At 48.2% G+C, this 70,694-nt stretch overlaps 2 protein-coding genes and 2 non-coding genes across 5 annotated transcripts; 1 reads left to right on the top strand and 3 right to left on the bottom strand.

Moving 5' to 3' along the window:
• Positions 1–15,361: 15,361 nt before the first annotated feature.
• On the bottom strand, positions 15,362–15,433 carry TRNAQ-CUG (transfer RNA glutamine (anticodon CUG)). Its single transcript has one exon. It is a non-coding gene; the product is annotated as a tRNA-Gln (tRNA).
• Positions 15,434–15,441: 8 nt separating this feature from the next.
• TRNAE-CUC (transfer RNA glutamic acid (anticodon CUC)) lies at positions 15,442–15,513 on the bottom strand. Its single transcript has one exon. It is a non-coding gene; the product is annotated as a tRNA-Glu (tRNA).
• A 452-nt stretch (positions 15,514–15,965) lies between these two features.
• Positions 15,966–41,112, top strand: Orc3 (origin recognition complex subunit 3). 2 transcript variants are annotated; one of them, XM_089571005.1, is made up of 19 exons: positions 15,970–16,228; positions 16,486–16,611; positions 17,495–17,618; positions 20,825–20,973; positions 22,929–23,015; positions 23,095–23,225; positions 24,575–24,734; positions 26,346–26,459; positions 28,071–28,204; positions 29,209–29,251; positions 31,214–31,327; positions 31,416–31,495; positions 33,232–33,380; positions 34,759–34,850; positions 36,345–36,433; positions 37,903–38,041; positions 38,704–38,823; positions 38,895–38,956; positions 40,813–41,112. In XM_089571005.1, exons 1-19 carry the CDS (start codon positions 16,202–16,204, stop codon positions 40,916–40,918), a joined length of 2,046 nt encoding a protein of 681 aa, XP_089427131.1. In that variant the 5' UTR covers positions 15,970–16,201; the 3' UTR covers positions 40,919–41,112. The 2 variants fall into 2 exon arrangements, with proteins under 2 accessions (XP_089427132.1, XP_089427131.1); XM_089571006.1 differs by lacking the exon at positions 26,346–26,459 and having other exon boundaries at positions 15,966–16,228.
• Positions 41,113–49,333: 8,221 nt separating this feature from the next.
• On the bottom strand, positions 49,334–54,878 carry LOC149358837 (uncharacterized). Its single transcript, XM_089568932.1, has 4 exons — positions 54,756–54,878; positions 54,283–54,320; positions 51,020–53,470; positions 49,334–50,482 (listed from the first exon to the last, which is right to left on the bottom strand). Exons 1-4 carry the CDS (start codon positions 54,784–54,786, stop codon positions 49,907–49,909), a joined length of 3,096 nt encoding a protein of 1,031 aa, XP_089425058.1. The 5' UTR covers positions 54,787–54,878; the 3' UTR covers positions 49,334–49,906.
• Between the last annotated feature and the right edge of the window lie 15,816 nt (positions 54,879–70,694).

Raw genomic sequence — 70,694 nt, 5'->3', positions numbered from 1 at the left:
GAGGAGTGGTGCGCGGTATCGACCTCGAGTATACAACAGCCGACCTCCACGCAAACTTTGACGACCCACGCAACCCTCCAATATTCCAACTTCGTAGAATGGGCAAGACAGCGTCTATTCTACTCACTTTCCAAGACGAACGCGTCCCAAGATGGATCTACTACTATGGCGTACCCTTTCGGTGCTATCTTTACAAGAAACGCTACGAAGTTTGCCGCGCATGCGGTGAGCTCGGACATCGGGCCGATGTGTGCGCCAACACACCAAATCAACGCTGCAGAACGTGCGGGACGCTGAAACCCGCTGCAGGCCACGCATGTGAACCTCGGTGCCGCCTCTGCGGGGACGCACACCCCACGGGAGACAAGACTTGCAAAGAAAGTTACCGTACTCCATACATTGTGAACAAACGCCGCTGGGAGGATATTCGCAAGTCCGAGGAGGAAGCTAAACAAGGGATGCAACGCAAGAGCCGCCTCGACCTGCACCAGGATCAGAAACAGTCCCGGGGCAGCTCCAAGAGCAGATCCAGCTCCTTCCCTCGGCTGCCCTCCCGCCATTCCCAAGATCGAGGACGTGCCAGGAGCCGGACGAGGCGCGAGGAGTCACCCTCCAGGTCCAGATCCCGACCATCCCACTCCAGGGCTCCCGGCAGTGACACCCTGAACAAGAAGACGGCGAGTAAGGTAGGCTGGGTAGATCGAGCCTCTCAACCACCCTCACAACAGCCACCACCTCCCTCACGTGAGATAGCTGAACTTAAAGCTCTCATACAACAGCAAGCACTAGAAATTTCACATCTTAAATCAGCATTACAGGCCGCACAGACAACTACCAACGCACCAGATACCCAACCCATACTCCCGCTTCCTTCCACTTCCCCCGACGAGGAGGAGGATGGTTCAATGCAAGAGCCTTCTCCACCCAAACGCAAAACTTGCACAATCGCGCCTTCATTAGACAGGCGCCTCTACAGACGCATGGCTAACATTGAAGACACTTTCAATAACACTTTTCAGCAGTTCTCTACCCAAGTCCTCTCGCAGCTTCAGGGTCTCACAGAGGCCATGGATAGGCTGACACGTACACAAGAAGCTCATGGTGCCCGCTTCATGCAGGTCGAAACGCGCATACAGCTCTTAGAGCAACGCTTAAACCAACATGGCTCGCAATAACACTTCCACCCGTCTCACCCTCTGGCAGTGGAACTGTCGGGGGTTCACCCGTAAACGAGCTCTCCTCCAACAGCTTTTGCAACACCGAGATCGCCCAGAAATAATTGCCCTCCAAGAGGCGGGGTCCACCTCCAAGCTAGCGGGATATCGTACTTTTCACAACTCTCTCTCTTCATCCAACGTGGTCACCTTTGTCAAAAGGAATGTAACCGCTCTCACTCACGACACTAACATCTCCACTATCGATCATCTTCTATTGGAAATTCTACCCCGTCGCAAACGAGGCCATAGCCTCTTCCTCTTGAACGTGTACAGCTCCCCCCGGGCGAGGCGTCCTGCTTTTCATTCTCTCATTGCGGAAGTCTCACGCTTGGCCGGTTCCAGTCCCATTGCCATCGTCGGGGACTTTAACGCTCACCACACGGCCTGGGGCTACCAGACAGATACGCTCAAGGGCAAGACACTGTGGCAAGCTATCCATGATAACCGTCTCATCATTCTTAATGATCCTTCGTTTCCTACTCGTCACGGCAACAGCATTCAGCGTGACACTACTCCAGATCTTTCCATCATCAGCGAAGGCCTGGATGCCTCCTGGACAAACACGCACGTAAATCTGGGCAGTGATCACGATCTACTAGAGCTCGTTCTCGTAGGGGGCCCGGCAGGTCGCCCTGCTCGCCCCCAACTCTTCACTAACTGGCATCGCTTCCGAGAGTGCCGCTCCCCGCCTCACAAGATTGACGATATTGGTCTCTGGACCTCTGAGCTATTTCAAGACGTACAAGCCGCCACGGAATCAGTCTACCCGGAAGATCCTCTGACCCCCTACGACTCACACCTGCTCGCCCTCTGGCGTAGCAAGCAGCAGCTCACTTTCCAAACGCGCAGGCATAAGCTTGACCGTTATGCACGTAAACAGCTAGCTGCGCTGAACAGAGAGATTGAACGCTACGCCCTTACCCTGGATCGCCAACATTGGAATGCTTTATGTGACGAACTAGATGGCAACATTTCAAGAGCAGATGCGTGGCGCTTCCTGCGTCACCTCATAGACCCCTCTAGCACTCGTTCAGAGAACGCCCAACAACTAGAACGCCTCCTACATCAGTTTCCAGGCTCTCCAGATGAGTTACTCGCCCAGCTGAGGGACAAATACATCAATCCGCAGCCCCCTACTCTGCTCCCAGACTATGCTGGTCCCGACAACCCTTCCCTCAGCGCCCCGATCACAGTGGCAGAGGTCCGGGCTGCACTAGCTAAGTTACGTCCGGGCTCGGCAGCCGGCCCAGACCGCATTAATAACAAGATTCTCCGTAACCTCGACGACCGCTCTATTCATGCACTCACAGCCTACATGCAGCAATGCTGGGAGTCCGGCGTTCTCCCAAAGGAATGGAAACATGCAAAGATCATTCTTATCCCCAAGCCAGGTAAGCCCCCAAGCCTCGACAACCTCCGTCCGATCTCACTCACGTCCTGCGTGGGTAAGACCATGGAGCACGTTATATTGGCGCGGCTCTCGACATACATAGAGGATCGTGATCTCTTCCCGCCAAGCATGGTCGGCTTTCGGCCCCATCTATCCACGTGTGATGTTATGCTCCAGCTCAAGCATGAACTTCTGGACCACAAGACTCGAGACACTCAGGTCATCCTGGGCCTCGACGTCGCTAAAGCTTTCGACAACGTTCAACACACTGCTATCCTGTCCAACCTCCAGAATCTGCAGGTGGGCGAAACTCTGTACAACTATATCCGTGCTTTCCTTACGGATCGCACTGCCACGATCGTTGCCGGTCCACACTCCCTCGAGGATATCTCCCTGGGCAACAAGAGCACGCCGCAGGGCTCCGTCCTGTCTCCGCTGCTTTTCAACATCACTATGATGGGCCTTCCCGCTCGACTCGCCCGCCACGAGGGCCTTCATCATAGCATTTATGCGGATGACGTCACCCTCTGGATGACTGGCGGCAGTGACGGACACATTGAAGAGACTCTCCAGGCTGCGATCAACACAGTTGAAGACTACTTATCGGACAAAGGACTTAAGTGCTCAGCAGCAAAATCTGAGCTCTTCTTTGTGCGTTATCCCGGCACCCGGAAACCCCCCACATCTCCAAATATCCGCCTCACTGTTAACAACCTTCTCGTGCCTACGGTCGACACCATCCGAATTCTTGGCCTCCACCTCCAAGCCAACGGAGCCAACACCAACACAATACAATGCTTGCATCGATACACACAGCAGACAGCCCGTCTCATACGGCGCGTTTCCAACAAGCGGGCAGGCATGAAGGAGGCGAATCTCCTTCGTCTCTTTCAAGCATTTGTAGTAAGTCGTATTGCTTACACTGCTCCATATTTACGTCTCACGCTCACGGAGAAGCACCGCCTGGATTGCCTTATCCGCAGCGGCGTCAAAACAGCCCTTGGTCTTCCTCTCTCTACTCCCAACGACAAGCTCCTCGCCCTTGGTGTCTCCAACACGGTTGACGAGCTCATTGAGGCGGCCCTCCTGGCCCAGCGCCAACGCCTCTCCCTAACTTCCGCAGGCCGCTCTATCCTCGAACGACTTCGCATCGCTCCCTTCCGTCTGCCATCTTCGGTGGTCAATCTCCCACCTGCCATCAGGGCCAACATCAAATCTCTCCCTCTCCCCCGCAACATGCATCCAACCCATCATCAGGATCGCAGAGAAGCTCGGGCCGCGTCACTCCAGCAGCGATATGCTGGCCGACTTGACGTGCTTTACACAGACGCGGCAGACCATCCTACTCGGACTGCTGCAACAGCGGTTGCCACAGATGAGAACATGACTCTCCATGCCTCCTGCTCCGTACGCACTTCACATATCACTACAGCGGAGGAAGTAGCTATTGCTCTCGCGCTGTCCACTTCTAAAGCTAGAGTAGTCATAAGTGACTCACAGCGCGCCATTCTTAATTTTACTCATGGCCGTATTTCAGTCGAAGCGTTTCGCGTACTCGTATCAAATCCTCCTAAACACCTGACCCTATTGATATGGGCTCCAGCCCACATGGGTCTGAAGGGTAATGAGGGAGCACATGAGCTAGCTCGAGGGCTCACTTTCCGAGCAGCTTATCACCCCGCCCCCAACATGCCCGCCCTGGTCAGGAAGGACACCATAATCACTTCACGCGATCTGCTCCAGCACTATCGTCTTTCTCGCCAAATCTATCCAGGTCCGCACCAAGAACTTGCAAAGACAGAGGCCGTCACATGGCGCCAACTCCAGACGGACACTTTCCCCAATCCCAAAAGATTCCATAATATATTTCCTGAACGGTATATGCCGATGTGTAAACACTGCAATATCCCAGCAGACCTCCTTCATATGGTCTGGACTTGTCCACGACAACACATGCCAACACACACACAACATACCTGGGAGGCTCGTCTACGCAGCTCTACCCTAGGCGACCAACGAACGCTTATCGGTCTCGCTCTAGAGGCTGCCAGATTCCAAGGAGTCTTGGCCGACCCATAGATCTGGGCCTTCGGCCCCTTGACTGTTTTAATAAATGTTTACCAACCAACCTCTACAAACGAATGACGGGTGTCCACAGAGATATGCGAGACAGTTAATTACTGCGTAATTTCCTTTCCTCAAATAAAATTTTCATATTCTTCATTACGGCCCCTCTTTCTCTTCTTTCACTCCCACTTCCTCCCTTCCTGTACGGTGCGGTTCAGGTGTCCACCGCGGCGGTTGCTAGGAAACGGCTCAAGGTCGGTGCGACCACGGCCGAGGTGGTGGTGAAAACTTTTAATTACTGAAATAGAGTTTGGGAGCCACAGAGTGGCCCCGCTACATGGTCGGCGTCCCTAGTCCGGTACACCGCATGACAATGCCCCGTCTCTCGCCCGTTTCACCAGAGCCCTTTCGGACTCAAGCGAGGACCAGCTGAGGAGGGCAGTCTCCCATGCCTCTCTGGAAGGGGTAGGGGAAGGGGGGAGGCGGGGATTTTGAGTACATGCCCACACCATGTGGAAGATATCACAGGTCTCCCCACAGTGCGGGCATCGCCCATCCGTGTTAGGATCGTAATGCTTTAAGATTGCAGGACAGAGTAGAGTACCTGTCTGCAGGCGCCTTAAAGTTCGCTCCTCCGTCTTACTCAGCCCCTTTGCAGGGGCCGGGAAAAGGCGGTGGATGTCGCTATAATGCGTTATTATATATTTTATTCGCAGCAGCGGCTGGTTAGTCTCTGAGCCAGAAGAGCTGGGATGAGGAACCCGGTGAATAAGCGCTCGGGCAGCCGCGTCAGCGGCCTCATTATATTCCTCGTTAGCCCTGGTGGGAGCCCAAATTATTCTTTTCGGTGTTGGATCAGTGGCAGTCCGTCTTAGAATACAAGTAGCTAAGGGGGAGATCTCCCCTGCCAAGTAATGATCACATGCTTTTCGGGAGTCCGTAATGATGATTCTCGAATTAGCGTGGGCGGCAGCAAGCGCTATCGCTACTTCCTCGGCTCGCATTGAATTCGGGGCTCGAAAACGTGCATTTCCTGGTGAACGACAGCGGCCGTGTAAAATCCCGTGGGCGATGGCCCTGCTATGTCTACATAATATACACCGGGTCGGGAGCCGTGTTGTCTCTCAAGAGCCCGAGCCCGCGCTTGTCGCCTGTTTACGTGCATGTCGGTGTCCATGTTACGGGGGAGCGGGGAGACCCAGAGCATATGGCGCCACAGTAATGGGATACGCTCCGCCTCCTCTGGAGTACAGTCGTGTTGGATGTGTAAGCGGTTTAGCAGGCGGCGCCCAGGGGCCGTCTGCATGAGCCGCGTGTATTGGTTCACGAGGTGGGCCTCCCGCAGCTCCTGGTAGGAGTTTAGCACCCCCAGTGCCTTGAGTTTGGCATTAGAGGTAGCCACCGGGAGATCCAGGGCTCGCTTAGTTGCCTTGCGGATGATGGCGTCTATTCGCGCCTCGTCTTGCTTAGTAGTGCGGAGATATGGCACGGCGTAGCGGATCCGGCTAGTCACGAAGGCATAGACGAGCCGAAGCGCGTCCCTGCCCCGCAGACCGCCCCGCTTGTTGGAAACGCGGCGGATCATGCGCCCTACCTGTTCGCCTACTCTCTTCAGTTTCACGATGGTGGAGTCCGGTCTGAGTCTGTGATGAATGAAAAGGCCCAGAATAGGGAGCTCCTCCACCTCTCTAATAGGACCTCCTGACAGAGAGATGTGAATTGCTGTCCTATCCTTTGGGTTCGCTCTGACATGCAGAAGCTCTGATTTCGCTGGAGCACATTGGAGCCCACAGTCAATAGCATACGCATCGACTATGGAAGCAGCCTGCTGAAGGCGGGCCTCCATGTCCCCAAGGCTCCTCTCAGTGGTCCAAATTGTAATGTCATCTGCGTATAACGCGTGTTGAATGCCTTCCACCCGGGCCAGTTGGCTTGGGAGGCGCATCATAGCTATGTTGAACAGGAGTGGTGATAACACCGCTCCCTGAGGGGTACCCCGTGTTCCCATCATCTAAGGGCCGTATTCCCCGCCCTCAATCCGAAGAAAGGCCTGGCGATTAGTCAAGAAATCTCTGCAACCACGGCGAAAGTGCGGCCATGCTGAAGACGCAAAGCGGCTGGGGTAGCTACAGTAGTGTAGCTACTATCGCTACAATAACGCGGTATGTATTGTGCGCGAGGCTGCATAACCCCCCGAGAGCTGGCAGAAGGAGCGACGCGTATGTGCATGCGTACCATGTGTGCGATCGGTATACGTGCCACAAAACTGATCGAACAGGTGACGGGGTCGGCAAGCTGGCGCCGGACGGACGACGGAAGAGAGGCTTCGGGATAGGGACGCCTGATCCTTCCGCAGCATCCCGAACAGAGCCAGCCTGTTTGCGAAATGAGGGAAGTCCGCGAAACGGCCGCGGCTTTCCAAGAACTTAACGGCCCCAAGTTACCGTCTGCGCAGGATATCGAGGGGACAAGAAGGTTTTGAAAAAAATTACCGACGATTACGTTACTTCCTAATGCGAAATTTGAGCGCAGCAAATAAGCTGTTTCACCTTTTCGATAGATTGAGGCAAAGAAATCGAGCAACCCATGTATGCGCTATCACAGGATTTTTTTTTTTAATTTTTCACACGTATTCGCAATTTCGGCTCGGGCGGTGCACATATACAGATCCGCCGCCACCGATCTGGCTCTCTGATTGCCACCGCACAGGGGTTGCATTGGAGGAGGAGCGAAGAAAGGAATTAAGTTCGAGCCGGCGCTTTGACAACCGGAGACTCGCAGGAAGAGGGGGGAGGGGGGCGGCGTGTACACCCAGCGGCAAACGATGGGTGCAGAAGCGCGCGCAGCAAGCGGACAACACGATAAAGGGAGGAGGGAAGAGATAGCAGCGACTGACTGATGCCGCTGACGCCGATAGCGCTGGGGGGATGAAAGGGGGGCGGAGCTGGTTACGAGGCCGACGCCGACGACGACGCGAAACCCAGGAACGGACGCCAAAGAGCTGCGCTCTAAAAATGGCCGAGGCTTAACTTGGTTAACCCTGGTCAGATGCGAAACATATTGCTGGCTAGGCTTGGTAATACATGGCTTTCCTTGGTTGAATACTTGGTCATTTTAATACAACCACTAGAAGCCTTCGTCGTGGGGGAAGACAACGGCATGGCTACAGCGGAACGCCGACTAACCCCGAGACGCGCGTTGGGTGGGCGCCTGTATTGCCACGGAAGCCGCGTCCGCCTGCCCGGTGGAGCGAGCGTTTCACCTACACCGAGTGTGAACGCGCGTTCGAAATGCGCGGGAATGCCGCTCGAGGACATTCCGGTGTCTGTGCGATGGCATCGTTCTCCCTCTCACAGCGCGTGACGGCGATCTGTCGTGACGTCATGTGTCACGTGGTATGTCACGTGGTGTGACGTCACTGTACCACGTGGTCTGCACGGCGTGCAACCACAGCGACGGCGCGAGGTGGACCCCCATCTTCCTCTGTCGTGACGTCATGTGTCACGTGGTATGTCACGTGGTGTGACGTCACTGTACCACGTGGAGTGCACGGCGTGTAACCACGGCGAAGGGCTGTAGTGTACCTCTAGTAATATGCTTCGCATAAAAAAAATGGCTGAGGCTTAACTTGGTTAACCCTGGTCAGATGCGAAGCATATTGATGGCTAGGCTTGATAATACATGGCTTTCCTTGGTTGAATACTTGGTCATTTTAATACAACCACTAGAAGCCTTCGTCGTGGGGGAAGATAACGGCGTGGCTACAGCGGAACGCCGACTAACCCCGAGACGCGCGTTGGGTGGGCGCCTGGATTGCCACGGAAGCCGCGTCCGCCTGCCTGGTGGAGCGAGCGTTTCACCTACACCGAGTGTGAACGCGCGTTCGAAATGCGCGGGAATGCCGCTCGAGGACATTCCGGTGTCTGTGCGATGGCATCGTTCTCCCTCTCCCAGCGCGTGACGGCAATCTGTCGTGACGTCATGTGTCACGTGGTATGTCACGTGGTGTGACGTCACTGTACCACGTGGTCTGCACGGCGTGCAACCACAGCGACGACGCGAGGTGGACCCCCATCTTCCTCTGTCGTGACGTCATGTGTCACGTGGTGTGTCACGTGGTGTGACGTCACTGTACCACGTGGTGTGCACGGCGTGTAACCACGGCGAAGGGCTGGGGTGGTATTCTCCCGGTGTCGCCTTTTGCGACATGTCGCATTCGCTCTTCGCTGATTGGCTCGAGCCGCGGTACGTGACGGCGGCGTGACGACACGGACCCGCCTTCCTGCTACGTCATCGTGGCGTCGCCCCAATTCACTACGCTTAGTCGAACAACGGAATGCGCTGAAGCGATTCGCGCGGGCGACGGGCTACCGTTAGCGTACGAACGCAATCGGCAGTTGCGGCTTTTGCGCCCTTGACGTGAAAACATGGCGACGTCCTTTCAAGCGAGAGCCGCCCGCTTCAGCCAATTCAGCAGTCCTTGCGATTCCGGTCGGCATGTATACCGGCAACTACTGGTGTTGTTACTTTTCGCTATGACTTACCTTGCTTCGACGATAAAGCTTAAGCTGCAATTCAGCCTAGTTTTTTAGATACGCTCTCGATTCTGGAGCGCGCAAGCCTAATGGGACCTCCAGCTACACTGCTACCGTCTGCAACTGCCCGAAACGCAGCCGAAACCTAGCACAACCGTCCGGAAAGAAAGAAAAATAGATTTGGAGCTTTTTCGCGGTGTTTTATAGACTTAAATGAAGTAAAGCGAGTTTATATTAAAATTTCAAATGTTTTTTTGAACATTAGACGTCATGTGATGGCAAATATTCTTGCTATAAAAGATACGAAACTACTGCTGCTAGTGAATCAGCAGTGGTAAATTGTTGCTTCTCCGAGTGAATGAATGCACCGCAGACGAAAGTGCCGGCGGCTTTTTCCGTTTCTTCGAGCATCTGTAAGCACTTTTTTAGGCCCCGCCCATATGCGACATGTCGCAAAAGGCGACACCGGCAGAATACCACCCCTGTAGTGTACCTCCGTATTCCTCTGTCGTGACGTGATGTGTCACGTGGTATGTCACGTGGTGTGACGTCACTGTACCACGTGGTGTGCACGGCGTGTAACCACGGCGAAGGGCTGGGGTGGTATTCTGCCGGTGTCGCCTTTTGCGACATGTCGCATATGGGCGGGGCCTAAAAAAGTGCTTACAGATGCTCGAAGAAACGGAAAAAGCCGCCGGGGTAGTGGAAAGAGCGGCGGTCAGCGCGTGAGGCACTTCATGTTATCTCTACTAGGTGGCGCTAGCGGCGCCTAACCGAGCACCATCCAGAGACCGACAGCAGCCAGGCAGCAGCAAGAACGGAAGTTTTCTTTTATAATTGCCGCATGTATGCGTAGTACTCCCGATGCAAATGTTATTTGCTTATGAGCGAATTAATCGAAGTAATATGACTTCAGCAAGGCCATGTTTTCGTCAGATTATATCAGATGAGCAGACAGCGCAAGGCGCGAAATACGTGAAGCTTCGCGTTTAGTTCAGTAACCAGTCAGATTTTGCTCTGAACGGTGACATCTGCGTCATTTTACTGGCGAGTTAGTACGAGCAGCTCCTGCGAGAGGCAAACCGCACGCTCTGGGCACTTCGCACTCCAGTTCCCTTATCACAGTCGCTCGCCTCTGCGACACTAGCAGACAGCATCGCCAGTAGTGCAGTGAAAACATCAGAATTGCTCCAAATTTCACTGCAGCTATTATATGTTACTGATCTAAGGTCAATGCCAGGTGTTCTGCGTGTTTTTCGCTTTACAGTATCCGGTCCCTGGGGTCGCCGACCTCTGCTCTGTTGTGATTTTGTCTTATTCTTCAAACACGCAGGACGAAGCTATAATTTTATATAGTAGTGAAGAAGATAGTCAGAACTGAAGAAAGAACACCAAACGTTTATTTCAAACCATTGGTTCAAGACAAGTGCAATATGATCACAATATAATTTGTTGAAAGCTGCTGTTTGAAAACTGTTCACACGAAAGCGCAAAGTAATGAAATAAGGTTCTCTGAAAAAAAAAAGCAAACGCGCTCATGTGCAGCGGCTAAGCTTTAGGTAGTTAGCGGTTTCCCGTTTCTGGCACCTTTGGTGGTTTGGCCTTTGGTGGTGTAATTAACAGGTGCATTAGCAAAAAAGAAACCTAAAACCAAAAATATGATCATTATTACTCAAACAGCAAAAATGTATAATTTCGGGGTGATAAGCTTCGATTATGTACAATATTTTTACAATGATCTTCCTTGCTGATTAAAAGTATACTTTCATTGCAACCTATCTTATCTCGGCAACGAAATCTAGCAGCTTACCTTTGTGAGTAACAGTCCCTGTGCAGGACTTGCTGAACACACTATCCTGTACGAGGAGCACAGAAGCCTTCAGCCGGTCTGTAAGGTGTTCAGCGTAGTCGCTGGTGTACTGTTGTCGGTCCATCGCTCCTTTGCAAACAATGGCAATGGCTGTTTGGTGAAGAAGTTCTCGAGCTTCTACCATGGATTTGATCTCAACTTCTTTCGCTTCTTTGTCATAAAAATAAGGGCGAGCGAAGACCCGTTTCCTGTCGTCTGCAGTAAACACCAGCAGCTTCTCGTGCGCGACAAGAAATGGATCTCTGGTCACGGTAGTTGTAGCGCACACAACTCCATCAAGATCGGGCACATTAAGTCTTGTCCATGTGCTCGGAAGACTGAGTTTCTCAGCGATTTTCTGCAATGAAGCAGGCTCACTAGGCTCGTTCAAATTCGGGCTCACGCTCTCCTCTTGCACATTTGTGTCTTGTTGACAGGAATCGTGAAAGTCACGCCGCGACAAGCGCACTTTCTTGGCCGATGCCACAGCACAGGCAGCTGGACGCTTTCTCTCTCGTCGTTTTTGTTGAACTTGCTTGGAAAGGTAGGCCGGCAAGTCAGGCAGCAAGGTTGGGACCGCATCAGCGGTCAGCGCAGGTTTGCCACGAGGGATCCTCACCTCTTTACCGTCGATTTTGTGCACATAATGCCGCACGATGAACGGCTCTTCGAAATGCCTTTCGCACACCGCCGACGTTTCCGAGAGTGGCTTGTCGCTGCGATGCAAATTCCTCTCCCACTGCTTTCGTTGGGCTTCGTCTTTTGGGGCTTTAAACAACGACAACGTCCGTCCGTTCAACACACGAAATCCAGGGTACCCGGTCTTACAGCCTGGCGCGTAGCAATGCGTGTCCGCTCTTTTGGTTTTCTTTTCCATGACTGCATGCGAACCACTGTTTGAGCGCACGACGCAATGCAAGAGACTATAAGATGTCAGAAACGCTGTAAAGAAAGCAGGAACAGCGCACGTGCACAACCTGACAGCAATTAACACGCGCTCCTGCGGCGCCGATCTCCTCGGTTTCTAGACGCCAGCGCCACGCGCGGCGGTTAACAGAAATGGCAACAGCTCTCTCGCAGGCCGCGCCGCGCGCTCTTTCCACTACCCAAAGGCTTTCTAGTACACTGTACCGCCGGCACTTTCGTCTGCGGTGCATTCATTCACTCCGAGAAGCGACAATTTACCACTGCTGATTCACTAGCAGCAGTAGTTTCGTATCTTTTATAGCAAGAATATTTGCCATCACATGACGTCTAATGTTCAAAAAAACATTTGCAAATTTAATATAAACTCGCTTTAATTCATTTAAGTTTATAAAACACCGCGAAAAAGCTCCAAATCTATTTTTATTTCGTTCCGGACGGTTGTGCTAGGTTTCGGCTGCGTTTCGGGCAGTTGCAGACGGTAGCAGTGTAGCTGGAGGTCCCATTAGGCTTGCGCGCTCCAGAATCGAGAGCGTATCTAAAAAACTAGGCTGAATTGCAGCTTAAACTTTATCGTCGAAGCAAGGTAAGTCATAGCGAAAAGTAACAACACCAGTAGTTGCCGGTAAACATGCCGACCGGAATCGCAAGGACTGCTGAATTGGCTGAAGCGGGCGGCTCTCGCTTGAAAGGACGTCGCCATGTTTTCACGCCAAGGGCGCAAAAGCCGCAACTGCCGATTGCGTTCGTACGCTAACGGTAGCCCGTCGCCCGCGCGAATCGCTGCAGCGCATTCCGTTGTTCGACTAAGCGTAGTAAGTTGGGGCGACGTCACGATGACGTATCAGGAAGGCGGGTCCGTGTCGTCACGCCGCCGTCACCGCGGCTCGAGCCAATCAGCAAAGAGCGAATGCGACATGTCGCAAAAGGCGACACCGGGAGAATACCACCCCTGTAGTGTACCTCCGTCTTCCTCTGTCGTGACGGCATGTGTCACGTGGTGTGACGTCACTGTACCACGTGGTGTGCACGGCGCGTAACCACGGCGAAGGGCTGTAGTGTACCTCTAGTAATATGCTTCGCATAAAACGCGCTGGAGACACTCAGAGAGAACGATCACGGGTGCCGTGTCGACAGGCTGCGCCTTGATCGAGAAGTTGTAGCGCAAATGCACATGTATGTAAATATATCCTGCAATTTTAATGTTGGTCCGACTGAACCGGGAGAGCAGAAGAAAAGAGGACCTACTACTTTGATGTATGGTGAGACTGTGTCGCCGTTGTATTAAATAGCGCAATTGTGCGTTTTCAGGCATTTCTTCGGTATACCTGCACGCCGGGAGACTTCACTCCTCGCCAAACGTCGTCGCGACCTGATGCTGTTCACTCTCATTACCCGCTACCAGAGCACGTATAAGACCCACGCATGAAAGCGCCACAAAAAAGTGTCGCTTTCTGTCTGTCGCTATGATTCGACAGCAGTTCCGCCTCCGCTGTCAGAACGCAGACCACGTGATGCCCCGCCCTACCACTCAACCCAGAGCAACAGCCCAAAAGCAATATGGCAACCATTTTTTAAAATAAACTTACAAAGTAGAGGCCCACATAGCTGACCACTCTTCCAAGGAAAACCACAGACGCGAATCCTCATAATCCCAAAAACTCCCACATGAAGAACGCGAGGTTCCACTGTTTTTTCATAGCGACATCCATTTCCTTCAACGAACACAGGTGTAATTACGACCATATGTGTGTTAATTACTGCTGAGTGCTAATAGCTACAAAACTGACAAATTATGTGACTTACCGCACAGGAATGGCGTAATATAGGTATACAACTTTTTACAGCCGCCGCGGTGGCTCAGTGGTTATGGCTCTCGGCTGCTGGCCCTAAAGACGTGGGTCCAATCCCGGCCGCGGCGGTGGAATTTCGAAAGAGGCGAAATCTACAGGCCCTTGTACTATGTGATATCAGTGCATGTTAAAGGGGCACCGCGATGATTTCTTCAGTACCCGTTAATATCATTAAATAGATTCATCATGCTTTCCAGAGACCAGAGCAAGAAGAATTATTGAAATCGGAGCATACAAACGAAAGTTATTCCACTCTGAAAATTCGAAATGAAATGCTCAGACGAAAACGCATTTCACTCACCCATTTCACTCACCCAGTACCGAGATTGGGCGCTACCAATCAGAACCGCGCCTAGCGCACACGCAGCGGAAGCGTGCATGCAGTTGTTGCTTTGTCGAGGCTGTAGGCAGCCGCGCATTTTGACGGCGTCTTCCCCCCGTGTACGCGACGCCGTAGTCAGGGCAGGGGCGACTAACGACAAAGGAAGCTCCCCGAAGTTTCTTTTTTAGTCAGACTGGAAGGCTCTCAGCGGTAGCCCCCCTCCCCCCCAAACTCGACCCCCGTCTCCTGTCCAGCCTTTCTCTTCACAATTTCGGGCAAGGTGTGTCGACTGGCTTTTTTTTCGCTGCCGTCTTGGTATGGTCACGGCCGGTCTCGATGCGCGCGCTTTCTGGTTTGAGCCAACGTTTTTTGAACAGCGCTGGCCGCCACGAAGGTTTGAAGCGAAATGGAAAGTGTCGCCCTAGCTGAATTCTTGTTAGTTTTTGTTCACTTTCCCTGCTTCTTTCCAGTTTTTTGTGGCATGCGAAAAGCTTTCAGTACTCAGACACAATATTTTGGAATATGCAAACTGGACGCCCAGCCAATGAGAAAGGCAGCGCCCTATCTGGATGCCACCTCATTTCCGCTGCCGCAAATGGCCGCCGCGTTGCGACACCATCGGCTCGAAACAAGCATTTCTAGCGAAGATTAAAATATCAAATATTATTATTTCGGTGATCTCATTGCGCGTTCAGGACTCACAATATCCCTTACTCTGCATACAAATAATAAAGAACCCATGCATTATGTACGTCGCAGGGTACCTTTAAAGAACCCCAGGTGGCCGAAAATTCCGGAGCACTTCACTGCGGTGTCCCCCATAGCTTGACTTTATTTGGGACGGTAATCCTCCATATACCAAATATAAGTTTTACGGCATGAGCCCTTTTACGGAGCCCATCGTGAACCATCGCGTGAACGTCCGGCCAAGGTCACAGACAAGTGGCTGGGGGAATAATACCTGAGAACGAAAAGGGATGGCGATTGGAGAAAGAAGCAAAGGGATAAAAGTTCAAAGTGTCCTTATGAACGGGGAACGACCTGCACCCAAGTTATTTGATTAGCTTTTTTTTTAAAAAAAAACTCATCCATGGACTTGACCAAGGCGAAAAAAAAAAGCACAGGGTCCATCGAATGGAATTTCTATATTCATTGAAATACATAATTTATTTTGAAAAAAAAAGTGAGCAGAGACAAAAAACTGAGGTCTCACCGAGATTTGAACTCGGATCGCTGGATTCAGAGTCCAGAGTGCTAACCGTTACACCATGAGACCACATCATATTCCGACGCCGGGAATCGAACCCGGGCCTCCTGGGTGAGAGCCAGGTATCCTAGCCACTAGACCACGCCGGAACACGCCGACGCATCAGAGGCGGAAGTATTTCAAAGCCAGATGTGCGTCAGAAACTTTTTTGTTCTTTTTCTGGATTGGAACTGCTATGATTACAAGGGTGAGCGGCAGTACACAGAAGAAGGGGATCAGGGGACAAAGGATATGCATTACAGTGTTTCCCTTTGGTCTTCAATGCCGTGTATGTTCTCGTTGCTTGAGCGGAAAGCCTAAAAATCAGATGTGCACTGCACAGGCCGCACAACATTTAATTCGACTTCCGACTGCATGCTGCTGCGAATGTCAGCTTTTTTGTGAATTCTGAAAACTTACGTGAGCACCTACGTTTGGCTTTCAGTGCCTAGTTTCCCTCGTGCATGCTTGCTTCCGTCGAAATGCAAAAACGCTGAGTGTTGTACGATGTAAGTAATGGCAGTAAGAACTCCACGTTGTTTAAATTAATCTCAGGCTTTCCAGGCTTACCAGAATCTCAGGCTTACCTACAGTGTTCTAGAACACTGTAGGCTTACCAGAACATGTTTTAAGCGAGGCGCCATGAAAGTCAAGCTAGCTGCTGTTGGCTATCAGAATTTTTGCCGCAGCCAATAGCCTGACCGAGCCGAGCCGATTGTCGGAGCCCGCATGTTTCGGAAGCAGTGTGCAGCGGTGGGACTCTGTCTGCAAGCTTACAAATTTGCTAGTTAATTTAGCATGGAGGACCTGAAGAGCATATCTCAAGTAAGCTGCCAATCCGAACCTCCGGGTTCAGCCAAGTTCACTTTATTGCTGCATTTCGTGTTCCATTCTTCGCTAACTCTTTCCGGAAATTCGTGTTTCTTTACTTTGCCATCCTCTGATCAACCTCCACTACTGTACAATTTAGTGTGAGGGTTTGAGAGCCTTCGAGAATTAAATGTTGTCTTCCTATTGGGCAACCTTAGATAAAGATAATAACTAGGCCTGTACCTTATCCTTCGCTTATTCCTTGCTTGCAGGCATGTTTTGTTTCCCTGCCGAAAAAAGCGAAGCAGAGCAAGCAGGTGAGATCTACGGAACAGGAAATTGGTCGGAGGTACACAACATTTCAGGAAACGTGGGAATACTTGGAGAGTGAAGTTTTGGTAAGAGCGGCTTCTGATTTTCTCTTTATGGTCCAGATTTTTTGTGGCAGCTTACATATATTCGTTGTAAACATGCTAATTCAGTGATTGTTTTGCAGTGCTTGTATCAATAATTTGACGCTATGCTTCTCAGAATGGTGAAAGGCGGTGTAGGATGGCGTAACGGTTTTCTGTTATTTAAACAGAAGGTGTGTCGCTTACGGGCAAGGGGAGTGATGAGGTTTGTCAAATTGTCACTTCAAATTTTAGCATAGCCCACAAGTTTGGTAGTGAGCCACTGCTGACACTTTTCAGGTACAGTCTTTGTCAAAAGTAACCAGGCTGCACGGTTTGCTTCTAGCTTGTTTAGTGGAGCCCTTGTGACTTACCTAAACATCAAAAGTTGTTGGAAGGTAAGAAGACCCCCAGTCCTTACCTTTAACAACCATTTCAGCTTCAGAGAAGCCGTAAGGGCTCCACTATACGGCCGAGAAGCAAACCATGCAGCCTGGTTACCTTTGACAAAGACTGTACATACTTTTGATGGCAGAAACTCCGAGACTTTTAGCTTTATCTCTATGTAAAGAAGTGACAGTCACTCTGGTAGCTGTACCACCTCCTCTGCCAACAGCTGTGCATAGATAAAGCTGTAACTTGCAGTAGTTATTGAAACTGATGCTTACTGGAAGGCAGCTCTTTGATTACCAACCTATTGCTACTTGTGCGGCACCCCATTCCCATCTATGAGCCATAACAGCGACTGGAGGACTACTCTTTAATTTTGAAATCTTGGTTGTATGCAAACTTTTCTATTAACAGCAGCTGCATGACGCATTCTTACATTTCTTGGCCTCCTTGTTTGGCTCGGTGCACCTTTCAGACCGCATGCTGGATTTTTTTTCAGAAATGCCAAGCAGAGGCACACACTGATGTTCTCAACAACGTAATATCATTTGTCCAGTCACACAATCCAGCATTGACTGATGCATCACAGAGACTAGACATACCTGTTGCTGCCCTCATGATGGGTATGTATTACTTTTCTACTGTCATAACCTTTGCAGCAACCTACATTTGGAATGAAAGGGAAGATGTGATTTCTGTCCCGAGTCAAAAAGCACATATGTGCACTCTTCATTTAGGGCTTAGAACTTTGGCATGAACATTTTCGACTGCGAATAACCTACATCAGCGGAGCATTGATGCGCTATCATGATTCTTGTCGCACAAGCTACTGGTGAGTGGTAAGCCAAGTTGCTAAGCTGACATTTGTCACTGAGCTCATCATTTGCAGTAAGTCTGCTTTGTGTGTCAAGGCATTAAAACAGGGGTTGCTGAGAGCATAAGGTGACATGCAGCATGCATGTAAATTTAGAACCTCAGCTGCCCCACTATGATGTTAGAAAACTCTCTCAGTTGTGTCGCTTCTTCATTGTTTTCATTTGCCTGGAGCTCTTACGCCAGCCGGTCCCAAGAATCGGAATGACATTGAATGGACAAGCAGCTATAATGCAATTTTTTTATGCCCCACACGATCTGAAGTAAGTTTGGACATTATCACCATTGGAGGAAAAAGTGTTAGGGTTTTAACGTAGCTAAACTGAGTAAACGTGCGAAAGCATCTGTTTAGCCTGGTTGGCTCATGGTTTTGCTTTGCTGAGTCGTCGGCACGTCTGGCTGCAATATTAGACTCAGGCTTAGCTCTGATTGAGGTTAAGCTGATCTGATCGGATCACGTCGCAGATAAATGTTGATGAAGAAAACAACGTGCAGTGCACAGCACGAGAGTGTGCTGTAGCTTAATGCAAGGCGTGATTGGCTGTGGCGATAGCATAGTGCCCTCGTGCAGTGGCCAGCAAAGCTGATCTGTTCACGCCGCCGTGGGTTCTAAACCCAGTCGTTACAAAATTTATTTTACTTTACTTTACTATTTTACTTTACTTTATTTTACTATTATCATCCGCGCTCACGCCACGCAAAACTAGAACCCCCCCATAGGACGTCTAGCCGCTTGAACCACAATCATAGCATCGCTCGCATCAACTGTCGCACGTTAGCACTCAGTTCTTCTTTTTTCCCGCACGCAATAGCTCTATGGAATGCCCTGCCAAACACCATTGTATCATGCACTAATCGCAAATCATTCCGTGAAATACTAAAGGACCATTTTTCGTGAGTGCAATCTTTTCAATTATATGTTGTGCTTGAGACAGACAAGTGTCCTTGCTTTTTTTCATTCCTTAGCCTTTGTTTACTCATGTGTTAAATTTTTTTTTACTTGTTACATATTGTATAACCTTTTCGACGTCCCTTACCTGTTGTACATCTCTATTCCTTTTCAATGTTATTTTTTTTTCTTTCTTTGTAGTGTTCTTGTCTTGTTCGTACAAATCTTGAGTTTGCTCCCCCCTTATGTAATGCCCTCGGGCCTTTAAGGGAAAAATAAATGAAATGAAATGAACTTCTTTATGGGCTGTTGCTATGTTAGGTTTCGCCAAGGTCACCTTCAAGGTCAAGCTTCACACAACCTTATGAGACGGGTAGACCTTATGAAGGAGCGTACAAACGAAGACAGGGATGAAGTGATAGTCGTGGAGGTCTGTGTCTTGGTTTGTGCGCTTATTTAGTTTTTCCTCGAGTATGAACCAACAAGCCCAGCAACAAATACTGCACAGTCATAGCCATTGTTGGCAGTTAAAATTGAAACTGAAAGAACTTAACGCTTGCCTTACCATGGAAAAACAGGCCATTCCAGAATGGTGTGCATATTATGTTTTGACTCATTAATTATAAAATTTTTCTTTATTGCAGCACATCATAGTGAAGCTAATAAAATTCTCTTTTCAGTGATACAAAAAAAAAAAGAACTATATGCTGGTTATAAAAGAAAAAAAAAATCTTTTAGTTGCAAATTCTGAGACACTTGCGCAAAATGCCACAAAAATATTAAATAAAAAATATAAATAATATTAAAATATTATTAGTATGAGCCTTCCACTATAGTCCTCTCATAGCCCATGGCTGATACATAGCTTCGAGATGTTAAACCTCGCACGCCTTGCCTAGCCAGAACTACCTTTGAAATATTGTCTTGCAGTTATTTGGCACTGGGGGGCGAGTTTTCATTTTGTACAACTGTATTGTGCAAGATAGTATTCATTTGTATTGTATAGTATTTTATTTGCAATGTATTAATTCCTTTCCACTATTCATTACATTATTATCGTGTTCTCTCTCCCCTCTCCCTTTTGTGTAATATCTCAATAGGGGCCCTTGAGTGTAAAATAAATGGTGGTAGGGGGGGGGGGGGGGGATGATAATGGTAATTCGCTATGACACTGGTGCTGATGTCTTTTTTTTCCAAAAATTATCTCCATACAGCTGTCACTGTAGAAGGTTAGCAGTTAGGCTAAGTACAATACGACAATTGTTGGGTAGGAAAACGAGAGGTGTAATGGTGGCTGTACCTTCAAGAGTCAAAAAGGTCAGAGACCAAGTGTGAGTTCAAGATGATGTAGTGAAATGCATCTGGGGGATGAAGAGAGCCAGGCTGAGAGATGAACTTATGAAATTTGCTGTAGTTGTGTGGCTATGGCCGGCAATGATAAGGTGAATTATGGGTCAGTGAAAGAGGGGTTTGTCTTGCAGTGGACTTCTCTTGGCTAATGAGGATGACCTGTACTTAAGTTTGGATACCTAGCTGAACAAGAAAAAAAGTTCACAACTTAGTTGTAGACAGACAAATGAGCTAGAAATATTCAGAGATGTTTATTTCCTTCTACTGCATGTACTGGGACCTTTTATTGTGGTGTTTCGTGTGAACTTTGAATGACTTGTGGGATGAATGCAGTTATCACCCCGTCCCGCCTCTTTCTCTATCGCTATCGATCGGACCCTTCCTGTCCCAACTGCCCCTGTATCTGTGCGGACCTGGCCCATTGCCTCTTCTAATGCCCGGCTGCTCAGCAGTCGGGTTCCTTCCCCCCACCTTCTTTATCCATCACCACCTGGCTCGACTGGCTTGGCGCTGAAGGGGAAGAAGAACAGCGGCTTCTGGTTGCCCAGGTGGTCGAAATGCTCGGCCTGTAAATTATGGTCGATTAAAAATCTTTTACTACTACTACTACTACTACTACTAACTTTGAGATGTCTGGCTCACTTTTAGCTTGTGAAAGCCATTTGTTCATGCCTGTGATTAGACTGTATTTGCATGACAACTTTTTCTTGCGTTCAGGTGTCAACATGTCAGACCACACTGCCATCTTCAACCTTTTGGTGTCAAAGCTGCGCTCATCTGTCACTCAGATGGTTGCGAGGCTTAATGCAAAGGACTGTGGCTCCATTGCTGCTATGATGCAGAAGGCTGTCTTGGACATTGTGCAGGTAACAGTGACTTCCTGTTAACAGAAACAGTATGTATACTGCATTGGCAAACGCTTGTTGGAGTGGAACTCCGGTTAAACAAAAATCGCTCAAGTGCTCAGAGTTAGCTAAATTGACTTTTGTAAATCTTATCTCAGTTGAATCTAGTGTGAATAGATTCATTTGAAAGATCTCAAGCTGAATTTATTTTCGTTACCTTTCTTTAGGTTGAACCCATTTGTCTAGTCAACTTGAAGTTTGTAGGTTATTTGATCATTGTTATAAGCTTTAATTGAGAGACCCCCTGGTGTAATCTGTGCTGTCTATTATTTTGGCATTGAACTGGACAGCGTTTACTCTCATCAGTTGCTGGAGGAATTTTTTTTTTTTAGTGGTATGCTATTTTCAACAATGATATGCCATTTTAGTGATATGCCACATAAAGGTACTTGAAAAATGTCTGTAGTGGCTGCACATCCATCATAGTCCTCCATAGGGAAAGTGATAAAATCCCACTCAGGATGGGTTCCTGGCAGGGAGACATGGTTTGTCCAGCACTGTTCACCTCATATTTATGGGAGGTATTCAGAGAACTGGATAGGGAAGAGCTGGGGATAAAAGTTGATGAAAATACCTTTAATCTCCGATTTGGTGATGACATTGCTAAGAAACGTGGGAAACATTGAGGACCTTGACAGGCAAAGCAAGAGCAGGACGATGGGTCCAAAAAATTGGTGCGCAGAAACCTTATGTAATGTTCAGCAGTCTTGGAAGAGCAGAACAGTTCACGATAAGGAGCAAAACATTACAAGTTGTCAGATAATACATCTACTAAGGGAAGGTAGTAAGTACTGACCTGGACCACGGGAGTGAAAAAACTAGGAGAATAAGAATGGGGAATTGGGCAGGGAATCTCAGGTCATGAATAGTACTTTACCAGTATCTCTCATAAAGACAGTATACATCAGTTTATCTCGCCAGTACCCACATATGAAGTGGAAACTCGGAGACTAACAAAAAGGCTTGAAATTAAATTCAGGACAGCTCAACGAGCTGTGGAAAGGAAAGTGGTAGGTGTGGCATAAAGACTCAGGAAGAAAGCAGAGTGGGTCAGGGAAAAAGCACGAGTAAATGGTATTCTATTCGAAATCAAGAAGAAATAGGCATGGGCAGGGCACCTAGTATGAAGGCAAAGTGACTGGTGGTCCCTTAGCATAACGGAATAGATTCTAAGAGAAGGCAAGCGTAGCAGGAAGGGGCAGAAAGTCAAGTGGGTGGAGGAGATTTTGGTGTCTGTGGGGATAAGGTGCCTGCAGCTGCCACTTGACAGGCTTATGTGGAAGGATATGAGAGAGTCCTTTGTCCCGCTGTGGATGTAGTTGGACTGATGATGAGGAGGCTGCAATTTTTGTGGCATAGCTACATATCGCGAAAGAGCATAGTCCGAGGAGAATAACAGTGAAAGTATGAGTTCCTTCTTACTGACGACAAGGGGACCATCTTGGCAAGCTTCAGTTAACTAACTTTGGGTATCCTGTAAAATTACCTAGCAGGTGAGTTGCAGCTAGTGATTTAGAAGCTTAGGAGGTGAAGTATGTTCACATTTAGTATGTAAAAGGTTCTGATACTATTCAGTAACTATGAAAATGAGCAACTTATGAGAGATAGAGTGGTATTGAAATCAGTGAGCTAATGAACCAAATGGTCATGCCAGATCCTGATCATGAGAGAGAAACTAGCTGCAGAATGGGGTTGCGTTTAAGTGCATTTAGCAGATATTGACAAGATATAAATGGCAGCTAACTTAGTATATCTCTCATAAGAAAAACTTGTAGGTTTTCCTCCCGTGCCTTCCCTTTCCCATGCGGCTAAAAATCGCCAGCAGAAACTGGCAATTAAACCGGTCTTGTTTTTGTAATCATTGAGCTCTGCAAAGATATTTCCACCAGTACTCATAAATTGTCTAATTGACTTAGGGGCCTGGATCTGAAGACTCCGAAATCAAGAAGAGTGCATGCACAATGTCCATGTTAGCAGAATGGCGTGAATCAGCTCTAACCAAGGTGAGCAACAAATAGGTTATACCATTTGATGGCTTGAAACATAGTTCTAAAAGCAATCCACGCTTAATTTTTTCATTAGGCTCCAAGATCGCCGTCAAAGCGACAAAAGAGCTCTTGCGGAATTCGTGAAGAAGATCCCCTTGTTGTCATACTGGAAGACCTGGAAGGGTTCAAGGTGTCGGCATTGGAGGACTTTATTTTGATTTGCAGGTGATGTTTCTTGCGGGAATATTCTAAAGTTTCTTTGCAGGTGCTTCAGTGCCTTTGGGCAAAGTAGGCTTAATCCTTGCATAAAGACCAAGGAACACTAGCAGTGCTACTTACGAGAGGGGATTTGGGGATGATCAACGGCTTCTACAGAGGGTGTGCATGCATTGGGGCTGAGCAAGGAATAAGGCAATACAAATTGGGTAAAGTCTGTAATTTGATCTGCCGTGGCATATTCAGAAAATTTGTTCAGATTGAGAGGAGTCTTTCTAATGCACTTATTGCAGATGGGACCAGAGTTGAAGTTGAGTGAGTTTGAATTAATGACAGTCTACTTAGTATAGAATTATAGAATTGAAGAGTATGTCAGCACTGCAAAAGTACTATTCCTTGAACAAAAGATTGCAACAAAATGGAATAATCAGTTGCAGATAAGCAAATCAGTAAGGAATTCTTTGGAACTTGTTGTTTATCAGTGATGATAGTAGTTGCCTCTGGTAGACACTTCCTTCGCAGGGATGTTCTAGGAAGAGACGAATGGGAATGTGTCGCACTTTTGCACTGAGGGACTGCACCTTAGTGTCTACGGCCAGTTCTATGTGAGATGAACACACTGATAGTTTTTGCAGTCGTTAGTTTAATGACACAAGCAGGTTAGTACTAACTTGTCGAAGAGCCAATTTCATCACAGCTACACTTTATGCAGTTACAGTTGGTAAAACCCCCAGCGGACTTGGACAAGCCAGGCTTATCAGAAGCTGACTGTTATTTCTAGCTCATGATGAATCCAGCTTCTTGTATGCTTCCTGACACTCTGTGTCTGATTTAGGGCAAGTAGGGCTCGTTCCAAGCACTTTTTTGGTTTGCGGACAGATGGCAGCACAGGTACTAAATGGCCATTTTGGTACCATTTTCATGTGTCTGTTATGGGGTCAAATGAAGCACATAGAATGATTATACATTATGCCTGGTCGTTTTATTCGTGGAATGCTATGGGGGGCCCGAGGCTGATGACGCATGTTCAAGTAATGGATGGATATAAATTTGAATAGCTTTTTAAGCATTCAGTGCCATGTAAGAATTCAGTGAAGGTATCCAAACGACGGCTTGCTTTTACCATAATGCAGTGAACAGGATGTTTCCAGGATGGGTTAGGTTCTATACATAGGAGCACCAAGAAATTTTTGAGATCTCATGTACTCAAAAATAGAGTTGCCTGGAAAATGATGTGGCACAATAATGATTACAAGAAGCAAGTATTGATTCGCATTTACTTTCTGAGGTGTGTAACTTTGCCTGATTTGTTCTGCTTGTTTTGTTTTTTTCATCTTTTCATCTGCCTACTCTTCTAGCAACTATCTGGAGAAGTTGCCCATCGTTTTCATCTTTGGCGTTTCAACAACCGTGATGGCAATACACAACATGATTCCCCAGAGTGCATCGTCATGCCTGGCCATCGAGACATTTTTTTCCATGCCTGTGACTGAATACTTGAGCCAAGTTTTCGAAAAGGTAGTAACGCAGTTGAATTATTAGTACCTCCATTCCTTCCTTTTCTGCTTTAGCTGCTTATTACCATTGAAGTAGTAATAAGCTGACATTCTCCTACCGAACAATTATAGCTTTTTATACTGGTCTTCCTGTCTACAAGCAAGAATCCATAATTGTTTCTTGTATTTCAGACAGAATAATTAGCACAGGGCAGAAAAATAATTAGACAGTTGCTACTCCAGTCTGCTCACGGTAACTAAATCTCACAAAATTTTCATTTCAAGTGAGTGCATTGTAATTTGAGAAATTCTTTCGGGGGGCTGTCCTCAAGCAATACTGAACCTGCTTGGTTTACACAGTGCTTTTAGTTGTTTTAAACTGTTGGCTTTCTCATGCGAGCCAGCACCCAGGGAGAGGTAGCTGAACACAGGCACTCACAAAATGCCAGGTAATCAGAATATGGTCATGTTTGGCATCCAGAGAGAGAGAGATTTCAGACTCAGAGAACTGTGATGATACTTCTGTATTTTCAGATTTTATCATATCTTGTTGGTTCTTTTGCCTAAAATAAGATATATTAGAATATATCTTATTTTTGGAAGTTTGTGAAAACAGATAATTTTGTTTGAGGTTATATCTACACTGCTGTGCTATGATGTTTTGATTAGAAGAAAACTGAAGATGTCTTTCAGTGTTCTTTTAATTTAACCTGAAATTTGAGTCTTTGAAATTTTTGCACGCAGCATGTGGAAGTTCAAAGTTTATCAAGTCTTTAGTTGCACTGCCTGCAGTATTTTTTTAAAATAAATAAATGAAAGTGTCATTGATACCTGTACTATTCAATCTACTGGGGTAAAAATTTATAAATTTTCACATTGCACAAAAAAAAATATTGCACAGATTGCACAGAAGAAATTGCCACTTCCCATATCATTAATTATGCAAGTTCTGTTGGGTCGTTGTTTGTCCACATCGGGACTCAGAGTCTCAGTTATACTTCTTTGACTCTGCTGGCTGCCGCGGTGGCTCAGTGGTTACGGCGCTCGGCGGCTGACTTGAATGATGTGGGTTCGATCCCGTGCACAGCGGTTGCATTTTGATGGAGGCAAAATGCTAGAGGCCCATGTGCTGTGTGGTGTCAGTGCACGTTAAAGAACCCCAAGTGGTCAAAATTATCTGGAGCCTTCCACTATGGCGGCCCTCATAGCCTGAATTGCTTTGGGAAGTTAAACCCCATAAACCTACCATAAACCAACTTCTTTGACTCATACCCCCAAGTGCTTATGCTTGCAAAATAAACTCAGGCAAGCCATACCATAGGTATCATAAAACGGGAGATATCAATCGTAAAAATGTTTTTCTGCATTAATTTCACACACCTAACTTGAGTTGGTTCTGAGCAGCTTGTCGCAGAGGTTTCGAAATGCAAGCTCCAGTGATTCATGTCACATGATATTATTATCCCATGTCTGTTCTAGCTTAGATAAGAGTTTGCATGGGCTGTATCTTATAATGGTAATCGTGACACTATCAGTCCTCTGATAATCTGATGTCTCAAGGCAAGTGCTTTTGCACCAAGTGGATGTTATGCTGTGACATGGACCTAACAGGTATTTGCAAATTACCATCCAGGTCCTTCTAGAGCCATCCATTTCCTTCAAGCTTGGCCACAATGTGTTCCAGTTCATTGTCGACGTTGTACTCTTTCACGACTTCTCTCTAACAAACCTGCTTCAGATGCTGAAGGCAAGTTCTGTCATTCCTGCAACAGGTTTCTCGAAAGCACCAGTCTTTGAAAAAAGAACCCACTTTCCCCACTTTCCCCCAAAATGCTTTGTTTTAAAAGGCTAGCGTAATGAAGTGGTCCGGCATTGTGGTTTAAGCAGTGCAGTTCTTTTATCTGTTTTGATGAAGCTTGGATCTGCTTGTGGGTCTGCTTTGCCAAGTTCTGTGACGACTGTTCCGGCTAAATTTCATCAAGTTAGTTTAGCTCGTGTTGGCATTGGGGTGCACATCACAGCCTGAATCAAATACATATTCCAGTCGTAATGTAGGAGCTAGACACCGCAGCGGACACGGGACAGAGAAAGAAGACGACACAGGGCGGTACACATTTCGAAGCCAAGCGTTGAAGAATCCCACTTGCCTCCAGCATTCTGCTTTTAGGATTTTCGAAACCCTTTTCCAATGTCCTACAGATGGTCCAAGCGCCCCGAACATTGACGAAACGTCAAGGGGGCAGGTCTAGCTCCTTCATATCTCACCAACTGGCCTACACATCTACCCTCGTAATGTAGGCCGCAGTAAAACCTCTTGGAACTTAAAACCACTGCAACGACTTAGACTCTTGTCAGTTAAAAGTAATTGTCAAGAGTGTGTGTTGTTAATTAAACAAATTAAAATTATTTTTAATTATCTAAATAAAATGATTTGTTTAATCAAACAGTTAAGTTTTAAGTTCATTGACAGTGATTTTAGCCGACCATGTTTTCTCACCAACATCTTTAATTCCTGTGATGTGTCCTGTTCGATAGTTTTATGGTGATTAAATGTTTGTGGGACACTTTGCATTATTTATGGTGTTTAGCTGTTAACGTAACACAGATTAAACATAAAAAAAAAACTGCACTGAAGCCAGGATTCTAATTTTTTACTGCTGGTTTGTGTTGTGTGAGAGGCGTCCAGTGAGGGGAAAAGTGCCACAGTAGTCAGAAGCTGCTTCCAAGCACATTTTTCCTGTTATCCCAGCAGAGGTAAATAATGAGGAATGTTGTGGCTGCAACTGGGTAGCTTCCGCACTTAGAGAACTTTATTTTCTTATGTGCATATACTACAAAGGCATTTTTTTTATAGTTCTCTTTCAAGGAAAGATACGACCATGTAGTCTTTGCAGGTATGGATTATACGGCAAGGAGGACATTATATCCTGGGTAGAGTGTAATCAAAATATGATTAATAAGCTAAACTTAACGAATCAGCTTAAAAATTTTTGGTTTTAGGGCACTAGATTATATTTTGAAATTGAAGGCCGTCATTATTGAAGGCAAGCCCACGTCTTAAGATCTCAAAAATGAGGTGCTGAATGAAATGCAAAGTGCTAAGAAAAAAAAAAAAAGAAAAACCTATTGCGAGGCCAGAGTGCATTTGTATCCAAGCAAACAACTGGTCTATTCAGGGTAATATCGGTATTTTATTCTAGGAGGTTCTGCCACTACGAGAGCATAGATGGCACTTCTTATTTCCTGGTTGCATTCTTGGGCTGCGAGAAAGTCCATTTGTCTTTCATTGTCCGCGTTCTAAATGTTCCTGTACTCAGTTGTACCTCGTGGAAAGTGCATCGCTCATGTTGTGTTCCAGATTTGTGTGTTCGAGCATTTCTACCACAACACAGCTTCTCTTCTGTGTTGTCGTCAAGAGGAGCTGAAGGATGTGCTTCACTGCATGTCACAGAAGGAAATGAATGATGTCCTCAGTCAGCCATCGTATCAGAGGTACTGTTTGGCTGTACGACGGCATTACTAATTTATGAAATTCTGAAAGGCAAACTGAAATCACATCCTATTCATTTTGGTGAACAAGTGGAATAGTGCGCATTAAAGACTACTTGAAATTTCCGAAATGCTGTGAGCAGTTTTTAAACGAAATTTCTTCATACTTTTCAAGCTATGATATGATGCAGGGCCAAAATATTTTTTTCTATGCATATCCCAAAACAAACACGTCTTTGATTCTGTAGAAACATTGGCATGCTTGCAATGATTTGCTAAGATTTTGTGGTAGTAGTTGTATCCCCCCCCCCCCCGCCTCCCCGGCTTCGACTCCACTTCCTTTGCTTATGTACGCGTGGTACCTTATGATTCTGGAGCAGTTCTGCTGAGGCGCTCTCGACAGTATGCAAGTAATACAGCATTAGTGTAAACAGTCATTGCTGTGCTGTTCACATCTCAAAATTGGGTATCCATTGCCCAGTCTTTTACCAATTAAGTTTAGTGTGATGCAAGCAGTTCTTGACAGTTTTTTCTGGGTCATTCGATAATTCTAACTTTCAGATAATTTGAACATTTCCCCTGGTTCTTTGAAGTACAAATTAATGAGTTTTTATTGCGATGCCCTATCAGCTTTGCTTGAGCTAAACTTTGTATTATGTTCTGGTGGGGGCAACATGAGACATTTCTTTTGTTTCATAATTGACCTCACTTCTAGTCGAGCTTGATGTGGGAACATGCTCTTGAAAGCTATGTGTAAAGTGGCTCCTTGAATGAAATGGCAAGTTCTGTGTTTTTCTTTTGAGCAGTGCGCAAATGAAGTGAAACATCATTTGCAAAGTGTTTCATCTGCATTTTACCTGGCTCTTTCACTTCTGTTTGCATGCAACTACTCTTCATTTGTCATTGGGTATGTGTAATATCTTGCAGAAATGATGAAACTTGTACCATTTAATATCTCAAAGCAGTTGTGAGAAATGACTTTAATCACATCAGCTTTTATGCTCCAGGTATCTGAAGGACAAAAAACCTTCATCAGAAAAACCATTGAAGGTGAGTATGTGTTGTTGTCTTTCCTTTGTTGATACCTATGCTGTATTCCTCAATACTGAGCAAATATATCTCTACTTACACTGCTTGTGACAAGGACGGTGAGATTTGTATTAACGAACCTGCAGTTCCTGTAACATAGGAAAAGCAGATTTGAAGAGAAGGTTTTGTTGAAACTGAGGCAAAACTCTTTGTGAAACTAAAATTTTCTGCACCTTAGAGACCATCAGTGTTCGGTCAAAAACATACTGACTGGCAGCATTGAACTGAGGTTCAAGACTTAGCAAAAATCATGCTCTAAAGCAGGAGCCATGTCTCTCGTGTTATGCGGAAGTGGCACATTGTGTTCAGAAGTTTTCATCAAGTGCTTTCTAATGGCTAGGGGGATCATAAGTGAGGGGGATGCATCTGAAAAACCTTGGCAGTTATAGCCTTCCATGTCTCCCGTTCATTTGGCCAGGTGATTGGTGGGTGACCCATCGATTCTGAGCTATGCACTACAGCAGGGGTTCTCAAACTTTTTTGCTTGGAGGAACCCCAAAAGCCTTCAATAAGTTCCAGGGAAACCCCCCCCCCCCCCCCGTTTTCACTTACCAGCAATGTTGTCGAGTGCATTTTTGCAAAGAGAGAGTTGCAAAGGTTAAATGTTTATTGCACAGATTAATACAAATACTAATGTGATGGGTGGTACTGCTTCCCTTTTAAGAGCAAGTCAAAGCGTGGCTCAGTAGCACTCAGAGCCAGTCTCATATCAGCTGCCGGGTCAGGGCCGGTGAGGGTTCTCGTGGAACACAAGAAGACAGCCTGCGGAACACAGGGGTTCCGCGGAACCCAGTTTGAGAACCCCTGCACTACAGCAACAGAAGGTACCTTCCTGTGGTTGTTGAAAATGATGCCACTGATGCAGTTTTGAATGCTCATGGGAGAGGCCATTGCACTGAAAGGGAGGAGAGGAGGTACGAGTAGAAGGAGAGTCAGCTAAGCTGGTTGTTTGTCAGTATCGGATAAATGTGGCACCACGCTCGCAAGTGTTATAATGAGCCAGTGGGAACCATTGCTGAGAAGATATAAGGTGCCACATTTATCCGATATTGACAAACAACCAGCTTAGCTGACTCTCCTTCTACTCGTGCCTCCGCTCCTCCATTTCAGCGTAATGACCTCTCCCATGCGCATGCAAAACTTTATCAGTGGCATCATGTTCCACAACCACAGGAAGGTAGAGCCCCCGTCTAAAGTATACAGCCCAAGGGATTTGCTTCTTAGTTGTTTAGTGCGGCTCCCTAGCACATCTAGCAGTCCAAAGCTTGGGAGGATTGAGGACGCCAAGCCATTCCCTTTTCGAGAGATTACGGCAGCTGAGAATTCATAACGAGGCACGCTGCAGGCCTCGAAAGCAATCCCTTGGGCTGTATACTTTTGACGGGGGCTGTACTGTTTGTTGCTGTAGTAGTTGATTCATAGTGAAATGTCATTTTCCTTTTTTTCTACAGAGAATTCATTGCATGGGAAATGATTTGCATAAATACCACAGGAATTCACCTGAATTCATTCAGCAGTAGGTTTGGCTGGTGATGCGTAGATGATTCTGTGAATTTGTTTTTACACTTGCATCTTTGCACTTGCCATGGCCGCTAGCGGGTGCCTAGGTGCATGTTAGCAGGTGCAAGGTGTTTGACTGCACTGTTATGATAATAGGTCGATGCCATTGGTTGGGCCTTCATTGCTGCTTCCTCCTTGAATTGTACCCAGCTATTGTTGAACCTTATTCTACTTGAAACTTTTATGGAAGAACTTTAACAGTGCTTGGTATGGACTCGCTGAGTGTTTCATAGAAAATTTTCTTCAGTTTTATGAAATTTCACTTTTTTCTCAGCGCCTGTCTCTGAGCATTTAATGCTCCAAATCTATTCATATCAGCTAGTTGATTCATGGTGAAATGTCATCTTTCCTTTTTCTCTGCAGAGGATTCATCGGATGGTAAATGATCTGCACAAACACCACAGAAATAGCTTAATGTTGCTGCACGTTCTCTATGAATTTGCCAAGAAGCTCCCTGGCTGTTCCCTTGGAAATCATGTGAGCAGTTTATTTGCTATGAATCCTGTTTAGGAGCTCTCTCATGGGTCCCTCTCATTCCTTTTGTTTTGTTGTGCCGTCCTTGCAGTTTCGGGAAGTGTACATGACTTACCTCCGAGCACCTGTGAGTGAGACCGAAGATTTCAGCAAGTTGATCAAGCTGATTCGGTAACTTTGCTCCTCCTCATCTATTCAGCAGGTATTGGGTAAAGACTATCTCAGTTTCAATCAATGGGAGTGGCCATATCATGAGCACTAGGCTATTAACTGAGAAGAGTTCTCGTTGCCACATTCGACAATGCTAAATTACTCTATGTGCAAACCAAACATTTCTGTTAGACACTTTGTAGGTTAGTCATAAAGGCGTGCATTTAGTGACGCAGTTACAGAACATTTTGCTTAACTGCTTATGGTGGCCATACTCGTCAGTCAAAACCGAAATGGTCAATAATAGTTCTCAGTCATAAAGGCATTAGAATCTCCAGATGTGAGAATGGTTATTAAGCGACCCAAAGAGACGGGAGACAAACATATTAAAATAGGAGAGAACAAGTTGAGCAGATTGCGATTATAGAAATAGGGCATTCTTTATAGTACTCATGTAGGCACTGAACACATTGAAGTACTATGTAGCTCTACAGATTGACAAGCAGCGCACACTAACGGCTTGGCTTTGGCTAAAGGTGACTTTAATGGGCGATATTCAAAATTCCGCAATTGTGCTTTACAACATAACTATATTGCCAAAGACAAGGTGGTTGACTTCTCTGTGTTACGTTTCGCCTTCGTCGTGAGAAAAAAATCGGTGTGGTTGCAGCGGAATGCCGATGAGTCACGAAAGGCACACGGGGTCAACGCCTGAATTAGCCACGGAAGCGGCGTCAGTCATCCACCCCGCATCTAGCCAGCAAGCTCTGCAGCGCACCGTCCAATACAGAAAGAAGTTAGCTGCCACGTTCGGCATTACTAGGCATTCCAAGGGGCCGGGGGTCAGGCGGGTCCAGTCATCAAGTTTGACAGCAGCATCTGTCTTCCAGGAAGAAGTGGTCAGCGACAGTTTCCCCTACACCGCGCGGACTTGTGCGTGCAACCACACGTGCGACCCTGCACGTGCGACCACATGAAAAGCGCGGGAACGCTGTTCGAGAACCTTCCAGCGTCTACGCGACGCAGATGGCATCCTTCTCTCTCTCCCCACACGTGTTGGGGGCGTGTTCCTTAATGAAAGGGTGTGTGATGGGTGCCTCAGTGGACTTTCAGGACACTCCTTCCTCGACAAGCCCGGCCCCCATCTAGGGAGCCCAGGGAAAAGAAACACTATAAAACTCGGCAGCGAGGACGGCGGAGTAGCTTCTCGTCATCAAGCTCCTTGTTATTGAGACTCTCTTACTGAGAGGTTCTCCCAGTTGCTTTTTGTATATAATGTAAATTCACTTGTATAAAGTTCTTCTTCTTGTCTTTCCCTTAAACCTCGTCTCCGACCTTCCTCATCCCCTCTCCGGCACGATCATGCTACCTGAGCCACAACATCTGTAAAAAAAAAAATTCCAAAGGACAGGTGCTAAGGGTGTAAATAGAATGTAAGAAACGTATTTTGGAAGAACCGAACAAAGACTATTTCTTGTTGCTTTGTTTTAGTTGGAAACTCATGGTCAGTCATCTTGTCTTGGGTAGCATTGTTATGCGGGAAAGCGCACTTGCGGAATTTTGAGTACCCCCCAGCCACTTGTAGCCAGCCATCAAAGCTTACTCTAGGACTTGTTCATCTACAAGCTTGCAGTTCAGTGAACCATGGAAGTAGTAGGGAAATTAAATATTTGTCTTGAGTACACATTCTAAATATGTTCGTATTTATGTGTTCTTTTTGCGTGTACAAGTTATATCTGAACATACATCTCTTGCAGCGTTATGTCCATTGACGAGTTGCAGAAAAGAATGGGCGATGCCCTCTCATTGCTCGAATCCCAAGGAGATCTGGAACATGCTCCCCCAAGTGTCACTGGGCTGAAGACTCATCTCGAGGGCTACAGAGAAAAATTCGAAGCCTTGTCTAGTATGTATCTTTCTTTTTTTCTTTTTCACGGCTGGAATTCAGTGGTCTATATTTCTCAGCGACCCCGTGTTTATTATGATGTTCCAGAAAGGGCTTCCTTGGTCAGATGCTGGTACATTTTTTTCTAAAACTGCACAGAATGTACCCGGAGTTTCAGGAAAGCCTGCTACTAATTGTTAAAAACAGGCTTTATGACCTACAAAGATGGCTTCTGTGGTACAGTAATACCAGTGTTAGCGTACATCAGAAAACGAATGACTCAAGTTAACTATTAAGCTGGCTAGGTGATATCTGATAGGGAACTTATTATCTATAGCAGGTAGGCACCTGGTCGCAGGTAGAGTTTTATAGCTGGCCATTATTTGTAGCCATGTCATTTTTTAAAATTTTGGAAGCGTAATTACGCTAGGCACTGTGGCTCATCAAATTTTGACGCTTTCATGCCAAAAGACGCTTGCTTTCCAAAAGTGCGAGACTTTGTTGCACGCAAGGCAATGTCCTGCAGTTAACATCACTACGTGGTGCGCATGTCACGCGACACCTCTCAAGTGTGGGCTGGAGCAGCAAGCAGCGGCTAGCATCACGGCACGGGCGGAACGCGGTGCATGCACTGTGGAATGGTGTGTACTAGGGGCAATGCTTTGCAGTGGACAAAGGTTTGCTCTTTCGAAAAGTGCACTTCTTTTGGCACAACATGGCCAAAATTCAGTGAGCTACAGTGCCGAGGGTAATTGCGTTTTCAAAATTTTGAAAAACTGATATGGCTTTGCTAATGGCTGGCTACAAATGTCTAATTGTAACCAGGTGCCTAACCAACCGATTTAGTTGTAAACATGATTCACATTTTCACTGATGTCTACCAACACTAGTATTATTATGTCGCAGAAGCCATCTTTAAGAAAACTTGTTGTGGGACAAGATGGTGTGTAGCTTTTGGAAGAAATAATATTAGTGCAAAAAGACGCCCGTGACAAGGCCAAGAAAGACAAAGGACAAGTGCTTGTCTTGTGTCTTTCTGCACCTTTTTGTGTGTATCTTTTTTGCACTATTGTATATTCCAAAAGCCTTCCCAATACCTCAGAAAGTCAATTTTTAAAAATTAGTGGCAGGCTTACCTAAAACGAAATACGATTTGACATTGGGGTACTTCAAGTTTATAAATGTGTTAAAAGCAAATAAAGAGAACATATGGTCTGGTTCATTTTATGTCTTATTTACCTGGTGATTTCATACCTGTTGTTTGCAGTGAACTTGTTGGGGCTCTTCTCTTAGGCGCAAAATTTACGATCGTCATTTTGGTGAACTTTTCATACAGAGTTTATTTGACTGAAAAGGTGTAATGGAATGCTCTGTAGCCTTTCTTTTTTTCTTTTTACAGCTGATAACCCTGAAACCAGTGATGTGAATGAAACAGCAGAGCCGGTATCCTTGGATTGGGGCAAGCTCAGAAGCCGTTCGCAGTTCCAGGAGGTTTGAATGCTTGTAACATGAATGCAGTGGTATTTTGTTATTCTGCTGAGATACTTCTTGTGCAAAACACCTCTGGTGAGCTGTTCACAGCTGTAAGCCTAGTCATTTAGATGGAATGCTATGCAGAATAATTACACACGCAAGCAGGGGATCTGTGTTTTTAGCCATAGGGAAACCCCAGTAGCTTTTAACAGCAGGTGCTGAGAAACCCATGCTTCTTTGGCTTCTCTTGCTTTGCGGCTAATATGCAGCTAATATTCGTGGATAAAAAGGACCGAAGCAAGCAGGTGCGCAGCTCCTTAAAAAATGTCCAAATGCCATTAAAAATGACCACCTGTATATAGAAACAGTTTGCTCTAAGCAGATATGTTTAGCCCCAAAATAAAGTGGATAATGGAAATTGGGGTGGGGGATGGGGGTCGGTTCAAGGCATGCATAGCTTTAGGTCTGAGGTAACCCAAGAAGCACTTCAAGAAAGTCATATGTTCCATGGAACCAAATTAAAGAAGCTCTGGTCTTGTGTGTGCATGTGCACAGTGTGTGGTTGTAAATGGGGGAGATAAATGCGTTCTCCCCGCTTAACCGCGGCTGACACAGTTCAAACCGCACGGACCCCACCCCGTGGTCGCGAGCGCTACTGAGTGCATGGCGACCACGGCGGGCCCTGCCCTGCGGGAACAAAGGAACGACACACTGGCTGACACAAACAAGGCATTTATTGCTATAACAACAATAACGCCAGCTAGCATCAATCGAGGATGTCCGACTCACCAGCATGGTTACGAGCGAACGTTCGTCCACGGTAGGGCAAGAGGGAAGCTCCGAGGCCAGACGGGACGAGCTGAGGGGAACATGATTCCACACGAGGTCGCCCGCGGCGAAGAGCGGAGCTTTGCGCGTGAACGTCCACACGCTTCCCGGTCCCGAGCAAAAGAGAGCCCCTATCTCCCTGCGCGCGCGCAGCAAAACGCCATTTGTGGCGCTGGTGTCGCTGCGACGCGAGCGCCCTCCCCTGTTAGTTAGAGTAACACAACTGAGAAGGGTGCGTTGCGGGGGAGCTAATCACAGTAGGGGGTGCACTGCGGGAAAGTGAACGCAGGGGACGAAGGCGTACCCACAACAGGTATGTGCATGTGTGTGCATAGCCCGTGAACGACGGCCTTTTAGTGTCATGAAATGTAGCTTTTGAAGCTAGGATTTTTCACATCAGTACTTGAAACAACACTGATACCATGACCTCTCGACTGTGACCACTGTTTTCAGGAGTTATTTGTAGTAAGACATGTTCATGAAGACTGTGGAGTATTAGGCTGTGGTCTATTCTTGTATTTCTTTTTTTTTTAATAGATGAAAAGAAAGAAAGAATGAACTTAAACTTTGGGGGATTTTGGGAGGAGGGGAATTATTCATGTTGACATCTTGCTACGAAGCACTGCTGTAGGATTGAAGAAACAAATCATTGCATTGTAAAAAATATTTTTCTTTTTATTTCAGAAACTGAAAACACTTACGAAGACAAAGCGGGTGTCTCCTTTTGAAGCCTTGAGAGAAGAATTTGCAGGCTTCTTTTCTGAAGCCTTCAGGTAACATGAGGAATTTTTTATTTTTATTTTTTTTAGGAGAAGATGCATTGCTAAGGGCTTCAAGACCACTTACTAGTACTTGTTTGAGTTCACATGACATAGTAAAACAGTGGGTTTTCGGGAATCTATCTGCTAAGAGTTTGGCAGCTTACATGTAATTGCCCAACACACACTAATCTGTGCTGCATGCAGTGTGCATTAGAATGAAGAAAAAAACTTGAGGTGCACTTACGCTCCACCCTGAAGGTATGAAGCGATAGTGTTAATGGGTCCCTTCTGCGGCCTGGTCTGATTTCACAGACGGGGACACTGTTCTTCGTTTCACCCTCATGTAGCACTTAACCTACCATTAAGAGTACAATGTGAGAGCATTAGAGATCCCTCTCGCACAAGTCTTTCATCTCAGTGGCTTAGGTTCTGCCTGCATGCCCATATATGCTGAATTTGTCATTCTCTACTTTACATTCATAGCGGTGTAGCGGTTAAGCGATGAGCCATTGCTTGTCGGTTGGTTGGTTTATGGGGTTTAACGTCCCAAAGCGACTAAGGCTATGAGAGACACCGTAGTGGAGGGCTCCGGAAATTTCGACCACCTGCTTGTCATGTGGCTGTTTAAAACATAGCCAGAAGTAGAGCTCGTGAGACAGGTTGCTCTTCCCAAGCAATATCTTGCGACCAATCTCTTGTGACCAATCATTATTTAAACTGTCACCTGTCACGATGAGCAGTTTGCTTATAATCTGGAGGGAAGGTTGTAGTGACATCACAAGGTCATGTGGCCTAGGTGGCAGGTGGGACACTAGCTTTCCTTGACATGCCGATGTCGGGGTTGCTGCTGAACAGGACCCATAACGCTATCACCTTAATATATTATATTGAAAAAAGCATGATTAAAAGCCAGCTGATGTGTCCTTGATGCCTTAAGACTTGTGAAGGCAGTTTAAGAACACTTGTTTCAAATCAATAACATTACTGCAGCTCCTCCTTCACATTAACATTTTGCACCTTTTCTGCTGTGGCAGTGTTAGAGGCATCAGAAATGAGTGGGGAAACGTAAAGTAGTCAGTCAGTAATTGGCTGTAGATTGCTATGGTTTACCAGATAGGGTAGCCGCTCTGCTCTGCATCTTTCAAATGCTATGTGTTTTCAGTCATCAAATATGGTTTCGTTTGGATTATCTGGTGCAGAATGAATGTCTGTCTTTAGATGCCTGTCATCACATAAGACTCTCTCGTCTGGTTTCTCCTTTCCGTGGAAGCAAAAGGTCTGAATTAACCACCGATGCTATTTCAACTGAACGGTTTCTATGTGCACTGAGAGCAGAGTGGATCAGCTAAAATTTTTATTGAATTAGTGAAAGCATACATAAGCTTGTTGCATAATGAGCAGACTTTGCATGGCCACAGTTCTGCATTGACTGGTGGGAGGTCTTTTCTTTTTCGTTCTTAGATTTTGTTTTTTTCTTTCAGTGACCTTAAACCGCCGACAACTCTGCCCCTTCACGAAGTGCTTTACTATGATGATGCCCTGACAATCAAGCAGTACTTCACACCCTCTCCAAGATCAGTGCTACATGTGGCGTTATCCAAGCCTTGCAGCGTCCTGAGAGTAAGTTCTGGACTTGATTGATCGAGCAAATGACATTTAATGCCCTATAAATTGCAAGCATGAAATGCTTTTACTAGCCTTTTCCAACATGCTTTTGCGGAATTTTCATTTGAATTTGTTTTAGAAATTTTGCATCGAAGTCCTACTACCCCACGGTGAAGCGGCCAGTTAATGCCAATAGCTGAGTGTAACTAAGCAAAGCGATCTAGGTCGATTCTAAAGCAGCGAAGTGGGTGCTGTGAGTACTTTCACAAAGCAACTAACATATTTTGTACTTAAAGGGCTTGAGGAATACTTGTTGTACCAATCTGGCAGTAGCAGTGATAAGCCTACCTCTTAGCTATTGGCAGTCCTTGTTTTCCTTCCTAAAATTTCCACTGCACATCTGTATAAAGAAACTAAAAACTTGGTGTTCTTACTCCTGTAAGCATAAAGGGTTCTGAAACATGTTTGGATGTTTGGTTTTGAAGATAGCAGTATTTAAGATATGTGTTAACAATCAACTTAACCTTACAAACTAGTGCACATAAGTATTATTTGGCTAGTGCCTGAAAACAGCCAGGAATTAACAAACATTTGATTTGATGCAAATAGTGGTTCAAGGGGCTCATCGCTGTATTGCAAATTAACGTGTTGCTTTGCCTTTTTTTACATGTCATCAGTGTGAATGCTGCAAGAACACAGGCAGTTCTGAAATCTCTCCATCACTTCCTGACCTGAGCATCAGCTACAAGCTACATTTGGAGAGTGGCAAACTGATCAACTTATATGACATGATGCAGGTATGTTATACTGATGGCTTGAAAATTGGGACTCTCCTGAATTGATGCACTTATTACTGTTGTTCTTTCAGTCCTTCAAAGCTGTGAAATCGGGAGAAAAGAAAATTTCGGCACAAGAAGAGAAAATTGCAGAGTATCCTTTGTTTTTTACTCTTTCACAGCATTTTTAGAGTAGCTGTAGTTGGTAACCTTTTGCGGTGCGAAGTATGTGTGCGTCTGCCTTTTCTTGAGTTTGCTTGTCTGCTGTGATAGGGTTGGTGCGAATCTCAGACTGTGTTATTTAACACAGTGCAGTCGGTTACCATGGCTAGTTTGCAGGTTGGCCTAGAAATGTTTTGTCAGTGCAAAATATTCTGTCAGTGCAAAATATTCTGCATAACAGTGACTGTGTGACATACGATGGCTGTAAAAATAAGCCCAAGCATTGCAATGGGGGGCACAAGTGTAGAGGCAGTGCCTCCAGTATGGTTTTCAATTTTCATCAGAATGTACATCTGTTTTCTTTGGGGTTCTGATTTCACTTCTAGTGATAAGTGTATAAATTACCGTGAGAACATGGTTCTGACTAGTTTTGACCAGTATATGCGTGGTTTAAATAGGGTGGGTGGTTTTCAGTTTCCATCAGAATGTACTTCTGTATTTATTGGGTTCTCCTCTCACTTCTCGTGATAAGCATGTAACGAACCATGCAAACAAGGTTCTGACTAGTTTTGACCGGTATATGTGTCGTTTAAATATGGTTGGCACTAAGCAGCTCAGTCCTCAGACCATCTTTCAGCCACTGGCGTTGGCCAATTCTCGTGAACCAGCTAGCCTCGTGAACCAGCTAGTGAACCACATGCCGCTAGTGGGATCCGAACCCACGACCTCCGAATTACGCGTCCGGTGCTCTACCGCTGAGCTACGGCGACGGCTGTCAATTCTTCTGCTTTCGGGGGTACTTATGTTCACAAATAACCTAACCTTTTATCTAGAAAAGTATGTTCGGTGACCGTTCACAGTAACTGAAACAGCTTAATTCGTTATCCACAAGCTGGCAGCCTGAAGCATTTCTCAGCAGTCTGGATCACACCAGTGCTTCTCGTTCATTGTACATGCATCTTGCGATGTAAGCAATAGTCGATTTCTAGCCACCGTTGTCAAAAACTACACTCAGTGGCCATTTGCCTTTGCTAAAACTTGTAAATTCACGCTCCACAATCGCTGAAATTGCACACATGAACCCTGCGATCTCGCTAGGCGCACTAGTTGCAGAAGGGGGTTGGCATCAATTAAAATTGAAAAACTTGACTGCCGTGTATCACTGGTGAGTGTTAAAATGTACACGTTTGAAATTTAGTCGCTCATTTCGCTTATTTATAATATGGACAAGGTAGAGGCGAGCGCAGACATACTGACTCCATCACCTCATCAGTGAGAAGTTTTCACTCATTTGCTGATCTGCTGATGACATGAAGGGCGACAGTCAGACAACCGGATTCGTTGATGTCGTTAGCCTGAAAAAAGATGTCACACTACAGTTATATACAGCTGTTGGTCAAGCTGGTGTCGTTGTCAGTCGAGAGTGACCACAGTGACTGCCAGTGTTGTCGTTGCGCTGTTGTACACACCGAAGACGAATGAACGGACAGAGGTGAAGCTCGACAGCAGCAGCGCCTTAGCAACACAGTGAGTGCTGAAGCTTTCAAATGCATTTGGAAATTGTTGTGCAGCACTGCGGGAGTCCGTTGAGTCCGGGTGCCATTCCAAATGCACCCATGTAGCACGGGTATAACATTGTCACATCTTTGAACTGTTATAAATTGTGCAGCTCTTTGTATTCTGAACAAGGCTCAGAAAAGTGTGTTCAGTGGAAATCACTGGTTATTTGCAGAAAGTACTTGTGGCGTTGTTGATCATTTTTTAAGCTCTGCTCTGTTCTTGAAAGAAGAGCAGTGTATTTTGTTGTGATATTTTTGTGTGGATGCAACCTTGACAGCGTACTTACAGAGCCCAGTTTTTTCGATCGATTGCTGAGCTACAGTTCATGGGACTTGTCAAGCCCACTCAAAGAAAAACAGATCATGTGCAACGAATGACATGGGGATTTTGCTGATTTCCTGTGCTGACAGTGTCATTTTACCTGTGTCCTTTTTGTCTCTCTTATCGATTTGCATGTACCCACCACTTCGTATATATATTTTCACAACCCCTCGCTTTGCATTTGAAAACAGGTGAGATGTTTACATTTTGAGCATAAATTTGTTATCGTTCTCTTATTTCACAATAAATAAATGTACAGTTGTTGTAGCTCTTACTTGTGCTTATTTCTGTTATAATTTGTGGCGTCAGAAGAGTGTGTTTCATTCGAGCAAGCATTTGACAAGAAATGAGCTCGCCATGAGAAAAGGAATTAAACTGGAGGTCGTTAAAATTTAGCCTGATTTAAGCAGGACACAATGTGTCCTGCAAGCATTTTGTCTTAGTAGTAGTTCTTGAAGGAGTAAAGACACCAAATTTTTGTTGTGCCCTTTGTTATTTGCCAACGATGCGTAAGACATTAGTATGAATTGATCACCATGTGGTAATCCTGTTCGACGAGTAAATAATTTTATACACTAAAAACTCAACTCACTGATTAGTTCGAAAATCGGGATAATTCCAACTGCTGCAGCGGTCCTGGCCAACGCCCATCTAACTCTATGCTATCGAACGCTTTCTAATTTGGACTCTGGGTCTCGCATCGGTTAATTGAAACGGGCTCCAAAAAGGAAGCCATGTCCAGGTTGACCGGACTGCAAGCAATCGTAAAGTTATGTATAGACCTCAAACCTGAATTGCATGATACAGTCGCAACCGCACCCCTGACGTGCGTGCAAAGGCAGACGTCACGACGAATAGACGGCGTGTTCTTGGAGAACAGTTCGACGCGACAGCATAGTTTCAATATCGCTTTAGTTTATTGCTTAGTTTCGATATCGATGTCGCCGGAACCCGGGGTGGCTATCGGCCGCGGAACGGCCAGCTAACCGAGCCCAGGGAGTCTAGAGGGCGTTGGACATGCTCAGCGTCCTGTCTTAGGCTCCGTAAACGCGTTCACCCTGTCGCCCCCTAAAACTGGCCTCCCGCGTCCTTGGCTCCAACCTCGCATCTTCGGTGCCGCCGACATTTTGCCGCTTCTGCAGACCTAGCCTAAGAAACTGTGATCGTGTACCATCATGGACTAGCTGAAGGATCGTCCACCGTATCATTACCAGACGACGTGGAATCCAATGAAGAAGACATACCCACGCCGATATCCCCACTGGGTTTAGCAAGCTCAGTCAGCACCGCGACAGCTACGATCGGCATGAGGCGGACGCCCCATGCGCCTGCACGAGGACCCATTCGCCCCCTCGCCGATACACTGATCCACCATCAGACGGCGGAAGGCAAGCGCGACTATTTGCTCACTTCCAACGCACGCATTCTGCTCACCGCCAAACAAAAGCAGAAACGCGCCCGGGGGGGGGGGGGCGCTCTTTTGTGTTGCGGCAGCTTGGCGTATCCGGCCTCTGCTAAGTACGGTACCCGCGTATTTGTGCCTACTCATAACGCCAGTGTGGTCCAGCCCGGTCCTCATTTCAGCAGCAACGCTGTGGCTGACCACAATGCGTACGACTCAGACCACGAGCTAGAAAACCAACAACTGAGCCAGCAAGGGAGGAAGACCGTCCCCTAGCTGGATGGATGGATGGATGCATAGGAGCGCCCCCTTTGAAACGGGGTGGTGGCAATTGCCACCATGCTCAGCTTTTCTTCTTTATTTTTTTGTTTACTGTGTTGGCAATTCTCATTAAGAATCGCCACCATCTTTACCTACGGTTTTCTACAATTCTAACCTTATGCCACATCTCTGCTTTTCAGCCACCAATCCTCCAATCGCTTTTTGCTGACTTCCACTGCAGATTTATTTACATGACCATTGTTATCTTTAAACCTCAGGAAGATTGACTGCGCCTGCATCGACATCCGGATGGATACCATCACATTTGATTATGAGGTGTTCAATTGTTTCCACAGATCTACCACACACTGCACATGTGTCATCTTCTTCGTTAAATTTCTTTTTGTAGCTGCGCGTTCTAAGACCTAGCTTCAAAAAGTAGGGCACTGCCTCTTGAGTTATCATAGAAAAATTCTTTCCTGATCTGCCTTTTCCAGCATCGATATAGTTCAACACTGTTTCTTTTCCATTGAATTCATCCAATATTTGTTGACGCCGTACGGCAGCACCTAGCAAACGCGCGCACGCAGCTGGTAAAGTCCCTTTATGAGCTTTTCAGCAGCTGGCGGGAACGTGGCGCCATCTGGCGCCCCCATGGTGTTCTGCGCATGCGCAGTGGCGCCCCGCGGAAGCGGATCACGGTAGCGGATCGCGCTATGCTATTTATCGTCAGTGTCCGCCACATCGGGGACAAGGGCACAACGGTATAGTCGCATAGAAGGGAACAAAACTTCCCTACAGGTTTGTGCTCGGATATTCTGCTGTTCTCGTGAACCGTTTTAAATCACGTTACGTCTTCGTTCGTGAAACATGTCGCAAACTAAGGTACGGAAAGGAGCAGTTACCTAACATGATATCCGCTTACTGTTGCAAGCGCCGGCTATATGATTAACCAGCAAACGTTGGGTCAATCGCACAAAAGTAACGACACAAACGCTGAACAATCCGCATCCGTCGCAGCCTTCAGAATTATTCGAAAACATAGCGCAAAAAGGACTCGGACAACACAGAACTGGACGGGACAGCCACTAACTTGCAACTTGAACTGTGCTCGGACAGAATAACGGGCAAGCAAGCCTTCTAGGTGATGAGGCTCATGCGGACCGCCCCAGAAATGGGTGCGCGTTAATTAAAGCCCCTTAATAAACCACAAGTAATGAAATTTCCGGCTTCTACCATCTCCTAGCGCTCCGCCAGAGGATCGAGCCTCCCATTGGCCGAGGCACCATGGTCAAGTGTTAGCGTGTTAGCGCGCGCCGTTTTGCTCCGCAGCGGGCGCCGGCTCTGCTTCGTTTTGATTTTGTACGACAGTTTTTGCTGGAAGTGTTTCGCTATCGTTGGCAGCGTTTGCAAGGTCTATTGAAATAGGTCGCGAAGCCGGAGCCCGAATGCGGTCCAGAACCAAGTGCTAGCGACATCAAATTATGGGTGGAACTAAAGCGCCAAAATGAAATGAGTGGACAAACAACTAGAAGAGGAAAATAATTAGGACATATTTTGTGTTTCAAAAGCATTCGAAAACAATTGCAGTGATTCCTTTTTAAAATATTTTAGTTGTGTGCATTTTGTTAGAAAGTATAGCGCTTGCTTAGTAAAAATTTATGACAGCGTTTGCTCAGAGTAGCGGCAATGGCAGCGGGACGATGCCAAGGTTGACGGTGCTCTGATGTAATACCCTGGTCATATCTTTTGACCATTCTGCTTGCTTTTGTTTGAAACTCGATTCTGCTAGCCCTACTTTTTCCTCGTTGCTTGTTGCTCGAGTTCTTGGTGTGCATCGTTCGTGTACAGTTTCCGCTTTTGCCTTTTGCCAGCGCTTCTGTTTAGTTTCGTTCCGTTGGGTGCGGTTCTGTCGCTTTTGCCCCCAAAGGGCATCGTCTGTGGCCATGGCGCCCCGTACGCAAAAAAGAGGTGTGCGGTTGCACGATGTGCGAGCGATAACCTGTCTGGCGGCGTCACATTTCATCGCTTCAGCGCGACACCTGCGACATTCAGCGCGACACCTGAGGTGAGGACGAAGGAAAAAGGCACAACGAGAACTGACTACCTAAAAATAGCGTTGGTGGTCGGCACTCGTGTCTTCTTTCTTCGTTCTCGTGTCGGGTGTCGCGCTGAAGCGTCGCGGCGTTCAGTAGTTTATTTTTCCCGCCAAGCAGCACCTGACGCTGACGTCACGTATATGACGTCACTAAAACACGTGACTTCGACGTCGCGTTTTTGTTTTAATTATGACGTCAGTTTTTAGTTGTCCACGCATTTCGAAGACGGCGCTGGCTGCGCACCACAAGCCGCCATGTTTTGAACGTATGGGCTTCTATGGAGCCTACGCTACCATAGTACATCTACCTTGGCGTTTGCGTTTTGTGGCGAGGCCGAGCTTACCGAGGAGGCCGCGGCAAAACCATCCGGCAAAACCAACGCCCTGCCGGAATATTTGGCTGCACGGTCGGGCAAACATCGATAATGCGTTGGATCCTCGCCGTTGTGAGGCAAGTGACCATTCTTGAGCAGTCACGTCGTGTTTTTTCGGAAGGTTGGTGTGAAGCATGAGCAACTGCAGCCGTTCTTTGCAGTAATTGCTTTCGGAATGGTTGTAATTGGGCTCTTTTGCTCGTAGTAATTACGAAAGGCGCGTTTTGTCTTTGAGCCCCGCCGTTGAAGTTGCGCGCAATGCATGACGTATTCGTTTGGTTGCACTCGTTCACGGGCTCTATTCGAGAGTTGCGCTTCATGTTGTTTGAGCCGCGCCGTTTATACTGCTCTCTGTGCAGGCGCAACTTGGATGTTGTGCGCATTGCTGGACGTATTTGTTTCGTTGAAGTTGTACAGACCGGGACAGAAGTCTGTGGACGACGTGTTCCGCAAACGAAGCCAGTAGCTCTACTATTATTAAGTGGCGGGAGACCACACTTTTAGAGGTGGAAGATAAAATTTTATTTCTATAGTCATATCCGAAAGCTAGTCATCTAACACTAACAGAAAAGTGTTAACAGAACAGCTAACAGGATCTCCGAAAGTGTCGTCTCCAGCCGGCGGTTAGTAAGAGAGCTATGAGCTTCGTTTACAAAGTACGCTGTCCGGAGAATTTTGTACCCGACTGTACCTACGTACATCTGCGCTCACGAACTCGACTAAAGCAGCGGTTCTCGATGTTTGAGCTCCAGGCGCTCCGAACTGTGCATGCGAGGCGTAAGACGCCCCGCGGCAGCCACCGGTTTCGAGATCGCATGGTCAAAAACGTCACGAGCGTGGATGCTGCAGCCTTCGCGGCCGGCCGAGATACACGCCTGAGTGATTTGCGGGTCGCAAGTGCCAGTTCTGTATCGCAGAAAGAGCGCTAGTGGCGAACGCGCATGACAAAGCACGTATGCGTGTTCACGGCGTTATCGCATCGCGCGATGCCATGGAGCCGCGAATGCCGCAGTATCCACGCTCGTGGCGCTATCTGCCATTCGATGTCGAACCCGGTGACTGCCGCCAGGCGTCACTGGCGCAGTTCTGAACGCCCCTCGTGTGGGGGTGATTGTATACGTTATTCCGTCGCCCCGAATGCTGTAGCTATGGTACTCGTTATCAACTTACCGTGGTAAAGCAAGGACGCGGGAACGTAGCAGTCTGGGGCTGTTTCTTCACTTTTGGAGTGGTCTCCGTCGAATTCAAGGTGCCACGCCAAAGGTAGCTAAGGTAGCTTACCAGGAAATTCTAGAGATGGTTATTCTTCATGGGTCATGCAAGAATTTTGGCCGTGAATTTGTGTTTCAGCAGGACAACTACCCAAAGCATTCCTCGACACACTCCTTTATGGTGTGGCCAAGCCAGTTTACTGACCTCAATGCAACTCAACAATTTTGGCAAGAGTTGGCACCCGGCCGAGGTACATAAAGGCCAACAATGCTGACGTGAAATTCTATCATATGCTGCCATATGAGGAAACACAAACCAGATAGTCATCGTGCAATTCCTGGACTCCATGCCTTGTCGCTGTCAAATAGTCGTCGACGCGAAGGGCTTCTCTACGAAGTACAACCATGATTACGTTTTTCTGAAGAACCGTTCTTGTAAACGAAGCCTTATTTCGCCACAAAAGCCCACATAATCGTCGATGCCTTATGCACCGGTGAAATAACTTTTTCACGAAATTTCTTTTTGAACCAAATTGTGCCTTAATAAGTTGATACATATTGCCTTCTGCAGAGTAAAAAATTCCGTTTTCTTCTCATACGCAAATGTCAGTGTTGTTAAACAAATTATACATGAAAAACTAAAACATATCTGTTTGTTCACTACTAAATGTTAACATGCACGTGCCGCTGGTGTGCTCTTGTATGAACCCAAGAAACCTTTATATCTTCTATATGGAATTCGTGAGAAAATTTCAAACGCCGAAACGTACTCCGTAATGTTTTGGCCGCTCTCGTTTTGCGTTGGACTCGCGCAGCGCGCATCGGCGGCGCACTAAACTCCAGCTGTGGTGTCCTCGATGTACACTGAGGGGTGGAAGCCCCTTGGCATGCACCAATTACAACCATGGTCACATACCCCTATAACGAAGCAACGGCTATAACGAAGAAATTGCAAGGACGCTTTTATTTCGTTTTAGCGGGGTGCAAGTTACCTCTAGGAGTAAGTGGTGGACTCCAGCTTCCGTAGCGGGCATGCGAGCGCCTCGCTACAAAGCTGGGTCTTTTCGACAATGGCTGGTCCATTTAATCCCCATCATTTTACATCATTTTGGTGGCTTGGTTGTTATGGTGCTCGGCTGCTGACTCGAAAGACGCGGATTCGACCTGCTGCGGCGGTCGGATTTCGATGGAGGCGAAATTCTAGAGGCCCGTGTAGTGTGCGATGTCAGTGCACGTTAAAGAACCCCAGGTGGTCGAAATTTCCGGAGCCCTTCACTACCGTGTCCCTCATAGCCTGAGTTTCTTTGGGACGTTAAACCCCCATAATTAAACCAAACAAGTTAAAATGTTTCTCTAGTTGCATACTTTACCTTCAACCGCTTTTCTTGTGGCACGGGCGGTTGATAGAGCGTACCAGATCCGCTTCTGTGGCTCTGGTCAACACACCCAAGGTTGTGTGTGTATGCGGGCGCTTAACACCGTCCCTGCGAGTGCGAGAACAGCGCTCACGAAACCGTGCCGGGGACGATCCAGTATAATAATGGACTGCTGTCAGTGTGCATGTTCTTTAATTTTTGTCATGTATCGTTTAAGGCTTGACATATAAAGGCAGTAGAAACAGAAAAAAAGTGAGAGAGACGCAATTACCTTATGTGTTGGCGATGCGATAGCATCAAAACCTGTTGCTGACCTCACCGGAAGGGACGCCTCTGCCAGTCTGTTGAAGTCACTTCTTTCCAGCCAGTGGCTATTATCCGCTCTGGTGACTTCACTTCGCTCGAGCCAATCCACGACCCATTTATTTTCATGCTGAGCTTTTAATGCCTTCGCACTAAAACGTGGATTTGTTGGTCACGTGCAGTGGGATAGTGGGCCCTTACCGGTCGGAACCACAGAACTTGCTGGTCGGTGGAACGCCCGCTGTCTCCGTCACAGCGCGCTAGTAGAACGTTTCCCGCTAGTGGGTCCCTAGAAACGGCTAACTATACAATTAACTCGAGTGCATTAATCCAGAGCCCCTCGCTTCGAATGAATGAATGAACTTTATTCCGGTCATCATGGAGCCTCACGATCTGGGTTCAGCAATTAGGACGGGGTGCCTCTCAGCCGGCTCTGAGCACCGGAGACCGCGGAGCAAGTCTTGTAGCAAGCTGTCTCCGCTTGATGGATGATGGGTCTTTGCTGATCCGGGTCGTGGCTCCGGATCAGCTGTTCCCAGGCGGCAAGGTCTGGGATGCCATGGGATTTAGCCCCAGAGAATCCTGACACTCACAAATTACCTGATTTTGCGAAGTCATTCTGGGGCAGCTACTGCAGAGCTTAGACTCTCCGATGTCTTCATCGTGTTGTATAGAGTACGGAAAGAATCTGTCGACCTGAAGCCTCCTCCAGGCCCTACACTCCTTGGAGTGAATGACCTATCCGGAAGTGAGTGAGGCTGCTCACAGCCCTCGCTTCGACGTTCCCCATTGTCACTCTTTCAAATATGGCGCGCAAACAGGGACGCTGAGAACAAATTAACGTCGTCATTTATCGACAGATTACCCCGTAGCAGGGAGCGGCAGAAAGTTAAGTGGGCGGACGAGATTAAGAAGTTTGCGGGGATACGGTGGCCGCAACTGGCAAAGGACAGGGTTATTTGAAGAGACATGGAAGAGGCGTTTGTCCTACAGTGGGCGTAGTCAGGCTGATGATGATGTCCTCACTGTCTGTTTAAAAACTTACAGATGAAATACGGCTGTTTTTTTTTTACCTGACTCAAAAGAATGTGAAGCATGACGAAAAAAATTAACATGCTGGGTGGCGCTGCCATACATCCGTTGCTGGCACCAGCTAACCCACAAGCAACTGCGTGAGTCAGGCACTAACCCAACGTACCTGTTCATACTGCTTGTGCAGATTTCATCTATGTCAGTGTACTGCTTGAGTGTCACTCTTATTCTTATACCATGTGCAACAGCGGCGTGGGCTACTGGGCTCAGTGCGGTCGCTTGTGACAGTTGATCTTCGAGAACTGTTTTTGAAAGCCAGTTTGTCCTCTGCTTCACAAACAGGCAGGCAGGGATTGCTGAGTTTTCTTTAATTAAATACATCTTTATTAAACAAAACGCAAGTAAAAAAAAAAGAGCTCCTGGCGCTCAAATACTAAAAAAAAACAAAAGATATGAGGTCACGAGAGTGTTATGTACAAAGGAGAAACGAGATGACCTGCGGTCGTGTGTCCTGCCCAGCAGATGAAAGACCGCAGGAGTCAATCCGGCAGTGTTAATGCGCAAAGCTCCTGCTTTGCGCCGCGGCTTGCTTCCATTTCGACATCGTCTCTTATCTCGATCGGCTGGCGACAGCCACATTCACGCGGTAAAGTGAAGTGTCCACACTCAAACTCACTATAGTTTCGCACTCGCGCAAGAACTGATCCCTTTCCTCTTCGTGTCTTTCCAAATACCTCTTCCAAAAGGATTGACCCGTCTGTCACGTAGGAGTTCTTGTTAACCAATGCTCGACCGTACCGTCCTTACGGTGCGCCATGGAATACAAGGTCACACCACGCGTGCGGAGTGACGCCACACTCTTTCCTCGTTGAGCTGACCCGTCGGCCTTGTCGGTGGCGCGCCCTGTTGAGGCAGTGTTGTCTTGGGGTTCTCGTGTCACCGCACTAGGTGTCGTGCAGCATATTCCAGGCCAACCTCGCTGTACGTGTCAGATGAGGGGGGATTCACTCGGCGCTAGATTTGGCGTCTGGGGACTGCGTCGTGGACGAATCCTTGCTTCTCTGTCGTGTCTGTCCGCTGCCGCCTTGAGACGCGGATGATCCGCGGATTTTCGCCACCAGCTTTCGGGTCCGCACGATTTTCTGGCCTCCAGATTGGAAGGCCAGGGTAGAGTTCTGCACCTTGCTTCTGCCCAGGTTCAAGGCGTACTCGCTGGACACTCCTCCGCTTGCGCCGCCGATGAGTGGCGCCATCGTGTGGGCCTTGTTGCCGGCGGCGATGCTGAAGCTGACGGAGCTGCTGTAGCTCGGCGACTGGGGCGCGCGAGTAGTGCTTGCCGAGCCGGGAGAGGGAGGCAGCTGCAGCTGATGGGTTCCAGAGGGCCACCTGTAGACCGGGTAGCTGGGGTCCTCGGCGAGACTCTGCAGGGACGAGTCCTTCGCGGCGGGGCGTGCCTTGATGTGCGGCGGGCAAGGCACGTCGTGCCACCACTCGCACACGAGCGTGTGCTGGCTGAAGGCCGTGCCGTTGGGACACAGGAACGTCTGCAGGGAGCCGGCGTTCGTGCAGTGGTGGTACACCTGCGTGCGAAAGTGGAGGAGGAGGCAAGAGAGCAGTATGTTTATGAGAATCGAATTACTAAACCTCTCGATGCTTTTTCTAAATACCTACATAGACATTATGACCATTATTACTGTTGTTGTGGCTGTAAACATTAACGACAACAAAGCTGTTGCTGTAAAAGCAGGGACAGATTTATCGGCTGCTCTTAGACTGGCAGTCCTCTTTGCAAAATGCGTTTCTTGAACCTTCTGTGTAAACAAAAAAAAAAAGGCGAGGGGGGGGGGGGGTAAATGCGGCTTTCTTATACGAAATTTATAGGGAGTCAGCCCTATTCGCCTCTGAATATGAAGTTACTGATCATGGGAAGAAACTGCAAGTTTGACACTGGCGCTAGCGATGTTATATTATCTTACAGGTCATGAGCATGCTAGCTAAGCATCGTAGCTTTTATATAAGAGAAGTTATTGTTTTCATGTAGATATGTCTCTCTAGAGCTAGAGCGAGAAAGGAAAAACACTGCTCCCTGTGGATCAAATGCTTCGGTTGCTTCTTACCTGACACTTGTGTTCAGTGCTGGCGTAGTATCCGGGGGCCCTGTTGTGACAACTGAAGCTTGTCTCGGGTATCTTCGACAGAGACGGGTAGTCCTGAGTCGTGTAGCCGGCGTCGTACGGTAGCTCACTCAACAAGCTATCTGACGCGGAGGTGTACTTTCGTCTTGCGTACTGTGAGTCTGTGGCGCGTCTCTGCGCAGTAGCACTGATGCCCACGGTTGAAGTTGGTGTTGGCGTGATCTGTTGTCGGTAGTAGCCGTAGCCAGACGCTCTTCTGGCGTGGCTCGAAGACGACGCAGTTTGCTTCTGCCTGTGGTGGGTTTGCTGACTGGGGGTGCTGGCACTGTAATAGGAAGGCGCCGAACTGTAACCTGTCTTGTCCAAGTTATTGATTTTGTGTTTGTTGCTGGACGGAGTGAACGGTGATGAGCTGTGCGGAGGGACCACGTTATAAGGCACTTTTGGTGCGAAGTTCTGGGAGGTAGGTCGTTGATTGTACACCAGGGGCACAACTGTGGATGATTCGGCGGACGCGGAAGGAAGTCGTTTGTTCAGCGTCGTCGACTGGTAGTAAGTGTTCACAACGCTGCTCGAACGCGAATTTGGAGATCCCATTCCCTGAGTGCCTCTGTTCTCGCTTCTTGGAAGTGCGATAATGACGAGTTTGCTTCTGTTTTGATCGTTTCCGGGACCGTAGTTATATCTACCGGGGTTGTATTGGGGTTCCCGTCCTACCGGCTGATACGAGCTTCCAGTGTTTATGTTGCTGGAAAAAACTTCTTTGCTCGTACCGTCCAAAGGGTTCCTTACGAGGATGCGGATAGCAGTGGGCTGCGCGTAGTTCTGGGAAGGATCGACGGGGTGATAGGCGGGCTGAACCCTGTTGTCAGAGGGCTCCAAGGCGCTTGGTGGCCTCACGTATGTAACTGGCATGAACGATTGGGCTGCGACGGGGCCGCTTTGTCTGCCATTCCCATCTTGTTCGAGAGAGTCGGCCACGGGCCCTGTTTCTTTCTGCTGCTTGTCCTGGAGGCCTTCAGTTCTCGGTGGTAGTATAACGTACGACTGTCCTCGAGGACTCACCATCAGGCGGTTGCTGGTTGCCTTGTCGAGTGTCTCTTCGGCTACTTGATCAATGTTTCCTTGGATGGGAACTATCAGAGCTTGGACGTACTTGTCGCGATTAGCCGGCCCCTTGTTTGGAAGGTGGAAAACAATCGGTGGGATGTCCTTGCCGGGTGGCGGCTCCAGCTTGTTCGGGAAGAAGCTGGACGCTTCGTGGCGGTCCCGCAGAGATGTGACGGCGTCGACGTGCGGTGAGAGAACCATCTTAGGCTCATCGAGGAATCCCGACAGATCAGGATGCCTGTGGTGCGACATGATGCTTCCCAGGTCGTGGAACATGCTGCTGGGTGCTCCCGTGTAAAACCCGGGGGAGGTCGTGGCTCTAGGGTTGTTCCTCTGCTCGGAAGTCATGAGATTGTCGAAGCGGCTACTGTCCGGGTGAAAGAAGCGTCCTGCGCCAGGCGTGTACCTCAGTATGCTTCTGGGACCAGTGGGAATGTCGTGCAGGAAACTACCAGAGGGCTTAGGTACCTCGTCGTCGAAGCCGCCGCTGCCACCTCCGCCTCGGAGCCCGTAGGGACGCGACTCGGACAGTTCTTCGATGTAAGTGAGGGGCCTCTTGCGGCTGGCGTACGGTTCTTCGGGTTCGTCCTGGTCGTCCACGTGCGGCGGCCGTCGGCCGCGGCTTCGGTACGGCTTGCGGCCGCGCACCACGATGGGTCTCGAGTCCTCTTCTTCGCTGGACACATCCTCCTCAATGACAATGGGCCGTCGCCTCTTGCCGTGGTGCTTGCGGCCACGTATGATGATGGGCGTTTCTTCGTCGATCTCGCCTGACTCGTAGTTGTTTCCTCCGCTGCCTTGCGGCTCCTTGTCTGCGAAGACGACGTTGGGCGCTGGGCCCGGTCTCTTGTTAATCTTGGAAGGATGCGGCGGAGGAGGCGGTGGAGGGTGCGGTGGTGGCGGGAGCACGCTAAACTGGTTAGAAGGCATGCCCGGCATCACTCCTCCCGGCCGGGGATAGTACGGTCTCATCGGGTGGAAACCGGCCAGATGAGGCGGCATCGGGTACATTGGCAGGTGCGGCAGTTGCGGGTGTCCCATAGGCCTCGGCGCATTCGGCGCCGGCAGCCTGGGCATGCCGAAGGGTGCCATCGAGGTCGGGTACAAGTGGCTCGCCTGTGGCATGTTGCCGCCGGTCATGGGAGGCGTGGAGTACTGCTTGAGTAGCAGCTTGTGCAGGGTGGGCATACCCGGTTGCGCGCCGTTCTGGAGATAATTTGTCAGGTCTGTCTCCATGTGCTGACCATTTTGATGCGGCTTCGTGGGGTCCTTGCGGAAGAAGGGTAACCGCAGTCGGCCGGAGAGCCTCGGAAGCTTGATAAGCTGCGCAGTAGTGCGTGCACGAGTGCGAGACTCATTATGAAACATTCATCTCTTCTATAACGTGTGGCAGTGAAATCTGGCGACCGTTTACATACAACGAACCTATACTAGGGCATCTGTATATAGACATACTGCCTATACACCTATGATCGACAATCGCTAGCCCTGGAGGCTTTTGCCTCCGGCTGTGCATGTACAGCATTTGTGGAAAGTTTAGGGTCTAAGTTGTTTGCTTCCAAGCCCTGTAGTGGGGCTCTTGTAGCACCCGTGTAGCTGTCCTCCAGCGCACTCTCTTTTATATATGGGCGTTTTCGTATCTAAAGTGTAGGGGGTCAGTTCCTTTCCTCTTCTAGAGATATGGTGCGCTGGCGATTCATGACGAGCCACACACCGTGGCTCGAAGCAAACACTCTGTACTCTTTACTTTTAACGAAGGGTGTACAACTACGCTTACGTATTTGATGTAGATATATTTAAAATAAATATAACGAAGGTCCTATGACAAAGCACCGTTCGGGCACTCATGATTAATAAATTCGAATTGTACCATGGTTTGTCTTAAAGAAAGATCGATTGAATCACGGAAAAGCACCGGTACAATGCGACTTTCGAACCGAGAGGTACCATGGCAGCCTCCATTTCAGCAAGCTATCGAATTCGTGCTTATCTGACTGCTCTGCTTTTTTCGAATGCAAATAATTTGTCCTGCATCCTAGAGAGACGAAGTTCTGCTTTCTGTATAGACGAGATACGACCCCCCCCCCCCCCCCCACACACACACACACACACACACAAAAATGCGTTCCTCTTACCTGAGCTTCTGCGCCATTCGGTAACGACAGGAGGGGACCTGCATTGGCAAAGAAAGACAAGGTGCCGTTGAAACAACTCGCTCACCGGGGTGCCCCGGAAATAAAAACGTATATAGCGTGCATGACACGCGGGTCACATTCGAGAGCTTCATCATTTCGTCGCGGTGTCTGCCCGTGCGGTGATTCCGGCCCGACGCATTGCAAACTCGATACCGCGGTGAAGCGCGGTTCGACACGCACCCAGTGATCCCTCCGAGCATAGCACATGTCAGCACGCCGCCGCAGACCTTTTCAAAGCCTTCGCTCGGAATAGGCTGCCGCGCGCCTTCTCCATGTTCTTCCATTTTCGTTTCGGATCATAAGAGGGTGCCCCACTTTTCTTTTTAACAGCCACGTCTCCCGCTGCCCTGTCCGCTCCCACCAGGTCGTGTATGTGCTCTCTACAGCGTGTACACACAAGCATGATAGCGTACCTCGCTTTGCTGGCCGTGAACGTGCGATCATCTCCTTTCCGAAAGAGGGAAAAAATAAAAAGCGTAAAAAGAAAGACAGGGTTTCGTCACAGTGGCGTTTTTCTTCGGTAAAAAGCGGTGCCGCGTGCCACTTTGCTACATAGAAGCGATCTTATTCAATGGCCTCGGCAGCATGCGAAGAGCGCCCGCCGGCGTTCCGGGGGGCGTTTGCGTTCCGTCGTGACCGAACGCTTAGACCGGCGCGCGCGCGCTTTGGTCCGTTCGTTCGTGAGTTTCGCTTCTTTTATAGCTGAGCTCGTTTTCCTCTTTCTTCTTGCTTTGGTTTCGCTAGCCAGCTTTGGGCAAGAACCTTACCCTTGGCCTGCCTTGTTGCGGATTCATGACGACGTTCATTGTGCCTGAGATAACCGCGGACTAAAGCCGTGCCGCTTTCAGGAAAATACGTTACATTACATTAAATGGGGCTCATGCGCTGTTAAGAATTAGACAGCAGAATGCCTCGGGCTGTGCTGTCAGCCAGAGTAAAATGAGGAAAAATACCAGCTGGTAGTCAACCTTCGATAGTAAGCACCTTACCGGCCACGGTAGCTAAGCGGCTGCGACTAACAGTTCAGCTGCTGAACACGAGACACGTTAATGATCACCAAGCGCTTGAAACTATCCGGGTCCCTCCAGTACAGCGTGCCTCATAGCTCTGATTCTATTGTGAATAATGACGCTACGAAAAGCGGCAGCGTTTTCGAGTATACTCAAATATGCCATGCTTTACCACTAAAACTCTCGGCTTTTTATGCGAAGCATACTAAAATAGCCCAACCCAGCTCCTCGAGCGCGGCGGTGTCGTTACCATTGACCTTTCGTGACCTCCATGTCATACCACGTGATGCGTGACGTCACAGTAGATGAAAAACAGGGGCCCAACTCGCGCCGTCGCGCGAGGCGTCGATTTGGTTCTAGTAACGTTGGTCGTGACCAAGGATGACCACGTGTGCGTGACGTCACAGCAGATGAGAAACGGGGGCCCAGCTCGCGCCGTCGCGCGAGGCGTCGCGACCAAGAAGGACCACGTGATGCGTGACGTAACGACATAGGAGAAACGGGGCCCCAGCTCGCGCGAGGCGTCGCGACCAATGTGTTTCCTGCTTCTGCCGCTAGGTGCGCTGTAGTGAACACGTGATGCTGGAGCGGCGGTATACAAGGGGGTGCGCCTGCCTCTGCTAGGCGTACACGGGGTAGAGATGCCTCCTGGAGACAGGGCTGCTCGTTGGAATGAGAAGCAAAAGTTGCGGCGTGCTACAGAGACTGATGAAGAGCGTGAAGAACGTCTAGCCAAGCGGCGTGCTCGATATGCAACTCGGCGACAATATGCTTCGCATCTGACTAGGCTTAACCTAAGCTAAGCCTCAGCCATTTTTTTTTTCTTTTGAGATGCAGCTCCAAGAAAGCTTTTAATGTCCAACGTTTTAATGTCAGTGTGTCACGCGCCGTTTTGAGGCCCGTTGTATGGTAGAGCAATGCGTTCCAACAACGTTCCCACCATGGTTAAGAAAAAGTTGCGCATACATAAGAGACGAACGCAGGTCAGTGCTCCTTATTAATTGGGGGGTGGGGGGGGGGGGGGGGGGGGGGGGCGCTGTTCTGTATAGTCCGTTATGCGGGCACAGTGTACCTGTACATTGCCACGCATGATTCGACTATTCTGTTTTTCGATAGGCGAGACGATACATACGTGCACTTCTTTTCTGTATTCAGAAAATGTGCGAAGACATTTAGTTTCCTTGCTACAAATGTTAGACAATTGTAATGAGGGCCCGTTGTTGCAACTTAGTGCGGCGTCATCGAATTCGAAGGAATCGCGAGTACTTGCTTCAGATCAAATCAGTTTTTGTGTGCTTACTAAACGCTGTTCGCATGATGAATAGGAAAATAAAAAAAAGTGAGTGCCCTCTAATGCTGCCCTCTGTAACCAAATGAGTTACCTAGCCGAGTGCATGCATTCACCACGAGACGTCAAAGTAATCGGGAGTTGTGTGGAGGATTGCGTAATTAAATATCACTGGAGTCAGTTCACGTGGAACCTGGTCAATTCGTACAGAAACACTGGACATTATTACTGTCATTGTATGCCAAGCTATCTACCGAAATTTTTTAGCTTAACCTACACAATTAGAATTTACTCATTTATTTCTAATGCAGCCACCGTGGCAGTATGTGCAAAAAACGTCGCGACCGTCGTGGTAGCTACCAAAGGTTCCCATTTCGTTCCACTTTAGACGTCCTTCACGCTATAAGACAGTGCATTCTATAAAAGACTAGAAGGGGACGTTTTAGAAAAGGTATCAACCACAAGTAGGAAGAGTGCGTCGTGCACTGTCCCGTCTGTCTGTGACTTTCTTGGCGGCTCAAGCGTGCGTAGTGCTGACAAGCGGCATATCTCTCAGCAAGGTCACATCCAGGCGGAGGGGGGGGGGCACCGCGCTGCCGGAAATGAAGTATCTCACTGTAAGGCTACATTTGATTTCCTTTTGTGCGGAACCGCGCCAGGGTATCGCTTGCTATAATTCGATCCTGTCGTCCATCTTTTCCAGGCTGTCTACTTTCTCAACAGCGGGCGCATCGCTCTCTTGCACTGTGAAATTCATCCCCAGCATCCGGCAGGCGTGCAGTTCTGCAGCTACTACTGCGTTCACAAACACACTGACAAGCAAGCCTGTTGCACTCGTTGCCATACACATGTGCAGTACGCGCACACGTGCACTCAGTCACGCGTTGCCCCCTGCTGAGGAGGTCGTCAACGTGAGAAGAGACGCGTGGTTGGAGCGAAACGAATTCGGCATGGAAGGAGGAGTGTTTCGGCGCCGGCCCGCTACCACGTAATGGGCGGCCGCGTAAGGCACGAAAACACTGTACAGGAACTGCCGGCGGCGGTTCGTGAAGCATGCAGTTGGGCTAATGACTAAACGCCCCCTATACCCCTCTACTCCTCACCCACTTGCCCAGCGCTCGCAGCCAAACACACGTGCAACACAACGCTTCATTCGGAGTCGAGACCGTGCGCGGCAAGTTACGCACCGAACGAACCCTAGCGCTGCATGGCTTCGGCAAAACGGCCAACCGGCTGCAGTCAGGACGGAAGGCAGCCAGGGAGGAAGGAAGGAAAGCAGGCAATGGAGGAAGGAAGTTTTTCCTCGGCGCGGCGCCAATCAGACCTTGACACTGGACCGTTTGCCGGGACGGCCCAGTGTTCATGTGTGTTTGTGTGTCGATGCGCTTGGTCGCCAGGCTTAGACGGGGGGGAGGGGGGGGGGGGGAAGGAGGTGGAACTAATTTGGCCTTTGACTTCCATTTCAATACGGGGGCACCCTTTGGGTCATCCCCGACGCGTTCATCTACCGCGGAGGAAAGGGGGAAGGGGGGGTGGGGGGGGGGGGGGGGGGGCGTGTGCACGCCGCGGGCGCACTGGGGCGCACTGTTTACGAAGGCGAACGCAAATTACAGGGCGCTGATCGCAAAAGCGCGTGTACGCGCGCGGAACAAGCTGTGCGAGCTCTTCTTCCGAACGTGGACTGCCCGCCTTCGCTCAGCGCTGCGTGGGGAGGACGAAACGTGGACAGTGCTGTCTAATATCGTCTACAGACGACGGCGGCCGTGAACGCATTTATTTATTTATTTATTTATTTATTTCGCGAAGGTCCACAACGGATATTACATGAAATGTCTGTTCCTATATATATTACCCGCGATACATTAGTGATGCGGGAGAGTCCCAACCTAGGGTCTCGATCTACTCTGTCCTATATATTATGGCGTACCCTCCGTTAGAGCTGTGGCGAATCGGGTTTCGTGATTCTCCGTGCCTTATAAAATAAGGAAAGAATTGAACATCTTGGTCACGATATAAATTTTTTTTCTGCCGTTCTATTTATGACGTTACTTTGTAACTTTTACGGCATTTTAGTCCAATGTTTGGGAAAATCCCCTAAGGAGGGGCAGATTTGTAGTAAAAGGCTAATTACTATTTAGCATCTACCGAGACGCATCCATATGTCTATAAAGCAAAGCTATACAGCTTCGACAGAAACTTCGTAGCTAAAGAAAAATTCGTCCTGGTCCAGGGTTCGAACCCAGGACCACCGCCTGTCCGGGCCAGTCGCTCTGCCAACTTCGCACTTTTGTTCATTTAATGCTGCACAAACCATAAACCATAAACTTTTGTTCCTGTAAAACTGGGTGTGTGTTGGCTTGTTGGATTCCTCGCAATGTTTTCAAACTTTCGTTTGTAAGAAGCCGTGATCGTCTAGCGATTGTAACCTATGCCACTCGTTGTATAGAACCTACTGCACTGCTGTGACTAGAATGCGCTCCACGCAAATAAAGTTTGTGGGCCGAAATTTAGAAGCAGCGCCGTGGCACTGGGGCATAGCTACATGAAAGTGTTTTGAACGGGCATACGGTTACCCACTTCTTCACCACGATGGACTTTGGCTGAAAATACGATCTTTCAAAGTAACGCGCGGCTCCTGGTGAAATAAGCACGCACTAACGACTCGTCCAGAACTGGTGCACATGGAGTGTTTGAGCAGAGCTTGTGACGAGCGATGTAGCGGGTAAAAGCGCCCTGATTCCTGTTACTTTTCTTTTTTTATTGCGTTAGCAGTATATCCTCTTTCGGCGGACAAGCCGTGGTATCTGTGTGTCCGCGTGGACCCTCCACACCCCAGCGTCGCTAGCGGATCGGAGCGCATCGGGATACCTTCCGCGGACGCCCTGCGGGTCTGGAAGGGGCCAACTGTACTCCAGACAGAAAGGAGTAAAAAAAGGAGTAAGCTGTACTTTGCAGTACTTCATTTTCTTAAAAGGGAGTGTGCTCCGTTTTTACTCCCACATAGGCGTATTCATGTTTGGAGTGTAGCTCCGGAGCACCCATCAGTAAATATGCATCTCCCGCCTATACAAGCCTCCACCAACCATCCTCTACAGATGGCCTCTACCCACTACCTTCCCACCCGCCTCTACCCTTGAGGAACCCACGACGAAATCAAGTCCGAAGACGCAACGGGGAAGGCGACCAATGTAAAAGCGAAGCATAAAAAATTGGCTGAAGGCTTAGCTTGGTTAAGCCTGGCTGATTGCGAAAGCAATAACACCTGGCTGCGCTTGGTTCTGCTGGTAGTTTCGTTTCTCGAATTCACGCGTAGCAGACTCGAACTCGCCAACTCTTATCACTTGTCGCTGAGCCACGATGTCACCGTCTCGAATCACCACAATGCTCTGCTCTTTCTTCTTCTTGGCTGTATACTGCAATCTTCTTTTAGCAAGCCGCTCTTCTTTCTGTTCCGGCGTTTCTTCCGCACGGCGTTTTCTTCTCTTGTGATTATATCGCTCCGCACTACTCATAGATTCTTCTTCGGCATTAAGTAAAATTAAACAATGCTGCCTACGCAAAATTGTGTAATCTCCATGATTTTTTTTACTGAGCAGAGTAGGGCCAGGCTATCTGCAAAAATAAGGCAAGCCTTTGGCGCAGCACCACTGCGCACTTTAAATCACACCCAATTTTTCTCGAACGAGAGAGCCACAGCTGAACGTCAGAAACAGTGAAAAGAGAGAATCGAGTTGCGTGTAAAATGTAGATGTAAAATAAAAAAAAAGTCGAACTTGAAAGGTGGTTTGAAAGGACTTGAAAACACAGCCTCTTTTATTTCTGGAACACTCTCTAGCTCGTTCGTATATTTTGGGTCGTCTGCGCATAATCGGGGATTATGAAATGGATACGCAAAGTGTAACGCTGGCGGTAGCCGAGATTATCATCTCCTAAGCCGCTGACGGCACCGAGAGGAGGTCGGGTCGGCCGCTAGCGTAGACGCTGCGCAGAGTCGCTCCGCGTAGAAAAAAAAAAAAATAGAATAGAAAAATGGAAAGAGAAAGAAGAGACGACCTGGCGACAGAGCGGTTTCTCCAGTCCATTTTCGTCGCCCGGTTCGCCGCCAGCGAGAGGTATACGTAGATGCGCGTAACAGCGAATTCGCTTTTTAGCGAAGCGGGCTTTCTCGCGTCGGGACCGAGTGACGCATAAAAGACGCATAAACAACGCTGTAGCAAGCACACGCGCGTGCGCGCACACACGTTTGAATTGCGTTACGCTCACTTAAGCACAGTATATAGCCCTCTCTTTCTCTCACTCTTCTTTCTTTTTTGTTTTTTACTCCTATGCTGTGGCGTGTATTCTCTTGTTTATGTCGCGCCCTTTCGAGTAGTTCTTGCGCTTCTTAGCGTGCTCTGGGGCATTTTGGTCGTCATTTTCAAGCGCGGACTCGCCTGTGCGTAGAAAGTCCCGGCACGCCCTAGATTTGGAAAAAGCATCTCGGATCGCGTTGTTTTTCTCTCGCGATGCGCTTAATTTTACGCCTCGTGGAAACGAGGGCAGCAGCGGCAGAGACACCAGAACTGCGATTCGAGTGTGGCGCCTTAATTCCGAGCGTCTGCCCTTTTTTCTATTCTATTTTTGTTTCTAAGAGGAATACCCGAGAACAGCTATATAGCGTCGGATCTTTCCTTGTGCCTCAAGGATTGTAATACATGTTGAAATTTCGCCGCCGGTTTTCACGCGTTTTATGTCTCTTGAAGGGGAACGCTGAGAAAAATTCTGCTCAGTTTTTGTTCCCTGTGAAATTCGATTGTCAGACTTTTTGTGGCTTCTTTGATGTTCGTTGGGCAGCAAAATACGCATTCATTGCTGAGAGATTTGTAAACAAAAACAGAATATTTTTTCCCGTTACTCGACTCAAAACTGTGGCGTGCTGATCTCGTTGACAAAAACATGGACTCAGTGATCACTGCTTTGTCTAGTCTCCGAGGTTCGAAAACGGGGGGAAAAAAATGCACTTGCCATTATCCTAGTGTGCTGCTGCGGCGATACCTGTCTAGCTTGTAAAAGTTTTCTTTTCAGTAAAATTTTATCTTTCATCAGAATGCGGTAATCAGTCGGCGTAGGCCAACTGATACTTGTCTTCATTGTTGCTTTGGTGATATGTTTGTGAATAAGGTGGAATAAGTAAGTTAAATAAACCTAGTAATTCACCTCGAATCGCACTACAAAAAAAAAAAAAAAAACCGTATAGTCAGCTGGACTTGGAATTGCCTCAGAGTTGCGAATTGGTTTACTAAACCGCTGCGCTTTCTTTTTTGTCTATTTTTTTTTTCAGCGGGAATGTATCACGTGTGCAAAGACTCGATACTGTGCACTCAGGCACACTAAGGGACTTTTGTAGGGCACTGCTGGCCAATACTGACCGACACTGGCTTTTGGTAAATTATTAACACAAATTACCGCCCCTTCCTGTGCTAACTTTTTTCCTTACTGTTATTTTTGAAGTACAGCCTGCCCGCTACACTTCTAATATATGTCGATCAAACTGGATCGAAATTAGCGTTGTGAAAGAGGACAATCATACAGCCGACAAAGATTCGAAGCGAAGTTTTCTGATGCTCATATGCAGGCTAGTCGGTTTGTGTGAGCTAATTGGTAAGTGGAGAAACTCGTCGCGCACGAGGATTCCAAAACGCACCGGAGAGAGGGAATTAAAGTGGTTTGTCTAGTGCAAGGTCCTGCCCGTTTTAGTTCCTTCTGCCCCGGACATTTTGTACAATTCTTAAGCGCGAAGAGTTTTTCCAGCAGGAATCACTGGCATTTATTGTGAACCTCGTCCATTGATATGAGCATACCTCATCGCTACCACGCCATCGCAGTCCTTTCCGCATCACTCGTCCGCTCTAACACGATCCGAACCTTACTAGATAAGCACGCACAGAGGAATGAGTGGGACGCTGCCTCAAGCTGCGTTTCTAACTTAAATCGCGGAGTTTGAAAGTAAAGAACTGTGAAGTAAGGAAATAATCACTCATTAGGGTACACCAAAGCGCAACCATACGCCTACAAGGAAAAGATTGCATATCGTTATAACCCTTAATCAAATTGGAGTAACACCACTCCCACTATGAGTTGTTGATCCATTCAACCTCGTCCTGCCATCTGATAGGCACCTCGGTTAGCTCACTTGGTAGAGTAACTGCCCCAGACAAGCGGTGGTCCCGGGTTCGATTCCCGGACCAAGACGAAGTTTTCTTCAACTACGAAGTTTCTGGGAATGCAGTAAAGCGTTCCCTTGTATCCGTATCGCTGCACTTATGTGGATGGCACTGAGTAATTACTCCCTTATTACATGTTTACTCCACCTTGGAGGATTATTCACTATTACGCACCGTCTTGTGCTCAATTCTTGAAGGAAAAAAATAATAAATGACCGGGGAAAACTTTCGAACCTGACTGCCACCCCTAGTTACTTATTATTTTTCACTATCTTTATTGAGACTCAGCACCCTGCGAACGTCGTAACAAGTATGGTTACCCGCTTGTAGAAATATTGATGTGCAGGTTCGAGACCCAGTTACAATATCGGATGCTACGGAAGTGGTGTTAGGGCGACGCGGCCAGTCTAGCCTAAAGCGTCTAACCTTGTGGTGATTTTAAACTGAATGCTTTACGAGCGATTGTATTGAACCGCTGTTTCATCAGAATCACTTAGGCGGTCGTTAACTACGATTTTACTCCGCAACCCCGTCTGCTATACTTTCCGCTAGTAAGTGAACTGTAAAGAGAGCTTGCCACGTTGCATCGGCGTCGTGTAGGGAAGTATGCTTCTCGGTCGAAGTGTAAACAGGTGATAGCGAAGACCAACACACCACATTCGATACTTATTGTTAGCATCTGCAGAAGTTCTCGTTCAAAGTACAGTGCATCAAATATCGTCGAGAGTTGCGCATATGTCGCTAATAACCCTGAAAAGATGCGAAGTCCAGATCCTACCTATTGCAGTCGCACGACATTTATGGGCGATTTTAGAGATGGAACATGCGAGAGTTTGCAAAACTGCTTACCTTTAGGGGCGGTATGTTATCCCAGGGGTGCGCACGATATGGCCTATCAGATATGCGGCGTTGAGCTGGCTTTCTTGGTAGCAAACGTTATTGTTTTGACCTAGCTTGTTCAGATAATCTATCTAATCGTCATGTCGTAGAAGCCTTGCCGTCGCACAGTGTTTCCTTTCTGGCTGTCCCTTTGAGAATTATTGAAAACTCGGCACCGCTTTCTTACTAGTTAATAAAGGTGTTGACTGAAGAAATAACTACTTTGCGCAAGTTCAATGTAAATGTTATGCGTTGCATGTGGACAGTACCACAAGCTGCAAACGCACTAGAAACGCTATGAAGTTATTCTGCTTGGGTATTCTGTTCAAACACCTGAATCTTGGTTTTTGTTACAGAGAAATGCTCGACGTCTTCTTTGTTTACTTAGGATGGAACCTGCGTCACTGCATAAGTAGGCCAATTTGAGTTGGTCATTCCAAAGAAGAAGAAGAAAGGGTCTAGTTTTCGGCAGTTTAGGCGGAGATGTGCCAGCCGAGCAGTAATTTTGATATTAAGGTGTGAAGGCTTCAAAGGGACCACTTGCAACTCATCTTGAACATTTTTTTGATCGCTTTGTTTCTCAAGAACGCCGCCCTCTGATATTCCTAGAAACGCAACCAACCAGGTTGCCGGGGACCATGGTGTGAAATAAATGCCCTCAGCTGCACATGCTTGCGCCTCTATGCGCGCCGTCTTTGCAGGTAATGCACATGTAAGTAAGGATTCAATCGCTCCAGGTTATAGCGCTGGGAACAGAGGGCACACTGTTCAAATCGAAACTAAGAAGCGTGACGCTCCATTGACGGATGACCTCTATCCTGACGTCTGTGGCGGTTCTCACGGGCCAGATCTAACGGTACACGCCGATATTTCACGGCTACACGTCGAAAACGACCATTTCACGCTCTCCTTTCGGTCACAATGGACTCGCAGCTTTGTTTGACTCCCGATGGAGTGACTGCCGGGAGGTCTGTTCACAGTGGCATGGGGGGCAAGCACTTTCGGCGGAGGACAGTGCGCCGTGAAGCAGTTCTCCACAGCAGTTGGCACTCGCAACTACTTGCCTCTGCGGTCATATCGGACCATTTCGAGGACGCTCTGCGCTTAGGATGGTTCGAATCTTAATGGCACTTTAGTAACTTGCTCACGCCGACGTATTGCTTTACAATACAGAGTGCTAAGGGGTTGGCGCGTAGGCCATCATCCTTGCGGTCCTAGCGTAAGCGACGCAAGAGCGCGAGCCCGTGGTGCGAGCGTTGTAATCCGGGGGTCCGGGCAGGAGGTACTCACCCAATAGCAGCAGCAGGGCCGCGGCCCGCGCTCCGAGCAGCATCAGCGGCCGCAGGTGCAGGTGGCCACAGCGGCAGCGCATGGCTGGTGTCGGCGGCTGGACCGAGACTGGCGCCGGGCGAGTGGCCGGGCGCACCGCGAGGGCGCCGGGGATGAGGCGGTCGCCTGTCCCGCTGACACGCTTTTTTTCTGGAAAGGAGAGAGAGCTCTCTCTTTTTTCTCCGCTCTTCTTTTTCTTTGCCTTTTCCACCCTCTCTCTCTCTCTTCATAAACGCTGCGCGTGCCCTCCTCCTCCTCATGCGCCGGCGCGGACACGCGTTAGTTTCCTCCCCATCCTCACCTCTTTCCCTCCCTCTCTTTTACGCTCGCGCGGGCCGATCGGCGCGGCAGCGTGCGCGCACCATTCCATTGCAAATGCGAGCGCGCCACCGCGGCTCCGCTTTTAGGAAAACGTTCTCTTCGCTGTGCTTCTCTGGTGTCTCCCCCCACCTCGTCTACAGTTCTCCTATCGGCCTCTGTGAATCCCCCCCGCCCCCCTTTCCACCTTCATCCTTCTCTGCCCGCCACCCGTTAGAGTCGTGGAACGCGGACCTGAGGCATGCATGCGTGCGTGTCTGTGTAGCTACCACATTTTCGCGAGCAGCAACGAGTGCGAGCGCGAGTCCCGCACGTCAATGCCGGCGAGTTGTCGCCGCCATCCCCTGTTCTCTTCTCGGATTCTTTTTCCTTTTGTAGTGTGTTACATCGGGGTTACACACATTGCGTGTGGGCTGTTTAGAGGTATGCCGGGCGTCTTGTTCGAGAAAGGAAAGGGGTGTTAAGCCGTGCAGTCCGGCGCTCTGGTATGCCACGGCTTGCGCCGTTCCGGCTGGCCGTAATGGAGCCCTTGAACTGTTGATCCTCGTGCCCGATGAAACACTGTGAAAGAGACACTGGGAACAAATCCATCCAATTTTTCGTTTAAAGTAAAATTCGATAGTTTTTTTCTTCGTTCAGCGTTTGTTCTGCAGCGAAAGACATATTTATTGCTGATAAATTTGGGTTGAAAAATCCAGTATTTTTTTTTTCGCGCCATTCGATTCAAGCTCGTTCGTTGCTGATGACGTCAAGTGCTTAGGGACTCCATGATCGCCGTATTTAGCCTCAAAGATCCGCAATGACAATAAGAAAGCGCGCAGTAATCTGTTTGCTTATGAAAACTACCTGCGTAGGTGATACCTGTGTATTACTTTTCTTTGTTAGCTTAACGAAACTGTGTTTTCAAATAAATCAGCCTCTTAGTCGTCGGAACGCCGCTACCAATGAATATCGATTAACGTCAATTTCTCCTCATCGTCCATTTAAAAGTAATTGCCTTTCTTCGCAGCCGTGCGAGTGGTTTCATATGCGCTTTACATCTGAAATGATGCATTCTGTCCGAGACCTTATATCTCGTAATGAGCTGGAAAGGAATTCGGACAAGAGCGAATGGGTAGGGGCTTAACCGCTTCCCGGGCCATAACGGCATAAGCGACCGATATGACTACATATCTCCTCGAGACTCTGTAGTTTATAAAGCGGAGTCTTGCTATACAATATTCTGTATTCCTTTGTAAGTCAAGACAGAGTCGGAATTTGGGTTTTGGGCTAGTCGGTTCATTGCAATACTCCGTCGCGACATAGCGAGGACATCAAAGGCACGTCACGTAAGACAGGACAGCGCCTGTCCTATCTTATGTCTTTCTTTGGTGTTCTCGCCTAGTTTCTGCGGTTTCATCTGTATAGCTAGACAGTGTATTGCAAGATTGCAGGGCGTTCGACCCCAGTGCCGCCATCTACCCACCGCAATACAATGGGTATACACGTTCTCCCCTGCCCTCCGCGGTCGCTCAGTGGTTACGGCGCTCGGCTGCTAGCCAGGAAAACATGGGTTCGATCACGGCCGCGGCGGCTGAATTTCGATGGAGGTGAAATTCTAGAGTCCCGTGTACTGTGCGATGTCAGTGCAGCCCAGGCGGTCGAAATTTCAGGAGCCCTTCACTACGGCGTCCCGCATAGCCTGAGTCGCTTTGGGACGTTGAACCCCCATAAACCATAACCCATACGTTCTCCCCTGGCCTAGTGCTCGGCTTCTCAACCGTAATGTACTCGGCAAACCGATCTCTGACCCCACCTTGTGTAAAGAAAAATACTTTGTACCGTGGCTCTTTTTGCCCAAAGCCGTCCTTGTTCCATTAAAACTCATCATTCATCATCCGTAATAAAAACCTTGCACGGTTCAATATTCGTTTCTGACGTGGTTAGCCATCCCAGATTGCCGTAGTTGATGCCTGATGCAGTTGACATGAGGATCCCAGATGTGTTTGTTAAAAAAAAAAAAAAACACTATTGATGGTTTCACCTCAATGTACCGCGATGACTCAGTGGCTTTGGCGTGCGGCTGTGGATCCCAAGGTCGCGGGTTCGGTGCCGGCCTCGGCGGTCGTATTTCGATGGAGGAGAGATAGAAGAAGGCCCGTGTACTGTGCGATATATCAGTGCCCCAGGTGGTCGAAATTTGCGGAGCCCTTCACTACGGCGTCTCTCATAGCCTGAGTCGCTTTGGGATGTTAAACCCCAATAAACCAAACCAAATCAAACCTAAACTGGGATTAAACAGCGATTTACGATTTGGTTTCACCTCACTTATAGATAAAATTGTTTCAGGTAAAACATGTAAATTAATATATATTGGATCCAAACAAAACAGCGACACCTTCAATCTGCGTTCCATGCCTCCAACTGCTGTATTAAAAGAAAAGAAACGTGAAAGGACGGTTGGTCGTTTAACTGTTGAGGCAGCATTGACTTTGCTGCCTTTCGTCATTCACGGAACGAGATAAAGTACACATTTCGACTTCAAGCGCTTCGCGTTCATTCCTTCATCATGCCTGCGAATCCCTTGTAACCACCCTGATCTCCCCTTACAGGTTCTAGGTGCCGCCTTTTCCATTTTCTACGTACGTGCCATCCGATTCGAGCGTGATAGTTGTTTAGCTATTCCCGCAGCAGGGTGGTTATACCCATGGTAGTGCGGATGATTAGCGTTAGCTGGTGCACATTCTGTTTTATAATAGATGCATTTGCTTCAGGCAGAGCAGAACGGTGGGGCTAAAAGTTAACATGCAGAAAACCAAAGTAATGTTCAAGAGTCTAGCAAGGGAACAGCAGTTCGCTAGTGGTAGCATGGTGCTGGAAGTAGTAAGAGAATATGTCTATTTGGGGCAGGTAGTGACAGCTGATCCGGATCATGAGAGGGAAATAATTAGAAGAATAAAAATGGGGTGGAGCACATGTGGCAGGTTCTCTCAGATCGTGAATGGCAGTTTGCCAATATCCCCCAAGAGAAAAGTGTACAACAGCTGTATCCTACCGGTACTCACCTATGGGGCAGCAACGTGGAGGCTAACAAAGAGGGGGTGGAGGAGGAATAAGAGGAAAGGCAGGGAGGTTAACCGGAAGAATAATCGGTTTGCTACCCTACACTGGGGGAAGGGGGTGAGGGAATAAAAAAATGAAAGAGAAAGAAGAGTCACTCTAAAAAGTCAGTGTTTGTTGAAGTCACAGCCTATCGTGCAGGCCAGAAGTTCGCAAGAAGCGGAGCAGTGCCTTGGAGGCCTTCACCGCCGACGATCGCCGGTGGTGGTGAAAACATTTATTACGAATGAGCAGGAGGTATGTTTGGATCAGCCCGTAAGGGACCGATCCTTACAAACACTAGGTGGAGGTCCCTAGTATGGGACCCCAGTGGCGGTTGCCGCCGCCCGGGCGCGCCCGACAAAGGCTTGTTGGGCCTGTAAGTCGTGGCAGCCGAGCAGGGTCGCCTCCCAGTCCTCCCGGGTTGGGTTGGGGATGGGGGGAATAGCGGGGTTGGAGGGGCAGGCCCACACCATGTGATAAGTGTCAGAAGACACTGCACTACAGTGGGGGCAGCTGCCGCTAAAGGAGGGGTCAAAATGTTTTAGCGCTGCCGGGCACAGCAATGTATTGGTGAGAAGGCGGAGAAGGAGCCGCTCATCCGCCTTCTTAAGGCCTTTACATGGGCTAGGGTAAAGGCGATGACAATTTTGATAATATGTTGTAATATCTTTGAATGTATAGACCGGATTAAAATCGGGTTCCTGATCGGATGGGGAGGAGAAAACAGCCCGGTGAGAGAGCGCGCGGGCGGCTGCGTCTGCTGCCTCGTTTCCTGCCAACCCCTGATGAGCAGGGGCCCATATGAGGTAACGGTGTGCGGGGTCCGTATCCCGTATGCAATTTTGGTATATTCGATAGGCTAGGAAGGGAGTGCAGCCTTGTTCGACGTTCCGACAGGCCCCTCGCGAGTCGGTGATTATGTATTTTGAATTGGAATGTGAGGCCGCGAGAGCAATCGCGACCTCTTTTGCTTGTGTTGCACTGCGGGCTTTGAAAGTTAGGCCGTTAACTGTGTTGCTGTTGTGACCTACCGCGGCCGTGTACCATCCCCCGTGGTGAGGGCCAGAGGCGTCGACGTAGTATACACCTGTTTTGTTGCCATAATATCGGGCTAGCGCTTCCGCTCGTGCCAGGCGCCGACCATTATGGTCTTCATGTGACATGTTTGCTGGAAGAGGCCGCACGTGGAGGGCACGTCTCCACAGTTCCGGGATGCGAAACCTGTCTTCCATTGGAGGGGTGTGTTGGATATGGAGTCGAGCAAGAAGGCGGCGACCCGACTCCGTTAGCGACAAGCGCGTGTACTGGTTTGTAAGGTGCGCCTCCCGGAGCTCCCGGAAAGTATTCACCACCCCAAGAGCCATAAGCCGGCTGTTTGAAGTAGTGATGGGGAGGTCAAGGGCACGTTTAACAATTTTGCGAAGGATGACCTCAAGGGCGTCCTCCTCTTGTTTCCGTAGGTGGAGATAAGGAGTCGAATAGAGAATTCGACTAGTTACGAAGGCGTTTGCCAGCCGCAAGGCATCCTTACTTCGTAACCCTCCGCGTTTGTTGGAAACCCGGCGGACCATACGGCCCACCTGGTCCCCCACCTTACGGAGTTTGGCCAATGTAGTGTCTGGCCGCCTGTGTTTGTGGATGTAGAGTCCGAGTACCCGTATCTCATCACTTTCGCGTATGGGACCACTCTCAAGAGAGAGAGATATTTTAGTTGTGCATTTCTGTGAGGGGCGGAGGTGCACAAATTCCGATTTTTGAGGGGAACATTGAAGACCGAAGCGGCGGGCGTAGCGGTCTACTATCGTCGCCGCTGTTTGCAGGCTGGTTTCAATGTCTCCTGTGCTGCCCTGCGTGGCCCACAGAGTGATGTCATCGGCGTACAGGGCGTGCTGCACGCCGGCGACACCACTCAGCTGGGCCGGCAGGTGCATCATGGCCAGATTGAAGAGCAGCGGGGAAAGTACCGCGCCTTGAGGGGTTCCCCGCGTGCCGAGTAGGTAAGGACCATGGTCTCTATCTTGAATTCGAATGTAGGATTGACGATCCATTAAAAATTGGCTTATGTATTGGAATGTGTTGAGGCCACAGTCGGTGTGACTTAGGTTAGTGAGTATGATCTCATGTGTTACATTGTCAAATGCCCCTTTAAGATCCAAGGCGAGTACTACCCGGTCATTATGGGGGCATTCGAGGGGGTCAAGGACTTCCCGATTGAGTTGCAGGAGGACATCCTGTGTGGATCTG

The sequence above is a fragment of the Amblyomma mixtum genome, chromosome 2 (assembly GCF_055824585.1).
Source record: "Amblyomma mixtum isolate Tamu chromosome 2, ASM5582458v1, whole genome shotgun sequence".
NCBI lineage: Eukaryota > Metazoa > Arthropoda > Arachnida > Ixodida > Ixodidae > Amblyomma > Amblyomma mixtum.
The sequence above is the reverse complement of the archived record's forward strand: the minus strand, read 5'-3'. Positions and strand labels throughout refer to the sequence as shown.

Bases quoted from the DNA above. Each gene is read 5' to 3' on its own strand.
- LOC149358837 (XM_089568932.1), bottom strand. From the start codon at position 54,786: ATGATCGCACGTTCACGGCCAGCAAAGCGAG. The intron at 54,321-54,755 runs GTACGCTATCAT...TTGCCAATGCAG, and splicing joins TTCACGGCCAGCAAAGCGAG to GTCCCCTCCTGTCGTTACCG. The intron at 53,471-54,282 runs GTAAGAGGAACG...ACTACTGCGCAG, and splicing joins CGAATGGCGCAGAAGCTCAG to CTTATCAAGCTTCCGAGGCT.
- Orc3 (XM_089571005.1), top strand. From the start codon at position 16,202: ATGGAGGACCTGAAGAGCATATCTCAA. The intron at 17,619-20,824 runs GTATGTATTACT...TCTTGCGTTCAG, and splicing joins TGTTGCTGCCCTCATGATGG to GTGTCAACATGTCAGACCAC. The intron at 23,226-24,574 runs GTGATGTTTCTT...CTACTCTTCTAG, and splicing joins GACTTTATTTTGATTTGCAG to CAACTATCTGGAGAAGTTGC.